General features: G+C 35.7%; 1 protein-coding gene, 2 long non-coding RNA genes and 2 pseudogenes across 6 annotated transcripts; 3 read left to right on the forward strand and 2 right to left on the reverse strand.

Annotated features, from left to right (window-relative positions):
* The first annotated feature begins 389 nt into the window (after positions 1-389).
* Positions 390-1,437, forward strand: LOC147566860 (uncharacterized). The gene is made up of 3 exons (XR_015237492.1): positions 390-542; positions 642-745; positions 1,134-1,437. It is a non-coding gene; the product is annotated as an uncharacterized LOC147566860 (long non-coding RNA).
* A 3,439-nt stretch (positions 1,438-4,876) lies between these two features.
* Positions 4,877-16,890, forward strand: LOC147566861 (protein IQ-DOMAIN 13-like). Of its 3 annotated transcripts, none has more exons than XM_086653418.1 (5): positions 4,877-4,981; positions 5,916-6,364; positions 6,517-6,590; positions 7,325-7,456; positions 16,789-16,890. In XM_086653418.1, exons 2-5 carry the CDS (start codon positions 6,313-6,315, stop codon positions 16,855-16,857), a joined length of 327 nt encoding a protein of 108 aa, XP_086509544.1. In that variant the 5' UTR covers positions 4,877-4,981; positions 5,916-6,312; the 3' UTR covers positions 16,858-16,890. The 3 variants fall into 3 exon arrangements, 2 of the variants coding, with proteins under 2 accessions (XP_086509544.1, XP_086509546.1); XM_086653420.1 differs by having other exon boundaries at positions 4,877-4,953; XR_015230585.1 differs by lacking the exons at positions 4,877-4,981; positions 16,789-16,890 and having other exon boundaries at positions 5,677-6,369; positions 7,325-7,673.
* On the reverse strand, positions 13,214-13,295 carry LOC147566862 (small nucleolar RNA Z103; annotated as a pseudogene).
* On the reverse strand, positions 13,357-13,458 carry LOC147566863 (small nucleolar RNA Z103; annotated as a pseudogene).
* Positions 16,891-19,740: 2,850 nt separating the features above from the next.
* On the forward strand, positions 19,741-30,115 carry LOC147566864 (uncharacterized). 2 transcript variants are annotated; one of them, XR_015237494.1, is made up of 4 exons: positions 19,790-20,014; positions 20,099-20,147; positions 27,590-27,800; positions 29,553-30,115. It is a non-coding gene; the product is annotated as an uncharacterized LOC147566864 (long non-coding RNA). The 2 variants fall into 2 exon arrangements; XR_015237493.1 differs by lacking the exon at positions 29,553-30,115 and having other exon boundaries at positions 19,741-20,014; positions 27,590-28,125.
* The last annotated feature ends 41,974 nt before the right edge of the window (positions 30,116-72,089 follow it).

The raw sequence follows: 72,089 nt of genomic DNA on the forward strand, positions 1-72,089 counted from the left end.
TTTTCATCTAATTTGATGTGGTTTTTCTTTCTTTATTCTCTTTTTATTAGTGCTTTAATACATTGATGCTTACAATATTGATCAGTTTTCTTTTTCATAATGCATATTTTGTTTTCTTTTTCATAATGTATGATTATTTCAGGGCTCTTCACCGGATGTTTCGTTGCACTTTGTTGGATATGTCATCATGGCACATATTGTCGGGATGTTTAAGCAGCAATCTGGTACTATATACATGAAACTTTCTATCCTATTATAGGCATTCTTCTGTTCATAAAAAGACTAATTTTACTTGTCTTGTATTCCTATTAATTCAACGCTTTTATTTGCAGCATGTTCCACCTAATAGTTTTGCATTTTTTTCTGTATGGGTGCGACTTTGAATGTAGAGAAAAATTTGAACAAACTATAACTTCATCTTCGAATTGACTCCCAAAGATCTTAAATATAGAGGTGTATGAATCATGGTTGTTCATTTACCTCTCATTGCGAAAGTTTTGTTCATTGATTCAATTTGGTCTATTCCTAGCATTCTTCTTCTGGTAATTCCTAAGCACAACTTAGATTCACGTCAGTATAGTATATTTTTTTAAGTTTCAGATAAGAATGGTAAAGTTCAAAGCTTTATGTTGCGTATGCAGCTCTTTTGTACTTGTGCTGGTTTGCCCATTAAACATTGTCTACCGATCGAGCATTATCGTTTCCTTCAAGCGATATGGAAATCATATTGACACCCCTTTACAAGGTATATGTTGAAACTTATCTATGTCCCGCCAAAATCTCTTGACTTGGCACGTTGTTTGGGAGGCCAAAACAACAATGACACATTATCAATGAGGGTTGTAATTCTATTCCATTAACTAATGTTGATTCTAGAAAGTATAACTTCGTTTTTCGTAGGTTTTAATGCTTGACTTTTTTTTTTATGGTTGATCAACTTTGTAGTGAGGTATCGACCCTTCTAACCCTAGAGTATATCGCTTGCTTACTACATAACCAGGAGCTAAAACTCATGATTATGGTTTTGTACGAGGATCAAGCATTATGAAGCTCGCACCATTTCATTTCTTCCTTACTGTTGGAAGGAAATGCAGGTTCATAAATTCCTAAGGTATCTTTCTTTGTTTTGTAAGGATAAAAGTGTGCCTAGCATTGCTTTGGGAATTCGGTGTTACAAGAAATGGTTCGATGAGGGAGAGACAGGTCATCTAATCAATTTAGGCAAGCACAATTCGGCGTTGTTAGCAGCTGGTGCCGAAGTTGCTTACGAAAAAGAAATGGGCAGGGTTCGGCTATGATTTGTCGTTATTGTGCCCGAGTGGTGCTACGATTTATCAATTTTATTCGGAGTTTGTAAAAGACTGGGGTTTACTTCAATCTAATTCTAGAAATCCATTGTTAAGAAATGAATTAACGCTTCAATGAAAAATCGTTTACTATTTCTCGATGGTGAGTTAGTAAAATCTCATCTTTTATTAAGTTTTGTTTTTGTTCTTAACTAGATCAGTTTTTATTTATCTCTTCTTTTGTTTCTTGTAGGGTTTGAATATAGATCAGTTATTGAGGTTGAAAAACAAGAAACAATAAAACCAACAATTCCTATAGTGACGCATGAAGAGGAAAATGATCTCAAACCCAAATTGTATTATCAAATACAAAAATTTGACAAAACAAACCAAAATTGAGGGTGAAAGAAGACTAAAAAACAAATCCAAATTTGAGGTGAAAGAAGACTAAAATGGTACAACTCATAAAACATATAGTCAATTTGTTCTTTTAACTTTTAGGTGTTCCGGCGGCGAGTTTTAGTTAATTTGCTTTGTTATCGTTCTTTTAACTTCAGTTCATGGTAATCCTTTTTGGTGTTCGCGTATAAATGAAGTTATCTGATTTAAAAAAAATAAAAAAAGAATAAAACAGATAGTGGCTAAATTGGTGAAGGACCTTCTTGTGTTTTTCTTTTTCTTTTTATTTTTCTTTTTCGCATTATACATTATGGTTGAAATGTCGACGGTAAATTTAGGAGGAAAAGAAATGAATTGTGACTATCATGCCAACATATTTTATTGTCTAGGAGGGATTTGGCTTACTTGTATTTTTAGTGCAAGTAGGTACGAGATTTGTTATGGCTTTTTTACTGTCGTCGGACCGTTACCGAGGCTTGTGCCTCGGTTCAATATATAATGACTGAAGCTAACTTTGGTTGGTTAATCCGATCAGTTCATCGATGGTCGCTAAGGATGATGGTCTTAATGATGATCTTGCACGTATTTCGTGTGTATCTCACCGGTGGATTTAAAAAACCTCGCAAATTGACTTGGGTTACGGGTGTTGTTCTGTCAGTAATGAATTGGATGTATTTTTGGGTTTGTGTAGCATGTATTGACATATGGATTTGTTTCTCAGGCTTTTTAGTGGGTGTTCAGGAATGAAAGAAATATGTTGATGGTCACAGTGAGCATGAAAATGGTCAGAAAAGCCAGCGAGTAGTTGATCCGACACCACCATTTTGTGGGGAAGCAATAGGTTTTGGTTGCATATATGGTGCTTCTTATTCATATATCAGTTAACCTCTGCCATTCCCAGTTATTCGACTTAGAGGTCTTCTTTTTTATTCCATAGAAATTGACATTGTTGAGTTATTTCAAAATCTTAATATTGTAGATATTTCTTTCGTCCCCAATTACGGAAGGTTCAGAAGCACTTTTGGTCCTTCAGTGCGCACTTCAAATTAATTATGCACTTCAGAGGAATATGCAGGTTATGGGAAGTCGGTTATTAAACTATTTCCTAAAAAGCAGAGGAGGTTGTTGCCACTTGCCAGAGCATGATGAGGTAATTTTGTAAATCCAATCTTGACATCTAGCATGGTATGATATGCTAAATTCAAATATGTCATCTGGCAGCCAATAAGGTTTGAGTTTTACAACGATATAAAATTTTGGTACGATAAAAAAACATGCCCGTGCCCTAGGGCACGGGCTATACCTAGTCTATATAACAAAACACAATGTTTTGTGCTGACTGGGACAAGCCGAAATACAAATCCGGTCGTCCGTTAGGATTTTGATACAATCCCCACCTTTTGATCCATTACCCTCCCAAATTTAATCACCCACTAAATGATAGAAGGTAAATAAGACCCTTAATCTGGGATTCATCATCTTCCTACGCGCGTTATCTTCCTTCCTTGGCGCATTATCACCGAAAGACAGATCGAACCGTACCTTCTTCATGCCTGTTGGGACGTTAGAAAATTTATGGCTATAGAAATTATGAATCATGGCAGAAGAAATCATGGCCTCTTGGGACGTTACAAACTATAAATCGATGAATTGTGGTTTAAGATCTCTCCTACTCTGGTTCTCTCTCTCTCTCTGAAATGGGTTTTCTTTCTAAGTCTTACTGCTATATCTCTTTCTCTCTAGGTTTTACAATATGAAATTTTTTTCTTCATAACTTATAATTGTTTCTCACTGATTGTTTTGGTACAGATAGTTTGGCGTGGAGTTCTTCTTCCAATCTTCTGATAACGACAAGTGAACATTTAGGTTTTGTGTATTTTCTACAGTACCATTTAGAATCAGAATACAAAAATGGGTTTTTAGTGTCCTCTTCGAATCATGTTTTTCTTTTTGTATTTTTTGCTATTTGAATCGGATTTTGTTTGTGATTTTACAGGTTTAATTATAATGCTTGTGGACCTACAAAGGAGAAATTTGTTAATTCTGAGGTGAAATTGTTACCTCGGCTTTGAAGTTGAATGGTGCTTTTGATTGTTTGCTTATTTATTTCGAAATGAATTTTGGAATTTGGTTCATCTGTTTAGTTTTTAGCTAATCTAATTATGGGTTCGCATTAACTCGATGTAGAGATAACTTTTTCCTGTTTTCTTTTTGTTCTTTTCAATAGGCATGTTTAAAATCTTGGATTTTTTCTGTCATCTTTCATCATGGGTTTATTTTAGTAAATTGGTTTTAATTGCTATTGAGTTGAATTGCTAAAATTAGATGATACTAGGACGTAATTAACTTATATGAAATCATCTTTTGGGTTGGAATCTAAATTGATTTGTTCATAATTACCCTTTTGATTGGGTTGGGTTGTTTCTTTCATCCTTTTTCTATTTGGTTTGTGGTTTGGTTGATTTTAGTGTTCTTGCTCAAAGTAGAGTTCATATGATGCTAAGTGTTTGATGAAATGTCTATGTCTGAAAATTAGCCAATTAATTTTAGTGTTCAAGGTATACCAATTTGAGGTTTGGTTGATTTTACTGTTCTTGCTCAAAGTAGAGTTCATATGCTGATAAGTGTTCGATGAAAAGTGTGGATTGTAGTTTCCTTCTTCGCCTACAACATAAATAGGTCATGTGTGTACACATTTTGGTTCGTATATCTGTATAGAATAGTGTCCGGTGATTGGAACCTTGAGTCTGTGAAGATCTAAGATCCAAATTCATGAGATGTTACTTTTGTAGGAGCATCAATTTCATTTCATTCGAAACTAAGTTTGAACAAAAAAGAGATGACATTTATGACGAATATTTAGGTGTGTTCGATGGAGTCTGAAAGTCGGTCATTGTATGTTGATGGTGACCAAAATGTCCATAACTTTTTCACTTTTGTAGGAGAGCTTCAATGTCATTTGATCGGAAACTAAGCTTGAACAAAAAAATTAACACTTACGACGATTATTTAGGTGTCTTGGGTGGAGTCTGAGTTATGAAAGTCGGTCATTATATGTTGATGATGAGAAAAATGTCGAGATTCATAAAAGACAAATATTTATTTTGTTATGATGTGTACAAACGAGCTAGTATTTGAAAATCTCTATCTCATTTTGTTCTTATCATTTCTTCATGTATGTATTTAGGTACAACGATTCAAAAAAAAACTATGTTTCAAACAACTTGAGACAAAGAATGCTAGGGAAAGGAACATAGACCTGGAAAAGGTGGTAAACGTGGAGTTCTCTGAACAAGGTTTTTTTCTCCCATATTTTGTTCTTGAAACTGCTATTATAATCGTGTTACATAATATTTAGAATTCATGAATGAAACTGCTATAATAATCGTGTTACATAATTTTCCGGATTTCAATGTTTCAAACAACTTTCCTCATTAGTTTACAACAATTAACTACTTGAATAGGATAGATAATGAGTTGGACTTTCTTCTTTCTCACCTGGCCACATTGCCAAACTACATACTGTGATCCAATGTTAGATGACAATGTATAGTCCTTTAATTACTTTTCTGTCGGACAAACTAGAAAGAAGTAATAGTCAATAGGTAAGACAGAAGAGGGGATTGTCAGTAGCTACAAGCTGGAAAACTATACTGTGGATCATGCTTTTATACTTCTAAAGTAAGATTATAACAGTTTCTTCTCTGAAATATCTCAAGAAGCAACAAGACAAGGAAATTACACCATTGACCAACAAGTTAAAGGATGCTAGAACAGTGGAAAAAAATTCATTGTCTCACTAGGCTCTTTTAATCTCATATATCCTTCTTTTTTGTTGTTATTTCTTCATATTGCAACATGAGATTTGAGACGACTCAATAAAAAGCGAACACTACCTACACTACTGATTCAACATGTAACTATATGATTTTTTTTTTGGAATTGGGACTTGAAAATAGCATCCATACTTCAAATCATTTTGGAGAGTATGCTCTGAGCCTCCCTAATTGCTAACTATCTATAGTTAAGTTTTGAGTTTTTGATGTACGTACAGTTTCTGTCAGATTTCTTCATATCTCTAATTTTATGGCATCGCCCGACGCTGCACCCCAAGTTCCTGGTTTGGAAGATTGATTCTGCTCAGTCTTTGTATGATTTGGGCAGCTTTGTACACAAAAGTTTTATTTCAGTTTGTTTTAGCAATCTTTGTTTTTCTTTTTGTTGTATTAGTTCCAGCAGTATAGGAAGAAAAAGGATACTAAAGGGAGCAGCAGTGATGGAAAGTCCTGATGCATCGGCACCCCCTTCGACAGATATGTACCACCTTTTAATACGGATAATGAGTCCCTGATTTATCGGCATCGAATAGCGGAGAAATTCTGTTCCAAATGAAGTCAATTTGCCTGAAGTAGATAAGTCATCCCCATCCAGGGCTGAAGCATGTGGTGAATCTGAGTTGATAGTACCTGTTGAGATAGGTGTAGCACAAGTTAGTCCGTCGGAACCTTCTTCCCTCATTGAGGTGATTGGAGGGGAAACCATGTCGGAGATTGAGTTGGCGCCTGGCGATTTGAGGTCCTCATAAGCTACATTTTTGGTGGTGGATGGAGATGAAGAGCAAGAGTCGATGTCTGCTCAAGAAGCTATATTTGATATATCTTCCACCAAGGAAAATAAAGGTCAGGTGTGGCTGCTTTTGCTTTTTTTGATTCATTTTTAACTCTCTGGTGTGTTTGATTAAAAAGTGAGAGAAGTGAAGCTTCTTGTGAGGGAAACTTTTGTTGTTAAGAAAAATCTCCTTTTTTTTTTTTTTTTTTTTTTTTTTTTTCAGATTTCATCAGTCAACAAGCAGACCTTAATGATTTGAAGGCAGAAAGTGATCTTATGAATATACTCCTCACCAAAGTAAGCTTCTTTATCTCTTTAACTACTTGGTTATTATCTATCTAAAACGGCGACTTTTTGTATGAATTTAGTTTGTATAAGGTTTGGCCTGGGGTTTCTTTTATTTTCTAAGGATTAGACAAGAATTCTCTATATAATAGGATTAACCTACAACTATACTAGCAAATCTAAAATGCTTGAGTGTGTTTTGGAGAAATCCACTTTGTTCTAAACAGTGAATCTGCTTCGACGCCTTTCCTACCTACATATGCCAATCCCATCTACTAATGCTAGAGCTTGCGGAGACTGCAACCATTTATTTGTTAATTGGTAGACTGCTAGAAATTCTATTTTCACCCCAAGTTATTTTTTTTATTCAACATAGTGGTGTTTGCCCAAACAATACTTAAGAACTGCTTTTTGTAGCCATTTCTTTTCATGGACATCATATGAATGAATATATGTATATATATATATATATATATATATATATATATATATATATATATATATATATAAAACTAAAAATCAAAGAAATTGAAAATCAATTTCTAACCGAAGTTTGTAGCAATATTCCCAATGCTTTTTGGGAAAGGAAAAAATATATTGTATCTTTACCTTATAAACCTGAATTTGATGATATATATATATATATATATATATATATATATATATATATATATTGATCCTTAACCCAAGTCTCTTTTTGTGTACTTTTTTGATTGAAATTTAAATTTAGAAAGTGTTTCATGTAGTCTGAAAGAGGACAACAAGAAGAATGGGACGATAGCAGGCTCACAAAGGAGGGAGTAGATGCAAGGCTACAAAGAAAGGTAGAGGCTATTATTGAAAGAGAAAGAGTCTTGGCTTATGTTCAGGCCCACAAGGTATTGTATCACTTAACTTGTCTATCCTTTATATGACTGTAAGTTGTATTAATGGCTACAAGCCACTTCTCCCTTTCACCCTTCATGCGCACAACAAACATTCTCTTGTTATGGTCTTCGGTCAGTTTTGCCTCATGGGAAACGCACAAACTGCAATTAACAAGCCAATAACCATGCCAGCTGAAACACCAATAATAACCAAATGAGCTTTATCTATTTGTTAATCACTTGGACAATCAGAAGGTGAGAGCATTTATCCATGCTAACATGAGTTGAACTCACTGTCATGAATAAACGCTAATATTATGGGCCACTACATAACCTCCAACATGATAAACACGTGAAAATTAACACTTGTCGTCTACACAACAACCTAATATTTGTTGTTATACTTAACCCTAATTTTATGGTTGAGAGCTCGAAAATTGAGAAGCTTGTACCATGTTGAAGAACCCTAATTTTATGGTTGAGAGTTCGAAATTGAGAAGCTTGTACCATGTTGAAGAACCGATATAGGCTTATGGAAAGTGAACGGTCAAAATGACTATGCATTGAAAAAGTTTTCTATATCCAACACCGTGGTACAGAATAACATGTGTGTGTTCGTGCAATCAAATGTCTACCCAATCTACACTAAATGGGTAGTCTCTCATGAAATTTCTAACTGAGATCTCACCATGCTAGGTCAGAAATCCAATATAAAACATACCCATTAGTGCATACGAATTTGGAAACTTCCACTTTTTTTTTACTGATATTCACTCGTTTGCCCTTTACAGGAACTACAAAACCCTAAGGCCATGTTTGGCGGACGGGAATGGAATGTGATTCCCGGGAATCACATTCCCGTAACACGATTTCTGGGAATCAGATCATTCAGTTTGATGTTTGGTTTGGCCAGGAATAGGAATTCGATTCCTGATAGATTCCTAACTTGGTGTTTGGTTCGTGTAGGAATCGGAATATAATTTTTTGTAAAATTCCTATTATATCCTTATACTACATAAATAAAACGTCAATTTTATTATATACTTTAATCAGTATTATTTATTCAAAATTGCAGATATGAAATAGTAACATGACACACCAATTAAATAGTATTTAAAATGCCAACAACTTTTGGTTGGAGTCGTAAAAGGTATAATCTTCCACTTCGGAGGTCAAAGGTTCGAGGGACGCTGACCATTTAAAAAAAACTATTTAAAATAAATAAAGGTCATGGCTAAATTTTTTTTCTTTTTAAACATTATGAAATCGATTGTAATGAAAAAAGAACAAGAGAATAGGGAAAAAACTAGAGAGGGAGAAAGAGTTACATTTGAACGAGAGAAAGTATTGCTATGGTGGTGGCTAACCATAGGTTTTTAATTTTTTTAGTTGTGATATTGTGTGGAGGACGATTTTAATAATAGTCATTCTAATATTTTATTAAGGGTGATTTGGTCTATAAATATTAAAACAAAGCATTCCCGGGAATGGGAATCACAAACCCACCCCCCTCCCTGGGTTTGCTATTATCCCATTTTGAGGGAATCCTATTCCTCCGGGAATAGGATTCCCACTGCATTCCCGCGAGCCAAACAATATCAGGATTGTGATTCCCAGGAATCACATTCCATTCCCACGCGATTCCCGCGCGCCAAACATGGCCTAAGTGACACATATCAGCTCCAAACTTTTCAATATTAATTGAGATGACCAAACCACAAGAACCAAATTCAATTGTTAGATTCCTACTAAAAAGTTTGTTATGACCCCTTAATTAACATTTCAGGTATCATTTGAAATTTGAATTCCTCATTCACACTTACAATTTATCAAGGACGAAATTATCAATCACTATACAGATAAAGCAATCATATCAATTTGGGTATCTTAAAATCTTAAAATCAGAAGACCCATGAAGCCAAAACTAGCTAATAACTTACCAAAATCACAGATGAGAATAAAACGTCTATTGATGAAGTTCTTCAAAACGTCTATTGATGGCTAAAGAACATAGATGTTGGAGAAGATTGAAAAATAAGAAGAATTGGAAAAGAAACATCGAAGAAGAAGGATTCGAAGAACAGTCGAAGAAGAAGCATGAAGAAGTAGAAGAGAGAGAAACCCTAAAAAAATCGTGATGTGTTTTTGTGGAAAAGAAAGAGAATTTTAATGGGCAGGGTATTTTGGGAAAAAAATGACCTTAATGACAATTACTCATATTATTTTAAATTTTATGTATCTAACTATAAATTTGAGCAACCTTTAGTAAATAGAAAATAATGTAGGCTTTTTTTAGTTATTATAATGTTTTTTTCACCCTACACAGTCATTTTCTCTAGTAATATACACTCATGTGTCAATGTCATGGAAATATAGGTGAGAATGTAGAGATGACTCAAATACTTATTTTCTTCCATATTCAGTTTTCCACGAAAAGATTGATGGTTTCTACACAAGGAAGATAAAAGACCCCTACAAATGTTTTTTTTTGCTTAACGAACAATAACAACGTTGATTTTGAGTAATCATTATCTTGTTTTAATTCTTCTATTATATTTTTAGTTCTTCCTTTGGTTGTTGTAAGTAATTAAAACCTTAAGTTCATTTGCAATAGCAAACCTTCTTGTTTAGGTGTCCAGTATTGTTTCCTCAATTTACCCCAACATCCTAATTGTTGTTTCCCCATTTTCATGCTTAACCTCTTACCTCAAAAGTAACCTTCAAAGCTTGATATATAAACCCTTGCTCCCATTACAACTTTTACATAACAAATTAACCAAGCTATACATTATATAAAACTATGCTTCTTTCAAATCTTTTACATATAGATGACCAATAATTCTACATTATTTAAAACCATGACAGAGGCAACCACAAAATGAAATATTCACGAACAAGTCGTTAATTTGAACATGTCAAACATATTTCTCATACCTAATGAGCCTTTCGCATTTTGATGAAATTAATGTGAAGAAACAACTCTAACTAACTAGAAGTGTCAATTGCATGAGATGGTTCTACTTTGGGATTGAAAATTACTGATACTGTAAAAGATGGAAGTTGTGTGACACACTCTTGATATTGATCTTATTAGAAATTTTTAACAAATTGTCATTAGAATCTGAACAATAAAAAACAACTATTACCCTTCCCCAAAATTAAAAAACTACATGATGATTAAAGAAGCACAAACATTGCCATAACATAGATATTTAGATCTCCTATAGGTTATAGGAAGACTCCAAAGGCGACAACCCTAATCCTAAATGCCTGAATTAGACCCTTAGAGCCTGTATCCATACCAATTTTTTTACAAAAGGGCAAGCAAACAACCCTCAAATGGCTACCAGGTTGATGCAGAAGTATAAGAATTTGATGGAAGATGTATTCTATTAAATTAGTAGTTGAACGGTAGCAGTGCACGGAATGCTTTTTCTGTTGATTTTATTAGAGTCTAGTTCATAAGACCAGTTTCCTTAGAGGTAATGACAGTAAGACCAAAAAAAAAAAAGTAAGACCCTGCTTACTATCGAGGTGGTAGGCTACGGTAATATTATGTTGGTGGAATCCTTGTGTATATCCAACTTGCTATCTATTAGGTTTGATATTTCTGTAAACTAGGAATGAGAGATTTAGCCCTAGTTGTTTGGGGCAGCCATGGTAACTAAGTAGGGACCCAAAATAGATGAAGGCACAGTTTGGGAAGTAGGAAGCGGGCGCTCGATAAGCATCTGGCAATATAGACGGATACTAGCCCACGGTACACCGGGATAGCGATGGTATGCTGGGACAACCACTATTTCTCAACTAATGAGTTTTGTTTTGTTGGGCCGAGCAAGGGACGCCCACACATGAGACCCGGGTTCAACTCCCACCATCTCCACTCTTAGCATTCAATTTCAAACATAATCTTCATTTTTTGTGTAACTTTTTATAGATAAATTCATGTGTGCTCCTTCTATTGCTATTAGTTATATCTTAGGCCTCGTTTTTTTATTAGTTATCTTTTAGGCCTTGTGTCTTTTCCACTCGACTTAAATCCGTTCTTCTTTGAGTCTTTTTCTCTTTATAAGTTCGACGCTGACTCTCGTTAACTTTGTTAGAGTCACTTTTTTCCATATTATTACGTATTTTTTTAATCTCATTTTCTTGTATATATATATATATATATATATATATATATATATATATATATTATATTTTGACTATTTTTTCTAAACTCAACCTACCGTCTTTTTTCTTAACATTTTTACGAACGTAAGATGTGATGATCATTTTTCAAGACATAATGCACTCTGTTTCTTTTGGAATAAAATTTACAAATGATTTATTATAAAATATATAAGATTAGTTATTTATATCGACACTATAGTCAATGCAACCCACAAGTTAGCAGTAGTCGAGTTGGTTAGGGTGTAACTATAAGATATAAAAGCACTCGCTTGAACGTCACACCAAGATTTTTAGATAATTTAAAGTTTCTTATTGTAACTAAAAGTGCCCCACAAACAAAAAATCCTGGGTCCGCCACTGCAATGGAGGATATCAATCGGTGTCAAAATTAATAGACAAGCACAACATGTGGAACATACCGCACGTCTAGTTTCTTTATTCGAGCTACAAAGTATTCTCACTATACCAATCCTTGAAGTTAGTTCTTACCTTAAACATAATATTCATACTAGATCTATGTCTTCTTCTCCAAGTTTCTTGTATACTATTCTCCTTTTTCTTTCTCTCTCTAGATTGTTCTTGAACTTGACTAAGAAAAGAACTCTCTACACCCTTTTAATTAATTTCATGAGGTTTTTACTTTTTTACCCCTTCTAGTTTGGTAAACCATTTACTCAAACCCACACTTTTATATTGGGCCCAAACCCAAATTTGGTTTAAAAGCCCCCTTTTCAACATTTCTTTCTTTTTTTTTTTTTTTTTTTTTGACAAAGAAACTTTAATTTCATTAATGATGGAGTACATCCAAACATCTTACATGGCTTTGATAACATCATGTGTTTACAAATGCAAATTACAACATGATGATTAGGGAGAGCACTATTACTGCCAAAATTACACATACAAAGACCTCTAAAAGGCCATTACAAAACCCTAAAAGGCTATTCTAAGACCCTTAAAGGCCATTACAAGATCAAGATCTTTACATTATTTATACCATATAATCACAAATTTTTTACATATGAGTAATGAAGACCATCCATATGAATCGAACCCATGATCTCTTGGATTTCAGAGTACCATACATCTAACACAGTGATTAGTGGAGAATTTTGAGATTTGAAGAGTATGTGGAATAAGAGTGTTGATCAAATAGAACTTTTCTTCTTGATTCTTCTCTTTATAGTTTATTGCAGATTCATCTCTCCTTGATGTCGATTTTGCTTTTCTTTATGTCGTAAACCAAGAAGAGATACATGAAAACAAATACTAGAAGAGAATAAACCTTGTATTCCTCCCAACATCATCTTTCATATTTTCTTCAACCTTTTGTTACTCCAAAACTATGGTTAGATCTAAAGAAAAAAAAACAATAAAATTAAACATAAAAAGTAAAGAGATCTCATCCAGTGAAGGGATAACCCTTCACCGGGAAAGCTTTGATTTTTGTTGGATTCTATGGGATGCGGTTAGGAGAGAGAAAGCGGTTTCTTCTCTGGGATAAAAGTTCCTTACTCGTGAAAAAAGGGAAGTACTTTTAATCTTCAAACCAATCAATACAATATTATAAAAAATTGAAACATTTTTATGATTTAAATGAATCAGTATACTGAGAAAATACAACGATCGCACAGTATAATCATTGTCGATTATTTCAGAAGAGAATCATCACCTCCATCTCCTTCTAAATAGAAACCAAAAAAAACAAATTTTGAAAAGAGAAATAGAAGTTTAATTTGATGGATCAAAGTTCTGGCTTGATATAATTTTTCTAGAGAAAGAATACAACAAACATACAGTATATTAATGTCGATCATATGGAAACAAATCATCTCTTCCAACAACTTTCTTTCAAAACATCAGCAATTCTCACTCCCAAATCTTCTTCAACTAACCTTTGAGATCTTGATCTGAACCCATAATTTTATTTCAAACCCACTACTACATAATGTATAAAAATTGCATCTTTTGAACTAACAATATATAAGGAATCAAAAGGCCTATATACCAGTTACTGATTCATTCAATTTCTCAATGACTTGAACATTGAATTGAATAATAACATCACTTAGTTACTTCAATAAATCTAGTTCTTCAGCCTCCAAATACAGTTTTTTTAATCAAACCATCAGAAGAAAAACAATGAATTATTTGGGTGGTTAGTATAGGGACATGGATAAATAGTATAGGGACATGGACAAAACATCATATTTTTAGATTTAAAGTCCCTTTACCAATTAGAAAATAGACATTGTTTTTAGAGATTTAAATCGAATTAATTAATTTTTATTTGGATAAAAACTAAGATTAAAACAATACAAGTATCTAAGTTTTCTTTCATTTTCATTTCCTTCCTTAGATCCACAAATCCTAAAACAAAATCCTATTTTTAACCTAAAAACAACCATCATATACAAACAACCTATTCTATAAAACAACCATCACCTATAAACAGTGGCGAAGGCAGAAACTTTTCTTTGTGGGGGCACTGTTAAACGGTAAAAAAAGGAATACCGTCACTGATGACGAATTGCAGAACTTCATTACTAACCTCTACCGAAATTAGTTATAAGTCTAAATTGCAAAAAAATAATCATATGTTTTTCAAACCAATGACATGTCATAGCAATACTATCAACTAATTAGGCTACAACTAACTGTAACATGTTTTGACTAAAATCTAAACATAAATAAATAACACTTGCAGTTAAATTAAATAATGTTTAGATATATACATAAGAATGAAGAATTAATAGGACCCAAGGGTAATATGGCGATGCAAATAACTCTATCTGAAGTTGGATGAATTTACAAAGAAATTGAAACAAAAGAAATTTGATAAAAAAAAGTAGGAGTTAAAAAGAAAATTTGAAGTACCAATTAGATTGGCAAAATAAATTGAAAATTTTAGACAGCCCCCTTATAAGTATTAATGGCGCCTCCTTCAAGACAAACTTGAGAGAGGCGCCTTAAACACTAAAACAGACACCCCTTAAAAGGTCTCACAATGAAACACCTAAAAATAATACTCTAGTGGGTTTCGAACCCATGACGTGTGGTATGGCCGGGAGAGACTCAACCACCGAGCCAACTACGACTTTGTGGCGTACTTTGACAATCACCTATATTATTAAATCCGACCCTGTAATTTTCACACTTAAATACATTTTTATCTCGGAGCCGTGGGGGCCTGCGCCCCCACTGGCCCCTAAGTGGCTCCGCCCCTGCCTATAAACACTACATTATTATTTGCTATTAAGTTGTTCTCATCTCTTTCTTTCCTAGGTGAGACATTTGTTATTTAATCCTATTAGTGTATAATGTTGACTAAATCTCTTAAAAAGTAAATATTTCGGCTACTATGTTTACTTATTTTTATTTTTCGCCAGAATTTCGGTCACTGTGGTCGAAATATTAAACATATGATCATAGTGGTTGAAATATGCCCAAAATTTTGATCAATATTCATATTTCGACAACAATGGTCGAAATTTTGCGCATATTTCGACAATATTGGTCGAAATTGTAGCCATATTTTGATTACGTTGTCCGAAATTTTTCTGTCAAATTTTATTTCATCATTTGTTCCGTGCTTTTAGATAGAGAAAGAGATTTTGACTATTAAAATATTTTATCTTTTTTGTGGTTAATTTTAAATATGAAATTATTATCAATATTGTCATTCGATAGTTAATATATGATGATTTATTTAGTTTTTCTGAGAAAAATGTCTACTTACTAAAAGGACTAAAGTCCCTTTACTAATCGTGTCCCAATACACTAGAGACAGGTCCCTTTACCAAAGACCATTATTTGCAGCAGTAGAGAGAGAAAGTAGAGAGACTGAGGAGGGTAGGGTGTTTATACATGCAGAAATGACTGAACTGTGTTCCAGAAGGTGCGTGCGTGCCTCTTCTACTTTGGTATACCAGAATATCTTACCAGGAAAAGTATACTTTTTAATTTGATCTTCTTTCTTTGGATCTCATCTTCATTTTTCTATGTCTTTCTTGCATTGGAAACCTAATTTCTTCACTTCTAGAATAATTCAAACTCAATGTGTTTATTAATTTCCTTGGCAGTGATTAAGATAATGATAGCTCTTGTTGAAGAACTATTTAGAGAAAGAAATCTACAAATTAAAATTCTAAAGATAGACAAAATGAAATGGTACAGTGGGTTATAGACGGAGAAAGTTATGGAAAAGGAAATTGTGTATTTAGAAGTGCATGCTGACACGCATTGGTATTCTTGGAAGAAATTTAATGACTTTAACGGTGTGCAGACGGAGTTAGAAAAAAAAGGTTATTTTTTAATTTACGAAAAATAGAGGGCCAAAAAAGAAACTGGTCACAAAATAGGGAGTCAAAAAGAAAATAACTCAGAGTTTGTGTAATTATGCAATGTCGAGAGTAAGTTAAAGGGGTGAAATTAGTGGTATGGGAGCTTTGAAATGAACATTGGAATGGTTCAGGGGCCTTAACAAATTAGCGATTCTATAGGCACTCCATTAATGTTAATGTACACAGAGAGCTTTTATTTGGGCAGGTGGGGGTACGCGTGCTGGCCCGTGGTCACCACAACCACCACCTCCCACTATGACTAAGGAACCACAACTACCCTCACCACCACAATTACTAAACCAACACCATTACTACGACCATACCTCCACTTCCACAAGCACCACCGCCATTACTATATCTCCCGTGTAAGAAATGAAGAACAGATAGAGAGAGAAGTTGTTGTTTCTTATTATTTGATCAAGGAATGAGTAGCTCCTTTCTCTTGATTAATTTTGTGGGGTTGCAACTTGACCAATTGGCAATGAATAGAGCCGCTCTATAAATTCTAAGTTATGAGACTTCGTGTTGTCCATGTGGGGCCATTCCTGCACGCCCTTCACTCGTGGCCCTGAGAGTGTACGCGTGGCCGTTAGGCCTGTCAGTGTCAGGACAGTTCTGGGCTCCTAGCTGTGATACCATATCAATTTTTCGGGCATCCAACTCAGTGAATGGGGTGACCCTAGATATAATATTCTTGGTCATGGGAGGGTCTTATGTTAGACTATTCTCGTGTACTTACCAATAATCATATAATCAGATAGAAATGGAGTCTAAAAGAATGGATATCTCGACTAATTTATACAATTGATTTTTCTTCTTTTCCAACAGTTGATTCAAGCAACTTCAAAATCAACTGAGACAGGTTTAATGGAGATTCAAGCTGGTAAATTTCCATAGTGGTGGAACTGGATCGAGCGAGAACTTTCAGAAAATTCTGAATATCAATCTATAAAGAACAGACGATTTTCTGAAATTTAATCTACAGAAACAAAGAACTATCTAACACCACCACGTAACCGACTCAATATCCTGATCATGGACAACCTGAATCAAGCAACTCAAAGCAACTAAGTTTCAGACTCGAGAATCTCGATTCACTTACACCAAGATCGTTAAAATCACCTGTTGCAACAAGAAATTTCAATCTATCAAATGTTTCTACAAGAAAAGTCATGATTTGATTTAGTCGATGGAACTGTTGTAATGGGCATGATGTTTCTCCATCTAGAGGTTAGATTTGAATAAAACTTTTCTTGGTTAGCTTTAGCATGTTATGATAGATTTTAGCTATTGCCTATGAATGGAATTAGATGATGCATGCATTTCTTTTGTTATGTGAATGACTTGAATATAATCTATTGTTAGATTTTGGAATCCCTTTGAATTGGCTCTCACCCGTCATATTCCACTTCTTCACTGGTCACCAAATCTACTTATACTCTATTATTAGTTTTTAGTCTTCATAGCTGGGTCATTTTCAGGCATTTTTTTTATATCTTGGAAGCAATTGCAAGTTTGGCTGAATCAAGAGTTGCGTCAAAGGATATGATATTTGATTCTAAGGTAAAAAACAATTGAACCTGTTCCCGGATTACCATTTTGAAATGTTTCATATTGTTCATTGACTTTGATTATCATTTCGTTTAGTTATTATGATGGTAAGTGTTTGTTTATTTGTTTTAGCTGCTTCATAATCAATTTGATTCTAATTTTTTGTTAAAATTTGTTTTCTGTTTTGTTTTTAATATGAGATTTACGTAATCGATTGACCCTTTCTTAATATTCATTTTATTTACGATCCATTCTCATCTCTCTCTCTCTCTCCCTCTCATATTATATAAGGGGTTTGTGGAAAAATGGATCAAGTATTAGCTTCTTATGAAATACGGAGATGATTAAAGATAGGTTGCTTGAGTAAATCAAAATTCATATACAATTGTAATTTGTTAAATTTGTCACTTATTGCAACTTTGAGCTTTCGTCCAGGTCAGATATCTTCATGGATTTCATATATCAATATACAAAACTTGATCAAGGGTTTGAATCTTATTTCTATATGTTACTTTGAGAAAAGAACATAATCTTGGTTTAGATTCATTTATTATCATCTACTTTTATGTTAAGCACGAGTGATTTTTTGTAATTGATGTGTTTTTGTTGTAGATTTTAGAGGGAGAAAGTTGAAGCTTCAAGGAGTAGGGAGACATACCAGGTTGCAATTAGTGATCATTTTAATTAGTTCTTGGCAATCATGTTATTTTGTTCTTTTGATTCATTATTATCAATTTTCATGTTAAACATAAGTGATTTTTTTTGTATAAATCTTACTATAGTTTTCATCAAACAAGAAAGTTAGGATTAGGGAAAGTATCCACAAGGTTCCGATGAACTCCTTTGAACATATTTTTTATCGTGGTTTTCCTAAGTATATACAAAGGAAGTATTCATATGATAGTGCTTCAACATACAAAACATAAATAGTTTTTTTATATGTTCGTTTAATATGTAATATTTTTATTATTCATTTGCATTTGATTTGGTTTTGGTAAATTTTGATTTTTATGTTTCCCACATTTTTTTTGGTTCTTCTAATGTATTTTTGGATTTCTTAAATTTTCATTTTAAGACCATATGGTATTTTAGTCCTAAAATAAATCCAAACCTAATTTTTTTAGTGTTCACTGTTTTTTTTTTTGATGAAAGTTTTTAGTGTTTACTTAGTACATATGTTCAGATATGTTAATGTTCCATCACAGAGTACTATATATGGATCCCAAATAGTAATAAATCCAAATAGCCCGGTAACACCACTACTATATATGGATCCCAACTACTTATAATCATCTTTGCGTTGTATTTTAGACTCATGTTTCTCTTTGTAGTAACAAGGAAGAGAGACAATTCGATCTCTATTGAGTAGTTTGTTATGTAGTTTCAAAAAAAAAAAGTAGTTTGTTATGTTAATGAATTGTTATTACAATGTTGAGGGGCGAGTGTCGTAAAATACTATCAAATCTTTTCTTCAGTCATTATAAAAGGGAAATATGTCTGAATCTCTGTCCATTCTAACCATACTTCTTCAAAAATAAATGAAAATTTTGTTCTTGATTTATTACACTGGTGTAAGATCATAACACATTTAGAGTTTGTCGTGAATGTTAAGTTTGTTTAGTGAAGAAACAAACATCTCCAATGAATAGCATCAACAAAAAAACATGTGTAAACCAATGAGCAAATAAAATGGGATGGAGAAAGTATATCCTAGGTAGGTGGCTGAGTAAGGACTTCATAACCGGTGAATGTTATTTTTTTTTGTTGAAAGTATATTTTTCATTAAGATTTCGAATTTATATTATGCACGCATACAAACACTTTACGTAAAGTGTTAATAGAATTTTCCGTGTCCTATGGGCACGGGTTATACCTAGTTATATAAAATACAGGAAGAGTGATGACTAGGACAAAGATTTGGAAAAACCAAAGACAAACCCAGAAATAAATCTGGCCGTTCATCTCAAATCTATTCGATAAAATATCTATACGTTAAAAATAACTTCAAATCTCACCATTAAAAAAGTGACCGTTAAATATCACCGTCAAAATATCCCATACAAATAGACAAACTCAAAGATAAATTTGACCGTCCATCTCAAATCTAACCGTTTAAAAATCTAAACATTAAAAATAACCTCAAATCACACCGTTAAAAAAGTACCTGTTAAATCTCACCGTCAACATATCCCGTGCCAATATACTAAGATATCCCGTAACTGAAATCTCACCGTCAACATATCCCGTCCAAAGATACTCAGATATCCCGTAACTGATATTGGGGGAAAATTGTTTCTGAAATCAATTATCTTCAGCACCCAATATTCCGATTCCTATCTCACAATCTTCCAATTCCTAACCTAAAATTTTCATAACTCCAAAAATAAATATTTATAACGCTAGAAATAATGGTTAATCCCATGATTTCATCATTAATCCACTATAAAACTGTGGAAACCTAAGGATTTCTTTAGTAATTTTTTTATTGAAATCTCTTCATAGGGTGAGTTGTACTGAGTTTTCTGGTTGTGTAGTTTTCTCAATTTCTTAGTTTTCTGAATTTTCAATTGTTTTCTTTATGGTACAGAGATAAGGTGGTGATTTCCTAGTTCGGCGTCTCACTGATCATCCAATCGGTAAGTTTCTGTGATTTCTGAGTTCTGTTATTGGTTTTTTCACATTTGATTATTGAATATTGATGAAAATGGTAGATGCACACTACCTTTTTTTTTTTTTGTTAAGGAGTAAAATATATTAAGCAACTAAAGTGTCATTACAATACAAGGAAAACATAAAGAAAGGGATTCTGCTCCAAGTCTTCGATTTTACTTTCTTTCTGGCCCATTTAGTGAGTTTGTCCGCTGGGGAGTTGAATCTGCGACAAGTGTGACTGAATTTCACCTGATGAATAAGACGTTTAATCTCTTGAATTTTCCGCAAATGAATTCTGGACTGCCATTGAACTTCGTGCTTCGGATTCTGAATATTCTGGATGATGTTTATATTATCACTTTCAATAATAATGCAATTATATTCATGTTCTATTGCCCATTCAAGGCCGGCCAGGATAGCCAACGATTCTCCTTCTTCACAATTTCTACTTCTCTTAACGTTCGTATGAGCTTCAATAAATTTAGAATTAGAGTCGTGGATAATAAGACTTATACCTGTAATTTCATTCACATTGGTAAAAGAAGCGTCAACATTAATTTTCAGCCAATTAGGTTCAGGCGGGTTCCATTTACCTTGCAATTGCTTAACAATGTTAGGAGTGGTAGCCGTCGTTTTGGGAAAAGCTAAAATCATCTTGATAATAATAGGAAGAGAATTAACTTCATATCGAAAACAGTGGTCACATCTAATTTTCCAGATAATCCACAGAATAGTAGCAAGCAGAGTTTGATATGACTGCTCTTTGAAAGAGGGGGTGTTCTCCCAAGAGAAAATCCATTCTGCCACATTCGTAATATTCGCCGATATAATATTAAAGTAGAACCATATATTCCTCGCAAGGGTACAGTGGAGGAGGGCATGCTCGATGGTTTCAATCTCAATGCAATTAGGACAGGTCAAATTATTATTAATATATTTCCCTATTCTCTCTCTCACTGGGAGAGATTTAGTACATATTTTCCAGATGAAGTTTTTGATTCTGGGAATAGTAGGGAGAGACCAGATAAATTTCCAGTTAGGGTTAGGTGGATGGGGGGAGTTCATACTAGTGCAAAGGATTTTATACATGGATTTAACTGTAAATTTTCCTGAGTTTGTTGGTGTCCAAATTCGTTGGTCCGTCCCCGTCACATCAATGGGAATGGATTTAGTAAGGTTTTTAGTGTTGGGATCAAAGTAGTTGTCCAGGGCTTCTTCATTCCACTCATTGTTACTAATCAGATGTGCCACCTTAGACACCGGAGGGTCAGTATTAGGAGTAAGAGGAGTATGGATTTCGGGAATCCATCTGTCAGTCCAAATATTGATGTTATCTCCATTGTGAACCTCCCATGCTATGTAATCTTCTATATGTAGCAGTTGCTTCCTGATATTCTTCCACATCCAGGAATGATGTGGCTTTACCGGACCTGGGTTCTCATTATTAGGGAAATATTTGGCTTTAAGGAATCTTACCCAAAAGGCATTGGGCTCCGCTTTCAACCTCCAAGCTAGCTTACTGAGCATAGCTTTATTGTCGAGTTCTGGAATATGAATACCCAAACCTCCCAGAGTTTTCGGCTTACATATGGAGGACCAAGGTATCGTACAAATTCCTTTGGACTTACCCCACCAGAACGACTTCTGCATAGTCGAAATGCTTTTGCATATGCCTTTAGGAATGGCAAAGCATTGCATTTCGTATCGGGGTACGGCCGCTACGATTGTTGAGATAACGATCGTGCGACCAGCTTGAGAGATGAATGAGTGATTCCACTTCTCTAATTTGAACTTGATCTGACTAAGAATATCGTTGAATGCTCTAGTCTTATTTGCTCCTATGAACAACTGCGCCCCTAAATATTTATCCGACGCTGAAGCATTTTTAACCTTAAGCGAGCGCATAATAATGCGCTTAAATTTCGGGTGAGAATTCTTGGAGAAGAAAATGTTAGATTTCTTATAGTTAATCATTTGGCCAGAAGAAGCACTAAAGATATTAAGAATATTTTTGAGGATATGAATATTATCTATAGAGTTACGGCCAAAGATAATACAGTCGTCTGCAAAGAGGAGATGCGAGATGGTAAGACTAGAATTGTTGGCTGGAAAACCCATAAAGGAATCCTCTCCGGCGTCTGCTATGATCAGTCTACTAAGGCCCTCCATGGCAAGAGTGAAGAGAAAAGGGGAGAGGGGATCACCCTGCCTGATGCCCCTGGAAGGGTGGAAAATAGGTCCAGGGCGACCATTAATGAGCACTGACATGGAGGATGTGGAGATGCATTTATGAATCATATTAATCCAATGCTCAGAGTAACCTAGCCTTCTCATGATGTCTGTAAGGAAATTCCATTCTATCCTATCGAAGGCTTTCGACATGTCCAGCTTTAAACCAAAATATCCCGTCCCTCCTTTCATATTCTTCATGGAGTGAATGATCTCTTGACCTATGACTATGTTGTCTGATATCTGCCTACCCGGGACGTAAGCTGCTTGGAGGGGATTAATGATATCCTTGAGGGTGACTTTAAATCTATCCGCTAAGATCTTCGTAATTATTTTATAGGTCGTATTAAGGAGGCTGATAGGTCTGTAATCTGCTGGAGACTGGGGGGTCGAAGATTTCGGGATAAGACAAATGTGAGTATGGTTCGATTCGGGGGGTAAAGTGGTCGAGAGAAAAAAATTATGAACCAGCTGGTTAATATCTGACCTAACGGTGTCCCAGTTAGACTGGAAGAAAAAAGGGGGGTAGCCATCAGGACCAGGGGCCGCCTCTTTTTTCAGGTACTTGATGGCATTATTTATTTCCTCCTCATCAGGAATAGCTGTTAGAAGATCATTTTGATGGGGTGTAATGGAATGGTTAAAAAGATTAAGGATGTTGGGTGAGGTAATAGTATTATCGGAGGTATTAATACTAAGGAGGTGGTCAGTGAAGACCTCCTGAATGCTAATAGGATCTTCATGCCATTCACCATGAATATCTTTAATAGCCCTGATCTTGTTATTCCGGTTTCGTTGAATAGCTAGCGAGTGAAAGTATTTAGTGTTTTTATCACCAACTGAAAGAAAGTCATTTCTAGATTTCTCTTTCCACAGACTCTCTTGATACAAATACAAATTATTAAGTTGATCGTTTAGTCTAGCTATTTCCGCTTTATTACTATAAACCTGGAGCCTATAAGTAATGTCATTAATATTTCTCTCAATATTCTCGAAAACATTTTTATTCCATTTAGTGAGATGCTTACTTAAGTTTTTAAGTTCTTTTTGAATATTGTTATTGGTGTTCCATTTGTCAGCAATGAAATCGTGGCAATCCGGATGGGACATCCAAGTTCTCAGGAATTTGAACGGTTTGGGCTTCTGAATCGTATCGTTACTGTCCTCAAGAAGGATAGGGAGATGATCTGACCCAACCATATCGAGGTGAGAAACGCTAGAGTTCTTAAATTTTGTCAACCAATGGATGTTGACAAGCGCTCTGTCCAATCTCTCTTGAATAAGATGTTCCCCAAATTGTTTATTGCTCCACGTATAGGGGCATCCTTTAAAGCCCAAATCCATGAGTTCAAGGTTATTGATGATAGAGAGAAGATTGGACAAGTGGGAAGATGAAACATCGGATCCCCCTAACTTGTCATTGTTGTCGAGAATCGAATTGAGGTCTCCGATGACAGTCCAGGGGACGTCATTATCTACAGTCAAGTTTTTCAACATTTTCCAAGGTTTCAATTTATTTTTGCTGTAAGGGCTTCCATAGAAGCCAGTGATTAAAGTATGTCCGTTATTATGAAGATCCAAGATCTTAGCATGAATTATATTATTATCCGAGTAAAGTATATTAATGTTTAGGTGATGCTTCCAGTACATTACTAGCCCTCCCGACTTACCTTGCGGATCGATGAAATGACTATTATAATACTTATTAATTTTAATGTTTTTCTTAATGATGTGAGCTTTATTTTTAGTTTCAGCGAGAAAGATAATATCAGGGTTGTGCTTATTAATAAGTTTGATAAGATGCTTCTTGGTAATGAAGTTACCTATGCCCCTGACATTCCAACTCAGGATCGAAGGGCAGGTGTTAGGGGTGCCCATAGCCCGAAAGAAGTAATGCCTCTTAAAACTTAAGGATAAACTAGAGAAAGGCCGCAAGTCTAACCCTCGCCTGAAAGAGGCCACCTCCAAGACCGAATCTAATGGCACACCTCCCCTGCTAACCGTAAATTATCTAAATGACCTAAAGGCCGAGTCAAGGTCTCTCTCAAACGAGCTAAAGGAATTTTCTATCACACTAAACTCAATTAAGTACCCCACTTAACAACAACCAGACACTATTAGAATAATAGCATACTAGATTAACCAGCAGAAACAACTTAAAAACGATGAAATCAAAATTAATTAACAGTTCTTCAAATTAAAAACAGTAATATCACCGACTAAAGGACTAATCAAGCAACCGACTACTTAACGACCCCTGCAAATTGTCTAACAAAACCTAACTATCAAGAAGACATCAAACTAAAATAACAAGTTCTTCAAAAAGCAAAATATAATTAACACTTTAATAACTACTAATTAGGAATAATCAGGTAAACTCATTCATTATCTCCCTCCTCTCTGGCCTCTGAAGAAGGACCAGGAGTCGCCATTAGTGAATCCGCGATTAAGTGCCGACGTCTCTCTTCTTGACTGTCTACAGACTCGAGAGGGGGGGAGAACCAACTTGGTGGGATAGAGGAGGAGTGGATTGACGAAGGAGACGAGGTGCTAGCAAACCAACCAACTGGGTTTTCCACCAAATTAGGCTCAAACATCTTCTCCATAACTAGAGCTCTGCTGAGATGAGACTTTCTCCTAACTTCCTCTTCAACCTTTACTTCCATTAGCTTGTCAAGGTCTTTCCTTTTACCTCGACCTTGAAAGATTTCATGAGGAGGAATGGGGAGAGAAGTCCCCGGGACAGAAGGTACCACCGATAGAGCCCATTTATCAGCAGGATTAGGGACATGAGGTTGACTATCCATGGGATTACCAAAAGCATGCGACTGAGTCTTAATGCAAGGCGTAAGAGGGTGTTCCACTATCCTACATGTATGACAAATTGCCTTAGGGAACTTATAATAGCTGAAATTTACTGGCTTACCTCGATCAGTAAAGATGGAGTTAAGAGTCGCAAGCAGTAGAGTCCTAACATCGTACATAAATTGTATACGGATAGTTGAGTTAGTAACCGAGCTGAAATTCCTGGGCTGGATCTGGATAATGTATCCCATGCATGAGAAGATGATATCAAGATCCTGTCTGTTCTGGATGGATGAAGGGAGGCCCGAGAAAGTGCACCACATAGGTTCAAGAATGAGAGGAGGGATTACTTCTCTAAGAGGAAAGTCGACCTCCTGCATGACCACTAGGTAACCTCTAATGATACAAGGACGACCTTGGTGAATCTCGTTAAGAACAGTGAGGTTGCGAGGCTTAATCAGAAAGTGGTTCAACCCTGTTGGGGAAGGGATAATCCTCGACTCCCTAAAGAACCTAGATTGACCTGAGAGGTGTTTCCGAATAAATCCTATACCGTAATCAAATTGACAGCATAACCTAGTCAGAAAACCCGAAGAAATCTCTTGAAGATCTTTGTTTTCTGAAGGTTTAGGGTAACAGATAGTAAGTTTACCTCCTTCGGATAGACTTAGTTTTAGGGACATCTTCTGAGATAGATCTTCTATGTTTTGATCTGTGGGAATGGTCGACATGAAAAGGTTGGTTAGGTAGAAGAAGGGGATGAGGATAAGGTTAAGGTTGCAGGGATGAGAGATGAGGTAAGAAGGAAGAAGACAGAATAAGACTTTATAGTAAATGCCAATTCCTCCCTTTCTACCTCCCTCGCCGATCCATTCCATATGAAGAGAACCACGTGTATAAAGAAGTAATTACACTCGTCTCGAAAACCTCTAGCTCTTCTAGAAATCAGCCACACTTGTACAAATAACCTAGAGAACTACTCCCACAGAGGAAACGTCCAAGAACTACCCCGGATTCGGCGCATGCAGAGAGAATATGAAGAGTTTACTTGATTCACTCCTTATTTATTATTCATGATGACTAATAAAATATAATTAATAGGCATATAAAGGTAGTGGTTGAAGGGGTACCTTGATTTGATCCCTAGAATCGATTAGCAGTTTTCGGAGGTATAACTTTGATGATCGACCTTTATTCTTCTTCGATTTTCCCCAAAACTATCCTGTTTTGCTTTCTCGAGAATCTCCTTGCCCGTTTCCTAAGGTTGCATGTGGATTTGAAAGATCTTGAGGGTCTGTTCTTGAAGCTTTTTGGTGTCTATTAGGGTTTTGCTGGAGAAAAAGGAGAGGGAAGACTACTTGCTTGCTGATGTCAGCTTGGAGTCTCTCTCTCCTCAAAAACTCCTCTTCAAGAGATAATACCTTTCAGTAGATGCACACTACCTATTTGATATAAATCCTGAAAGGATTATTCCCAAACTGTTCAGAGAATTCAGTAGTGTTAGATGCTAAAATTCAGTTGTGTTTTTTTTTAAATTTCCGGTGTTGTACCTAAGTAGAGAAATAAGACAAAGAAAACAAAGATTAAAGTAGAGAAAGACAAAGATTTCAAGTTGGTATCTTGACTGGGAATAATTTTTAACCCTTTTGACTGCTAGTTGGAAATCTCAAATTACTTTAGTTCATTGTGTTTAAAAATATAATGAATTTTACACTTTCCATCCACAAAATTATTCCATTTGTTTGAAATATATATGGTCTTTGGATAGGATGGGTTGGATTATGTGAATTTTTTTCTCATTGAAAGCAAAGAAAAATGGTCAGTAATATAAGTTAAGTTAAGAAGACCCAAACTAATAATCTAGAAAACCAAACTAATAGATGACTGTGAAAAAAAAATTATATTGTGATTGGATTTTCCGCAACTCAAAGTGATGCTCAAAGTACCTTCTAACTGTAGTATGCTTTAAGAAATTGAAAAAATGTTATCTTTTTCGACCTTGGTGTTTTATTTTAGTGATCTGAACCATAAGACTGAAATATTACAGGATTACTGTGTCAATAGAAAATCTCTTTACAGTCATCTATTAGTTTGGGTCTCATCAGATAACAGAACTCTGCACCTCTCATTATATGATCTATTGGGTCTCATCAGATAAGCTGCCATATGTTTATCAGAGTGGTTTGCCATGGTTTGTGGTGTCAAGTTTTCAGTAGTGGGCATTTGAACTTTCGTTCCCCATTAATGGTCACAGAACTCTGCAAGTAGTGTGATAAAGAAAATTTGTTGCACTTCTTAAGCAAGAGACCATATTATGCAAAATAATATTGCTGTGTTTTTTAAGTTGTTTTGGGTATTATCTCTAACCTATACTATGGCATGCTTCCTGCAGTGCTGCCACTTTAGCTGCTCCTGCCAATGAAACTGCAGCCGAAGTTGTGGAGTTGGTTAAGAGCGATGCAAAGAAGATTGAGAAGGCTGGCCATATATCAAGACAACCAGAAAATTCTGTTTTATCGACATCAACTCCTTCGAGTATTTTTGCTTTTGGAGCTTCTACCAAATCAAGTCTCAGCAATGGTTTATTTACTTCCACTAGCAAGGTAGGCCAATAGACTAAAAAGAACATTAACTTCAGCTATTCTGAAGTTGCCTAACAAAATCGAAAAGAATTGCATCACTCGGTCATTTAGGTTGGTATAAAAATATGTAAATTATGTAAATTCAGTCCTTAACATCTACCATGGTATGACCTGCTAAACTCATATATGTCATCTGACTATTCATAGTTCGTGAAGCGTTAGTTACTTCTATGTTTTATTTGATTGTATGCTAGATTTGGTCTTTAAACAAATATGTTTTTGTTCCTCTTTTAATTTTCGTGTGTTGTGGCCAATAAAATTTGAGTTGTATAGTTGTATAAAATTTGCTATACCTATTATATCTATATAACAAAAAAAACTTGTTTTGCTGACTGGGACAAAATAAATACAAATTAAGTGGGACAAATAATTGCTCACCCATGCTTACTAGGACGAGAAGTTATGCTTAATAGGATGAGTCATGCTTAGTAGGATGAGTTGTTTTGGAATATGAATTGTTTATTTTTTGAATTGTGATTATATGAATTGTTGGTTATTACATAGTTTAAGAACAAATATCACCATTCAAAACGCCAGGTTACATGAAATCCAATGGTCTCTACCTTTCCACCTCAAGTTATTTTCAGAAGAACAATTAATTATATAGGTGTCTTGAAGAATTCACTTCTCCCATTCAAACCCTTCCTTACCCTCTATATCTCTCTACCTAAAAGACTGAATCGGTATCTACCTTCTCCATTCTTTCGATCTCTCTGAAATTACTATTCATCTTCCTATCTAATTTACCTTTCTCAAGTTGCCATCTTTCTTTCTCTAATTTGTTTCTTGCCTTTCCTCTCTTCAATTATCTTCTTGCTCAAACGGATGAAAATCCTCTAGTGTAATTACTTTATATCAAATTTCAATCTTCTTCTCTGATTTTTTTTCTTGATCTTCCTTTCTCTAGTTATTTTCTTTCTCAAACAGATGAAATCACTATCCAAAATCATATTTCAGCAATGACTGGATCATTATTTTTCGTCTACTTTCTTTTCATTTCAGATATGGCTGAAATTATTGCTTCATAAGTTTGCACAAATAAATAATTTTTTTGTCTAATTGATATTTCTTTCTTCCTCTTTCTTTCCGTAATTGAAAGTATTGCGTTTTGGAATTTTAGATTTCGTAATTTTGAGAATTTGATTCCGTAATTTCATCTCAAACTGATTCAGGTATTGACCTAAGTTGATGGTTTTTCTTTCTTTTGCCTATTTGGTGTTTAAAATCATGTACCCGGTTTGTGATTGAATTGTTATAGAAATTTATTTTGTTTATGTTAATTGACTCTGGTTCACTTGCTTTCCTTTTTGTTAATTTACTCAGGTTTTAAGATTATTTGTTTTGATTATGATTTTAAAGACCTAATGACATCCCATAGGACAGAAATTATTGGGGATATACTTTTTTTCTCTCCACATTCTTCTCAATTTAGTTGATCAAGATGCTTATGAGTGTGGAAGGATGAATGCTTTTACAGAGCTTGATGTTAATGGGTTTAGAATTTGAAGATATTTGGTTGTTAGCTTTACTTCTTGATGTCTGAGTTGCTTCTTTGTCTTAGTTTTCTAGGAAAACTATTTGCATCGTCACACTAAAAAAATTAGGATGGATGACGTGGGCCTTGCAAATGAACTTAGTTCGTTACTTTACATTTAAGTATTACTATGCAGGGAATGACTCTAACCCTTTGATTTTGTGTAAATGGTTATGCAGAAAGTGTCTTGGTTAATTAGGCACAAAGTTCCTTAAACTCTGCAACAAAAGTACGAGGTGTTGAGTTGGGTCCTGCAAAGAAATGAGCAAGAATAAATGAGTATTAGTGGCACTCTTTATGGATATCCCAGTGGAGGATTAATATCAACTATAGATGAAGATTCATGGAAGATAGCCAATATACAACCATAAAAACTAGGTTGGCACAAAACTGTTGGGTCACCTGTAAGAGACAACAAGAGGTTAGCTAGGTCACCTGGGCTACCAAGCTATATCGCATCTATAAATGCTAAGGCCCAACTTCTTGGTAGGTAGTTGATAGAAAAAAGTATTCCCCCATCCATGTAGGGAGGGTAAAGATTTGTTTTGTGAGGTTGTTAATTAAGTCCGAATGAGTACACATACTTAATTAATTTTCACGGGAACGAAGAATTGTTACCTCTTAAAAAATTTAGGGTTATTTTACACTACAATCAGATTCATAAATATATGAACTTTCCTTAATTTTATGGAACATCTAAGGTTGTAAAAATTTGAATGAAATAGGTTTTCTCACACCTTCATAAGAGGTCTAGACGACCATCCAATATCATTTTCATATTTTTACAATTCAAACCATAAGCAACTAGACAAGCAATGAGTATATTAAGCACCAAAGTGCGGAGAAAGAAAAAATAATCATTCAGTCTATATAACTAAAATACACCAAGAGAAACTAACCAAGAGCTGATCTAAACCTAATAATTCATAATGTAAACATCCACGATGTGAATATGGTCAAAGCATTACCGCCTAATTTTAAGATCTTTAGTTTTTTTGATCATTTTTTCCCTAATAATTAATTTTAAATACAGTTTAATAACCTATAAGTGCATGACATGTGAATGGAGAACTGAACTTTAGTTCTTGACATATTTTTTAACGTAACAAAGATGTGATAATTTTAGGGAACTCTTAGAATAAAAATACCTGACATAGCCTTTACAAAATTATACGTGATTCTAGTATTTAACGAATTCGCCCACAGCTGTTAGTTGAAGTTAACTGGCAGTTGATACTGAGTCTGTTCCTAATTAATCAAAAGCTCAAATTTCTTTCACAAAATCATCGGAAAAACATCCCCACCTTTTAGGGAAGGAAAAAAAACTTGTTTTATCATCACATCTTATTACCTTCTTTTTCTGGGTTTAAAAAAATTAGAATGATATGAAAAGTTTACATTTTAACAAAATCATCACATAAGATCCTTGAACAATAAGAAATTGCAGAATTATTTTTTAAAATTACGGCCTTGGAATCACGTGAGATGAAATCGGTTTATTTGTAAAAATTGTGACTCTTACAATGTGACATGCAAAGCGGTATATTAGGAAAATAGAAGCATATAGAGTAAGTGAGATATTTCTAGAATCTAGAACCTTAGGATCCACGTCAGACGGGAGAAGTATGTCTTGAAAACCATGGGTTTTCAAAACTAGAGGCTCATCGCCGTTGTTTGGAGAATTAACTATGGGCTTAGGTCTATATAAAAAGAACAACATAGACTCATTCTCTGCCATCCTAAGAAACTTTCTATCTGATATGATGGATGTGGCGTTTGAGATACACAAAGGGCAGGTCAAGGGGTTCAGAATTGATGGTAAGTTTCTCTTATTTTCATTTGGTCCAATTTATTTTACTTTGTCTGAATTTTATCCTCTAATTTATTTTTGGATCTAAGCTCCTTCTTAAATTTCTTTCACATTTTTTTTATATAATTGAAATGCCATGCCAATAGTGATGTTGGTGAAGTGAACAATTTAGGAATGTATGGTATGCCGTATGGGAAAGCAACTACGACGACCTCCCGGTTACTTCGGGCCATCGACTACGCTCTACTGAAATAGATTTTGCGGAAAACCAGCTATATCCGATCTTGGTTGGCCTTTCACCCCTAGCCACAAGTCATCCACCCTTAAATACGGTAACTACATATCTCATTATATTTCAGAATATATGATTATGTATTTTTATCTTTTTAAAGCAAAGTTTTTTTTTTTTTTTTACTTTGCCCAATTTCTTTTCTTGATTGTCAAGATGTACGTAGTGTTTGTTTGTTTTTTCATAATTAGATCAAAAATCTAATTTGATATTTGAATGGACTCGGGTCGATTCAATGTTGTATGATTTTTTATCTGACTCATGCATCAGTTTCATTTGATTAGTTGATTGAGATTGATTTTAATTCTATTCGAGTCAGATAAAAAGTAAGTATGAATTAAGAATTTATTAATCAAAAATAACTATTCTGAGCCTAACCATAATAAGTTTGACCTCGATGACTCAAGTTCAGATAAATCTGACTAAGACGAGATCAAATTCAGACAAAAAATAATGACGACATTGTTTGTATTAAAGGAATTGAAATCTTCAAATATTACAATAATCTATATAATAAAACAGAAGGGAAAACGGTGACTGGGACAAACATCATTTGTTAATAAAAGATATTGTCTAGAAACTCCCAAAATTTAAAATATTGTTTTTCTTAGAAATAAAATAACCTATTTAAAGAAAAAAAAAATAACCATGTCCTTCTTAGAAATAAAATACTCCCTCCGTCCCAAAATGAATGACCTAATTTCTTTTTTGGGGTTGTCTCATTTTTGTGTCCCATTTCTTAAAATAAAGAAATAAAAAGTTTACTCTTTGCAATAATACCAATTACTATAATTTTAATGACAACTTTATTTTAAAAGTAGGTTAAACTTTTTCATTGTATGGTAAAAAAATAAATGAAGGTACAACTGGAAAAATCATCTTAATTTTTAAAGTCAAAACTCTAACTAATGATGTCCCCTTAAAAAGTTGGGTTTTCAAAATAGGTCATTCATGTTGGGACGGCAGGACTAACTAATTTAAGAAAAAATGAATCAAAAGAAATTGCAAGGGTTAAAAGAGAAATTGAAATTTCTCTCTCACTAAAATAACTAAATTAAGAAAAAAAAAAACAAAAGAAAATTTTGTCACATTTGGTTCATACAACTATTCGTACCCGGCACGGGATATACCCTAGTATGTATACATGGCACATCTATTATATTAAAACAGATCAGTCGGTTATCCAGGGAATAAGTCTAGCCCGTCCATTTATTTTAGAGTTTTAGTTGGGAACAAATCCGACGGATAATATAAAATCTTTTTTATGTAAATACATTAAAAAAAGAAGGGTATCTATGTAAATCAGTCAATTGGTTAGAATAACTACCCACATATTTCTCTCCCTATTTTTTTTTTCTCCCACAGATTACATCTTAGAAACTACCAACTTTACAGTAAAAAAATCGTGGGAGAGATCTAAATAACTAACCCACTCTCCCATATCTTCCTAATTTCTCTCCTAACTATTTCGCTTAAAATTGAAATTAAATCTCCCAATTTTTTTTTATTAAATCTTTTCTGTTAGTGATATTTCTTCCATAAATACAGTTTTCCCTCTCTCCTCTTTAAACACACGGTTACTCCTCTATTGATTTTGGAATATGATTTACAAATTAAGAGAAGTTAATGTAATTTATGTTGTAATTTAAATTTATTTTTCTCTTCCTCAAAGGCGTTAGCCAAGAGGGTTCTTCCCCGTTCGTAGGACGGGGAGGAAACCTAGTAGCAAGAAAACTATCTCTCCACCATTTTCTATCTCAAACTCTTTTGCTCTCGAAGAAATTCAGAATTACCATGCCGAAGTCAAAATAGAAACCAGAAGGGATCACCCGTTCGAGGAAGAACACTTCCAAGCAAAAGAAGAAAAGGTGGGTGAAAAAGGTGAAAGAACTGACCATCTTTTGTACCTGCTTGCGCAATTTTTCTCGGTGAAAGTGACGATAGTTCTCTATATACGAAGTAACATGATGCCCTCGAGAAATTGGTTATGTCATCGGAGACAGATTTGTTGAGAGGACAAATAATCTAGTGGCTATCGAGGAACAGAAGGTTGACGAGGAGAAAGGTTGGCTTGAAAAGGTTCAAAGATCAGAATAAAATGAAAGAGTTCAATCTGTTGATGAAACAAATATGTTTCCAAAGGTATGGGGTTTACTAGATACCAATAGTATTGATGATTTGAATATCTAAAATGAATGACTGAGCAAAAAGACAGGAATATCCAAATGCCAATAGACTCCTCACACATAATAAAAATATATTGTTGGTCCATTTGCGACATGTTCATCGAGAGTAGTAAGGAGTACTATTTTTTGTTGAAAATAATGGTACTAAATCTTAAAGAAATGATAAGTTTCCCGAGGGCATGATGGCCTCTCCTCTGTGGCTATCAGGACAAGAGACAGAGTTGTATCTTCCCATGTGAAATTACAATTTTGCCTTGTATCTTATATGTGACGCTCAACTTGGGTGGTTAGTGTATCATCTACGAAATCACTCGTAGATGCTAGATTGTACCAATAAAAATGGAGTAAAATAAAATAAATTTACAGAAGTAAGGAACAAAGAAAAAATGGTACAAGAATAATCACCTTGAGAAAAAAACCCTTCTCGTTTGTAATCTGTTAAAATTTTTTGATCAACGATAGTTTAAGGAAAACGACTGGCAAGAAGTATGGTGAAAATTACCTAACAAAAATAAGTTGTTCTTATCAAACGTATAAAGAGAGAAAGAATGGGGGAAGAAGAAATTAGGTCAGTAAGATATGGGGAAAAAGATCATCTAGCCTAATTCATCAAACACTAACCAAACAAAAATATAAAGTTATGGCAGAAAGATAATCTGTTCCACTGTAATCCAAACGTGTGCGAGTTAGGGTTGGGTCTGCTTCACTTCTTCCAAGCAAAACTCTCTAAATGCCGTCGGAAAAAGTTTTTTTTTGCGGAAATTTTTCTTGCAAATTTGGCAAAAGATTTCGCACCCTAAGACGAAAAAAATCAGTTTATTATCTCGACGGTAAAACTGTTCCAATCAGTTGGTGGTATACTTCTTTCGACGGCTCGGGGTCCCGTTGGAATAACTTATTCCCTTTAAGAAGAAATAGACCCATTCTCGAGGCTGTTACCAACAATAAACTAGAGAAACCGTCTAGAATGTGGACAAATTTCTACCTCTCTTTCTAACCCCGTCGAAAAAATGAAGTATTACAGACAACTTACTATAGTCCGTTGAAAAAAGACTGTCACCAAAAGTCACGGTGTTCGTTATACCCATGTTTCTTTGAACACCTCCAACGTCATCAAAATTATCATAATTAATAACCATCTTATCTCGACTTTGACGATTCCTGATATCGTTAATATAGTTAGTTGTCGTAAAACTTTGATTTGTTGTATTGATAGGAGTATCAGAAGTGACCTTACATAACTACCTCATATAAGACAAGGGGCAAAGTTTGTCGTTCTACAGTTATGAAATTACGATTTTACCCTTGTCTCATATGAAGGAGTAATGAAGGCGGTCGATCATGTAGGGTCGCTCGTACATGTAACTTCTTCCTTCAGATATGCCTCTGTTTCTCCTCAGTCATACATTTTAGATGTTACATATCATTAGTACTATTTATATCTTGTAAACTTATAACATGGAAACATATATATTTGTTCCATCATCAGAATTAACTCTTTCGTATTTTTATCTCTTTGAAGCTTTTTTAGCTAATTATCTGTTTGCAACTTATGTTTATTGATACACTCTAGATTATCCATGTGCATGATCAATTTACCCGTCTTACGTAATGTGATGAACTTTTCGAGGACATCATGTAACTTCGACTGTGAGGAGTCATCATCTTCATCGTAAACAATTGCGCAAACATGTGCGATGCATAGGACACCCAGTTTTTTCACTTTTTTCATCAACCTTTTCTTCCTTTTCTTGAAAGTGTTTTTCCTAGTACTAGTTTTTTTTTGGATCCTTTGTAGTTTCACATTTGATTTCAGCATGATTAGGATGAAGTAATCTTGGAGATGCCTATAGCAATGACACATCCCATCATCATGTCGGTTGAAATATTGGTTCAGGTATTACTTCGCAACTTAATTAGAATAACTTTGTAATTAGGGTTGTCTTTTTTTTTTTTGAGTTATTTCCTTTTTGGTCCTCTATTTTGTGACTAGCTTCCTTTTTTACCCCCTATTTTTCTTAAATTCAAATTTAGCCCCTATTTTGAAGTAAATGCCATAACTACCCTTCTTAATATCAAAGTAAAAAATATAAAAAAAAAAGATATTACCACCTCACATATTTTCAAGTAAATGCTATAACTACCCGAAATTTTTTCTCTTTTTTTTTAATGTTTTTAATATTTTTTTTTGATATTTTAATTTTGAAATTAGGAAGGGTAGTTACCGCATTTACTTGAAAATAGGGAGTCAAATTTGAATTTATGAAAAATAGGGTACCAAGAAGGAAGTTGGTCAAAAACTAGGGGGCCAAAAAGGATAACTCTTTTTTTTTTTATCTTTGTAGTTAAAGTTACCATTTATGTATTTTCAATTATGTTAATTTCTTTCTTGTAAAAATCTATAAATACATGTAGTAATGATCAATAAATTTCACATTTGATTCTATATTCTTTATGCAAGAGCTTTTAGTTTCACATGGTGTCAAAGCATAAGAATTCTTTTTTTGAAATTATTTGAGATACTTGTCATTCAGATATCTCATGCTCACTCGGCCGATGAAGAAGATGATGTTTTCACCAAATCTCTAGGTGCTGACCAATTCCACAAGTTACTTTGTGAGTTAGGTACTTAGGTTGGACTCAGCTTCTTCCTCCACTCCAACTTACAGGGGGTAATGAAGTATTTGGAGGTTCTTATAGCAATGACATCTCCAATCATGAAGTAGGCTGAAGCATTGGCCCAAATGTCAATTTCCAAGTTAACTAGACAGAAAGGTTCTATAGGTTGTCCAATTTTTAGCTATCGGTGCCTCTTTTACCCATAATTCCCTACTTGCGCCAACAACAATCAACTAGAGGGCATTTAACGTCCCCTCACTAGAAATACTACTTTCTTGTTGTAAATTGTCGGTCTATTTGCTTCAATGTGTATCGATATTTGCATGCAACTTAATGGAATTAAGAGAAGGGGAAGAGATATAGGTAATGAGCTATACTAAAACAAAAGAGATAAACTTGAACCAAACTTTATTAGATGAATTCTTTCCAAACCTTTTTCATCTCTTACCTCTTATAAACTTATACCAACAATACACAAAGTACATCTATTTATAGGGTGGGAGAAGTAATAGGAAGTTGACACATACCCTATGTGTTGTCACTTGCATGGTGTGTTGTCACCACCAAGATGACACTTTGTATATGGAGTTGTAGAATGGTGACACATAACCTCATGTGTTGTCACTTGCATGATGTGGTGTCACTTAACCACAAACACTTGTCATATGGAGCTACCATAAAGTGACACCTCTCATATGGAGCTACCATAAGGTGACACCACATCAAGGTAGTATTGTAGAAATGGTGGGTGGCTATAGATATAAGTTGGATAAGAAAAAGGTATATTAAAGGCACCCAAGTCCCCTTGCATAGCCAATGATTATATGGGCAGCCACATACCATATAACACTCCCCCTTGGATGACCATCACGTGGAATAACTGTCTCATTAAAAACCTTGTCAGAAAACCCAGTGGGACTAAATCTGATGAAGGAAAAAAGGTACAAATAACAGATTCCGAGTGATGCTGGATACGCTAAATACTGCCTCGTTAAAACCTTGCCAGAAAAACCCATTGGGACAAAAACTGGACGAAGGAAAAAGAGTACAGAGCGTAGATAGCGATACATGAACCTGCACATGATAATAGACTCCCCCTGATGAATATCATATCTTGGAACGATATAGTCTTACATCATCAGGCTATTCAAGCGTCGCATTCTGATGCCATCTACCAGTTTTCTGAACGTCGTAGTAGGCAGAGACTTGGTGAACAAGTCAGCATAATTCTCACACGATTGTATCTTCTGGATATCAATCTCATTATTCTTCTGGATATGATGTGAGTAAAACAATTTAGGGGATATGTACTTAGTCCTATCGCCTTTGATGTATCCTTCTCTGATCTGAGTGATGCAAGCCGAATTATCTTCGTGAATGACTGTGGGAGATTTTGTGATTGAATCAAGACCACTTGAGCTTCTAATGTGTTCAATAATGGATCTAAGCCATACACATTCTCTTGTTGCTTCATGAAGAGCAATAGTTTCTGCATGGTTTGATGAGGTAGCGGGCATACTTTGTTTACTAGATCGCTATGAGAAAGCTGTACCTCCACTTGTGACTACATAACCTGTCTGAGAAATCCCTTTTTGCGGATCAGAAATATAACCGGCATCTGTGTATCCTTTTACTTGAGAATCACTGGATAAGTTCTTTGAATAAAACAATCCCATGTTAGTTGTTTCTCTCAGATATCTTAGAATTTGCTTTACTCCAACCCAATGCCTCTTAGTAGGTGCAGAGCTATATCTGGCCAATAGATTTACTGCAAAAGCAATGTCCGGTCTAGTGCATTGAGCTAAGTATGATAATGCACCAATAGCACTCATATATGGTACTTCTGGACCTAGGAGTGTTTCGTCCCCTTCTTTAGGTCGAAATGGATCTTTCAGAGCATCGAGAGACCTAACAACAATGGGAGTACTAAGCGGATAAGAATTCTCCATGTTAAAGCGCTCCAGGACTTTTTCTGTGTATAATATTTGATGTACAAGTATGCCACTTGTGCTTCTCTCAATTTGTAAGCCAAGACAGAATTTTGTTTTCCAGAGATCTTTCTTCTCGAATTCTTTCTTCAAATATTCTGTTGCTTTAGAGAGCTCTTCTGGAGTTCCTATAAGGTTGATATCATCAACATATACTGCAAGAATCGCGAATCCAACATCTCCTTTCTTGATAAATAAACATGGGAAAACGAGATCATTAACATAACCTTCTTTGATCAAGTATTCACTAAGACGATTGTACCACATTCGTCCAGCTTGTTTCAATCCGTACAAAGCTCGATTAAGCTTAGTGAATACATGGTACGTGGGTTGCCTCCAGGCAATTTAAATCCTTCAGGGACTTTCATATAAATGTCGGTATCTAACTTTCCATATAGATACGCAGTGACCACGTCCATTAAGTTCATTTCGAGTTCTTCCAGAACTGCTAAACTGATCAAATATCGAAAGGTTATTCCATCCATAACTGGAGAATATGTTTCTTCATAATCGATCCCTGGTTTCTGCAGGAAACCTTGTGTCACAAGTCTTGCTTTATAGCGAATGACTTCATTATTCTCATTCCGTTTTCTAACGAATACCCATTTGAAACCTACAGGGTTTACATCATTGGGTGTCAGGACTACAGGTCAAAAAACGTTACGTTTTGACAGTGAATTCAGCTCTGTCTGGATTGCTTCTTTCCATTTTACCCAATCAGTCCTTTTTCGACATTCCTCAATAGAATGTGGTTCATAATCATCATTGTCAGTGATAATATCAGTGGCTACCGAAAGTGCAAATATATCATCGATGATTAGGTTATCTCGATTTAACATTTTACCATTACAAGCATAATTTATAGATATCTCTTCATTTAGAGATAACTCATGCTCTTCAGGAGCTTCTGCCTCTTCTGGGGTTTTACCCACTTCTAGGGGTGTATTTGTCGTTTCTTCTGGAACATTACTTGCTTGTGGTTGGTTTTTCCTCTTCCGGGGAACTATATCTTTAGAACCGATTGGTCGTCCACGTTTCAGACGTGTTTTGGACGATTCATTTGCTCCAATATTTTTATCGTGTCCTTCAGGGACATCTATCCTTGCTGGAACATTCGCAGCAGGTATATGTGATTTTGTCACTCTCGCTGCGTCATTAAATGCGTCAGGCATTTTATTAGCAATCTCTTGTAGATGTATTATCCTTTGTACTTCAACTTCAGATTGATTAGTACGAGGATCAAAATGAGGCAAATTTGGTGTAACCCAAGAAACTTCCTTTTTGGTAACATTTGCTTCAGGCAAATTTACTCCCCCTAATGGCGGGAAAACTGTCTCATCAAAGTGACAATCGACGAAGCGTGCAGTGAAAGTCTCACCCGTCAGGGGTTCGAGATATCGAATAATAGATGGTGTATTAAAACCAATATATATTCCCAGTCGGCGCTGAGGCCCAAACTTTGTGCGTTGTGGGGCTGTAATAGGAACATATACAGCACACCCAAAAGTACGTAAATGAGATATGTTTGGCTGCTGGCCTTGAACATATTGTAAAGGTGAGAATGATTATTCGAAGTAGGACGTAACCTTATCAAGGTTGCAGCATGAAGAACTGCAGGTCCCCATGCAGTAACTGGTAATTTAGTCCTCATCAACATTGGTCTCGCAATCAGTTGGATATGCTTAATGAATGATTCAGCTAGACCATTCTGAGTATGAACATGAGCTACAGGATATTCAACATTAATTCCAACTGAGAGACAATAGGAATCAAAAGTACTCGATGTAAATTCTCCTGCTCCATCTTGACGAATTGACTTAATCGGATAATCAGAAAAGTGAGCTCGGAAACGAATTATCTGAGCTAATAACTTTGCAAACGCCTGATTCCGCTTCGAGAGCAGATTTACATGAGACCATCTAGTTGATGCATCTATTAATACCATAAAATATTTAAATGGTCCACACTGCGGGTGTATAGGGCCACATATATCACCTTGAATCCTTTCCAAAAATTTGGGAGATTCGATATGTACTTTCGTCAGGGATGTGCGAGTAATAAACTTCCCCAGTGAGCAACCAGTGCAAGTAAAATCCCTATCTATCAGAAACTTCTGGTTCTGAAGAGGGTGTCCCTGAGAGTTTTGTATTATTCTACTCATCATGGTAGATCCTGGGTGTCCTAGTCGATCATGCCAAATTTTATAAGTATTTGGATCGTGCAACTTCGGGTTGACAAAGACATATGATTCAACTGTTTTAATCTCTGTAAGATATAACCCAGACGAAAGAGCTTCAAGTCTTTCCAAAACACGCTTCTGGCATGATATACTCGAGGTGATATATAAATATTCTTTATCATTCTCAGACCCAGTCTCGACGTGATACCCATTCAGACGAATGTCTTTGAAACTCAATAGATTCTTCAGGGATCTAGTCGAGTACAAAGCATCCTCAATAATTATTTTCGTACCACGGGGCAATATTATAGTAGCTCTTCCGGAGCCTTCTATAATGTTTGATGAGCCAGCGATATCGCATTTGCCTCACATAATTTTAAGGTCGAGAAATATTTTGTATTTCGAAGTATCGAATTTGTGGTCCCACTGTCTGCTAGACAACTATCTTCATCACCTTTGGATATGTTTCTTCTGGAATCCATACCTTTCATAATATAATATAAGATTCAAACCACGACTATTTATAACATAAACAAAACTATTACAGATACATATAATATACTATCTAATATCTAACAGACAAAAGTTATTATAATATAGCATTATAATAGATAGAAAAGATAATACACTAAATATTAAACATATCATCAGTTTGATTTTCTCCTTCAGGGAGATAATCTCCAACACACAATGGTGGATCAAGTTCCATGTGGTTCATCTCTGGTGCAGCTTTAGATTTCAGAGATGCTTGGTATTGGTCCACCAAATGTCTCGCCGTACGACAGGTACGGGACCAATGACCTTCCATACCACAACGGTAACAAGCTTCTGCACGAGCTTTGGGAGGGGTATTATATTTACCCTTTACTTTATCAGGCTTTCTCGCTGCATAATTCTTTGAATTTTATCCCTTTTCCAACTTCCGGTGGTAAGGGGTTTGCCTGTTTCTCTCCCATTTGTTCGTGCGGGATCCACGTTGGTGGTTTCTTGCGGAACCACGCTTCCCTTTGTAATTTTGTTTCCCTCCATGATCTTTTGACAATATTGCATGTGCTTCAGGCACAGGTACAGACCCAGTGGGCCGAGCTTCATGGTTATGCAACAACAACTGGTTGTTCTGTTCATTGACCAAAAGACAAGTCAGTAACTAGGAGAATTTAGAGAAACGTCGCTCTCGGTATTGTGACTGCAGGACAATATCCGAGGCATGGAACGTACTCAATGTTTTATCTATCATCTGTTCATCAGTGATAATATCTCCTCCCACTTTTAGTCTGGAAACAATTTTACAAAGGCTGGACTTATAAGCAGAAATGGAAGAAAAATCATGTAGTCGAAGATTTATAAAATCATTTCGAGCTTTTGGAAGGATGACCATCTTCAGGTGATCATATCTATCTTTTAAGATATTCCATAAAGCCAAGGGATCTTCCACATACAAATACTCTGACTTCAGGTCATCATGTATGTGACGTCTCAAAAAGCTTAAAGCATGAGCCCGTAACATTTCATCTGCATTATTCCCTTCTTCAATAGTGTTCAGGAGATTTTTGTATTTTAGATTCAGTCTAGTTTCGACTGCCCACTCCATGTAATTCTTACCTGTTATATCTAGTGCTGCAAATTCAAGTCTAGCAAGGTTAGACATTATGAAATATAAATTAAAATATTATACCTTTCACTAGACGGAGTAGCGGCTTAGTTTGTTCGATATTTCACCGATGTTGATTTCGGCAACGGAGCAGAGTAACGACTTCTTTCAGCTGGCTAGAGACTCGTGCTGATAACGTGTTGTAAATTGTCGGTCTATTTGCTTCAATGTGTATCGATATTTGCATGCAACTTAATGGAATTAAGAGAAGGGGAAGAGATATAGGTAATGAGCTATACTAAAACAAAAGAGATAAACTTGATCCAAACTTTATTAGATGAATTCTTTCCAAACCTTTTTCATCTCTTACCAACTCATCTCTTATAAACTTATACCAACAATACACAAAGTACATCTATTTATAGGGTGGGAGAAGTAATAGGAAGTTGACACATACCCTATGTGTTGTCACTTGCATGGTGTGTTGTCACCACCAAGATGACACTTTGCATATGGAGTTGTAGAATGGTGACACATAACCTCATGTGTTGTCACTTGCATGATGTGGTGTCACTTAACCACAAACACTTGTCATATGGAGCTACCATAAAGTGACACCTCTCATATGGAGCTACCATAAGGTGACACCACATCAAGGTAGTATTGTAGAAATGGTGGGTGGCTATAGATATAAGTTGGATAAGAAAAAGGTATATTAAAGGCACCCAAGTCCCCTTGCATAGCCAATGATTATATGGGCAGCCACATACCATATAACATTTCTAACTTAATTAGAATAACTTTTCAATTAGGAATATTTTTTTTGTTAAAGTTACAGTTTATGTTAACTACTTTCTTGTAAAAGTCTATAAATACATGTATTAATGATCGGGAAATTTGGCCAAAACTCCCTAAAAAATTTGAGTTTTGGTTAAAAAGGATTTATCAACTTTTTGTAGGCTTCAGCTCCCTATGGCATTTTTGTAAATAATCTAATATAGGAAAAAGACGAAACTGACCTTATTGCAAACCAGATTGCAAACCAGTTTGCAAACGATAGTGCAAACCAGCTTGCAAACGAGATTGCAAACCAGTTTGCAAAGCTTTGCAAGACAAATCAAATTGAAAAGTAGTGCAAACTAGTTTGCAAAGCTCTGCAAATCAGATTGCAAAGTGTATGCAAAGTCATTGCAAGACAAACCAGATTGCAAAGTAATGCAAACGGGATTGCAAAGCAATGCAAACGGGATTGCAAAGCTCTGTAAACCAGATTGCAAAGCAGAACAAACCAGTTTGCAAAGCTCTGTAAATCAGATTGCAAAGCAGTGCAAACCAGTTTGCAAAGCTTCGCAAGCTAAGATTTTAAGCGCAATTTCGGCATAAAAAATGGGAGTGTTTTTAGAATTGTCCTTCAAGCCTATTTCCAAATTATATATGGGGCCTAAAAGGACAAAAAGATAACTTGTCTTTTTGATGATCGATCAAGTAAAGTTTCACCTTTAATTCCCAATATTTTGTGCAAAAACTTTTATTTTTACATATTATTCTGAATTTATTAAAGCAAAAGGGCCAGAGATAAACGATAGTGGAGAGCAAGCTTGCTTGTCCCCGATGTACTCACATATATCTACAGAAGGAGAGCAAGATTGCAGCTAATAAACAGGTTTTTGAACTCAACCATATTAACACGGGTTCCAAGATATACCTTCTTTTTTTAAATTAACTACGATCTATGATAGTCAATACAGTGACATTGATACATCAAAGATGTGATAAACGCTATAACCGCCTACATTAAACTCTTACAAAAATGGCCTAAAGCCCAAATAAACTATGGCCTAAAGCCTAAATAAACTATGGCCTAAAGGCCAACTACATTATTTGTACCTTAATAACCTAAGTTCAATAAACCATGGAATCCACCTCCTCCGGGAATCGAAAGCGGGACCTCTAAAGTTTTGGAGTTTATGTCAACATTATCGACTGCTATGGCTACCAAATGTTAACCCAAGATGTAATTGATGACCGTAAACTTACTCTTCATACTCGTGTTGAAGATCAAATGTTTGGGGTTTGCCGATGAGGGGGTTAATCTCTCTAATCAAGAGCAGATGTCATAACAAGGAGCTAAACAATATCCCACTAAGCCTATTTGGTTTAAGCCCAAAATTCAGTTCCCCCCTTAAGTGTAATTTCAATAACTTCTCATGGCAAACATCCACTTCAAACTTCCAAAAATATCATGTTGGGGGGGGGGGGGGGGGGGGTGAAATTTAAATTAGCTTAGTTATTTTACAAGTTATATGTGTTGTTTTCAATATCTGAATCATCTTTGAAATAAAATTTTGACACTTTTACCCTCAATTGATCTTTTGACAAAAAAACTATTTTCTATTTTCTATTTTTTCTTCTTTCTTGACTAAATAAATACAAAAGAAAACCGTAATCAGTATTCTCCTTCTCCTCTTCTCTCCCTCTCACCAAAGATCAGTAAGGCTCTCTCTTTACGGATCTCTGATCACCTTATTCATCATCAATCCTGGCGAGTGACTTACAGAAATCTCATTACTGAAAAGATTGTAAGAAACTTTAGGATGTTCATCTTCATCACGGGCAAAGCTTTTTTCAGGGTTTTTCCATATGCGAATACTACTAATGTTTATGGTGCCGTTAGTTTTTCCTGATCACTCTACAAACTTCACTCTCTCTAAATCTCACTTGATATTGTCGAGGGTTTTACAATGTTGATTGATGAAGACGAAGGGAATGGTGGGTATTGGGGTTTGAGAAGTTTTATAGACAATGCCCGAACATGTTAAAGGCAATGTATTATTTTTTACCCAGGATTTGGTCAAAAAAATTGACCAGGTATGGTTAGAGGCAATGCCCAAATTTGAGGGTGTTTGTCACCCACGTTTTCTTTTCCACTTGCTCTGGCAAAATGTCACCGACGAAGACCTAAAATAAATTATTCATCTTCTTCCATCATCATTTTATTTTAATTCAACAAAATGAGATATTTTCATAGTAAAATTAATCCAAACACCTATTACTTCGAAAAACAAAACTTCAGTTTTCACTACATAGTCATTAACGCATAACATCATTAATGAAAAAAGAATAAACCCTAAAAACAAAACATTCATACTGAAACCCATTCTTCAATAGACTTCAATAAGGGAAGCGACTATAGGCGCCTCCTAAAAATGTTGTAGGGCCTCCAAAGAGAGTTTGACTAAGGTCAAACTCCGACAACTGTAGGCGCCCCCAATTCGAAATGATAAGTCCGAAGCCCAAATCATGTCTTCGCACTGGGCCAGTCCGAGAGAAGACGGACCGTCTAACCCGAAACGTTTCGGATTAGCCCAGTCCAAAAGGTTGAAAATCATCAGAAAATGGTTATTCTCTTCAAGCTATGGTTTTCAAGGATTCCAACTATGATTTTCATCTTTTTCCATGGATTCAACAGCTGAAAAACATCTTAAATGGTTAGGGTTCTTCATTTCAAGCTATGAATTTCATATTCTTCCATAGATTCAAACCTTGAAAAACAAAAAATAGTTAGGTTTCTACATTTCAAACTATTGTTTTAATGGATTCAAGCTTCGGTTTTCTTCTTTTCTCATGAAAATCATCCGAAATGTTTAGGGTTCTTCGTTTCAAGCTATGGTTTTGATGGATTCAAGTTATGGTTTTCATATCTTCCATGGATTCAAAAATTGAAAAACCGGAAATAGCTAGGGTTCTTCATTTCAAGCTATGGTTTTCATAGACTCGAGCTATGGTTCTTCTCTTTTCTCATGGATTCGAAAGATGAAAAAGTCAGAAATGGTTAGGATCACTATAATCGGTCAATGGCTATACAAATCTCTCGTTTTAGAGAAAGTAGAGAAAGAAGAAAAAAAAGAATGAACGAAGAAGATGTAAAGGAAAGGGGGGGGGGGTGCTCGGGAGGCGCCTCCCGGGCTGTACGGGGTCTGCCTACAGATGAGAAACCGCTATAGCAGTTTTGGAAGGGGCCTATAGAGGCACCCTTTCAATATCATCAAATGAAATGTTTTCATAATCTCACTTCTAGATAAAGTACTAAAAATAGATACATGTTTAATTTGGTCTCAGTGTACGTTTTGATTAAAATTAGATAACCTCTTACTTCTAGATAATCCAAAAACAAATTTAAAATCTGAGTTAGTAAAAAACCACCTGTTCTTTTCATTTTGAACCTTTCTTCGATGCGAGATTTGGTTTCTTTTCCTACAATACACTCTAGGGTTACGATGTCCTTAAGATTTGATTTCTTTCCAGTTTTAAAAATAAAAGCATACTAAAACCTTTCTTCTTCCTCAATTCCAGACCAGTAGAAAAGAAGAACAAGAAGAAGATTTGATTTCTTCCCAGTTTTAAAAACAAAAGAATACTAAAACCTTTCTTCCTCCTCAGGTCCAGACCGGTAGGGAAAAAGAACGAAGAACAAGAAGAAGATTTGATTTCTTTCCAGTTTTAAAAACAAAACTAATAGAGAGAGATATGAGAGGAAGGAAGAAAATGAGAAGAAGCAGAATGAAGAACAAGAAGAAGAAGAAGAAGAAGAAGGAAGGGAGAAGATGATGAAAGAAGAAGAGTGAGAAAAAATACAGTTATCGACAACCGACGGCAACCTAACGACAATTGACGTCGTTAGGTCAAACATGTATTTACTCTTAACACACATTGCTTTTAACTGTATGGGCAAATATTCGCCCAACGAAGTGCCTGTAAAATAATAGAAAAACTTTGTAAGGATAAAATCCGCGAGGCCCGATCACAAGACTCGATAATGGCCCAAGTAGCTACTCTGAACGTCGAATCCATACCCGCTTGACATTAAGCATATCTGACACGTGTCACCCGATAGCTACCTGCCAGTATTAAGCTATCTTACGCCTAGAGGATTATTGCGCAATCTGTAACCACACAAGTGTTAAATATCTCGTATTTACCACTAAAAGACGAACGTTACCAACCAGTAGCTTATCGTATACGCGGTAACATCCTGGTCGTCCCTCGAGAAATTCAAAAACTCATCTGATGGTCGGTATATCAGATCCTCTATATGTTAACGTACCTCTCAGAAGTAACGTCACGGAATAACTACGTCGGTTACTAGCTGGTCGCATCAAGACGAACCCCCCCTCTACCACTATAAATAGAAGATGTTACATTCAGACTAAGGCATCCAATACTCGGTATTAAACATCTAGTCTACTTCATCTTCTCTCCACTCACATACTCTCTGATAAGCATCTCAAAGATCTTCCCATTTTCCCAAAGTCTCTGACTTATTATCTTAGAAGTTGGAAGATAAGAGCTTGGTAGTCCCATATTGAACAGTAACTAGCTAGCTGTATCGACACCATACCACCACCACCTTACTGCATAAAAGAGCTTTCTTGTCTAATCTATCTCTCAGCAGTAACTAGCTGGCCGTGTCTGAAGGATATAATGCCTAAGTCTGAAGGAATGGTATCCTTCCGAAGGAGTGTCCTTCGACCAAGGATGCAATGCGTACAATTTGGCGAATAAGATCTTAATGACCTTACTCGGAAGATCATTAGTCCGGTCCAATTAGGGGTCGTAATGCTTAGCTAGAAGCCAACTACGATCGTCGAATCAAGGAGTTGATTCGCGGCTAACATAGACCGGATCCTACAAGGGTTACACATCAGAGTAATGATTTGAACGGAGAGAATTGACTAGAAGGAGAATGGCCAATAAGTGGATTGGATCCGTTATTGGTAAGTCCAGATTGATTCGGAGAAGTACGAAGAGATAAACATGTCCGGGCCCAAAAGGGAGGCCCGGAAAGGCTTTAGGAAAGCCGGCCATGTGATGGCCGACTTAGGCAATAGGGCCGGCCATGTGATGGCCGGCTAGGCCCTAAGTGGGCCGGCCAAGGAAGCCCATAAAGGGCTATGTTGGCCGGCCACTTTAAGTGACCCAAAGGAGGGTATTTTGGGTGTTGCCTTATAATTAGGTTTTAGGAATCCTAGTTTGAGTCTAATACGTCTTCTAGGAATTTCTATATATACCTAATTATACAACCTAAAGAAAGGGACAACTTAGAGATTGAATTCTCAAGAGTCTGAGTGTTAACTGAAAGAGTTTCAGAATATACATCTCAGAGAGAGAGAGAGAGAAAAGGAGTTTTCTCAAGTATCTAGTCAAGAAGAAGGAGTTCTTCATCTCAACCTTCAAGAAGGTCCTAGCTGACTGAAAGGAGGGAGTTCAAGTCATTACTCGGTGTCTCAAGTAGAGGAGCTACACTTGGAGCTCTTATCTTCCGAATACTGGTCGGGATTTAGTTTGTGGGAAAGCGATTAAGAGGTAATAATATTTCCAATCTAGTTCATTGGTATGTTCATGTATAGATCCTGGAACCTAGTGTTAAACATAGAGATGTTTGAGATTCCGCTACCAACACTAGACAATTAGGTGTATGAGATACCCTAAAGCATTCCCCAATAGTGGCATCACGAGCCGTTTGCATGAACTATCTTTGACTAGACGAATTAGATTCATACTTGAACAACTAGATACTAGTGTTTATGATGTTTGAATACAGATTCAAGCATAGTTTGATGAGATCAAATTAGGGTTTTGAATGAGATTCTTGACCTAGAAACACTAAAAACATGGTTTTATGAAAAGAGTTTTCATAAACAAGCTTTAGGGTATAAGAATTTTGATAAAAATCGTCAAAACCATGAAGATTAGTTGATGAATTTGTCAAAAACAGTACCTAACAGCAGCTGGAACAAAGAAAAACAAAAAGAAAATCAGTTGGGATGGTTGGATTTCCAAAAAGTGTTGAAACATAGCTGGCCGGACCGGACAGGAGCGTCTCGGACATCCCTGACGCGGCTTGGACGCGCTCGAGGGAACCTATTAAAGTCTCGGTCTAGGACCGAGACACTGGACGAGTGTCCGGACGCATTCAGAATGCCTCTGGAGCGACCAGACGCATCTTAGAAGCGACTGGAAGCTTCCAGACGCGACTGGGATGCGACCGGAGCATCCAGAAGCGTCTAGGACGCGTCTGGACGCGTCCAGAAGGCATCTCAGGTAGGATGGCCTTGCAATCTGTGCACAGAAGCGTCTGGGACGCGACTGTGAAGCACGAGTGCATCTCGGATCGAACATCCGAGATGGCACATGTGCTGTCCCAGGCCAAGACACGTACGGGACGCGTCTGGAAGTTCCGACACCTCTCGGATTGAGCATCCGAGAGGGATGAAAGGTGACCCGGTGGTCTGGACGCGTCTGGGACGCGACCAGGACGCATCCTTGACATCTCACTCGAGATGTCTATGGTCTGTCCTAGGACAGAAGCGTCCAGCTAGGCTAGGACGCATCTGCCCGAGAGACTGAGCACGACAGGAAGGTGCTGTCTCATGGTCCGGACCTTGACCAGGTTAAGTCAAGGGTTGACCAGAGGCTAGTCAAGGGATTTTGACCAGGGTTGACTTAGGTCTTTTTGAGTGTGACTCAAGGGCTTTTAGGCCTCGACCTGAAAGGGAGTTTTTCAGACGTTTTCTCCCGGTTCCGAGCATATTTTTCCAACATAGACCCGGGTTAGAGAAGAGCCCGAGCGGAGTTTTTCCTTATATTGATTTTGGAAACAATTAAGGAAGAAACATAATGTGCTTCTAGTTTGAGTATTGTGAATACGAAACTTTAGATCCCATTAGACATAGAGATGTCACATATCCACAAATAGCTATACGAGACATAGCAAAACCTAGAAACAGATCTAGGATACATACTTTGTTTATTATGATTGTCATATTATTGTATGTATGGATGTATGTGACTGCGTAGAATAGTATACCTTTAGATAAGATTATCGTTTCTTGTTCTAAGCGCAAGAAGTTGTGCCCGAATAATACTTAGAGTATAAGGGTCTTAGAATCTATTGACGAACTGAATGATGAGATCATGGTTCAAGTGGGAGTAGTCAATAGAGGTTCTTGGATATGAATCCAAACGAACCATAGGCGAACAAGAAATAAACTTAAAAAATGAGATCTTTTAAGGGGTAATACTAAGATTTAATAAATCATTACGCAAACCCACATAAACTTTTACGTAATAAATCATGAATGGTTATGCAAGAGTTCACAGTAACGCAACTTGATAAATTACGTAATAAGTCCCAAAAAGAATTTTGAATAAAGCCTACCCAGATTAAGACACCTGTTGAGCCCTTGTTCATCGATGGTGGGTCATGCCAAAGCAGGGTGCCATCTTTTACCTCGGGACAATACAGGTAGATCTATGAAGAGGTCTACATGTCTAAATGGTTATTCTCAACGAGTCAGCAAAAGGGTTTTGTATTTCGAGGCTAAAGGACGATTTAATGTTTAAATCATTAACCAAGAGTCATAGGAGTATGATCAGTAAGGACTTACTCACCCAGGACGACGAATTAAGGGCAGTGCCAAAGTATGCTTAATTTCGAAGGAATGGGATCTTGGAATTATATTATTCTAAGGGGACGACAAAAGTAGAATAATATAGGCAAATTGAGAAAAATTGCCAGGATAACAAGTTTAACCACTTTCGCATTTCTTACATGTAGTTTAATTATGACAACAAAAGACTCAAGCAGCATACGCTGGCTTCTGGAAAAAGAAAAGTTGAATGGTGACACTGGGAATGCGACTAGAGAAAGGGAAATCCATTCGTTGTCATGTTTTGGAGATGATTGATCACTTCAAAGACATGGAATGGATGGGGTCTCCCATGCCAGTCGACATGGCGGTTGACATCATCCTTAATTCATTGGATGAAAGGTTTCAGGATGTAGTAACGAATTTTGAAGATAAGTTTGGCCGAGTTTCCTTTGAAAGTCTGCTCGCAATTCTGGAAGTTGCTGAAAGTAAGTTAAGCACCCCTGAAACTCTAGAAGAAATTCTGAGTGTTCAGGAGACTGTGAATACGGGAAAGGAAGACGTTAGGAGAAGGAAGCCATCTGGCAGGAGAATGGGCAAGAAAGCACCAAAACCCAGAACTATCCTTCCTAACAAAAGATGTCTTGTGTGCGGTAGTACATCTCATATTCGATTAAGAGATTGCCCGCGGTTTTTGGAAGAATTAAACGACGGAACTGGGAGTTCCGGTCAAGGTAAAAATTATTAAAAGTTATTCAACTAAATACAAATTCCTCAAGGTATGTGATACCTAAAAGACTCTTATCATTATGAATGACAGGAGCAAGAGGGAGCTGAGTATTTATTGAAGAGGAGATGAACCTGTCAAAAGCTAAGAAGGCAAGAGTTGCTGGAAAAGCTCAAGAAGGATCATAGACTCGATAGGCAATACTTTAAAGCAGTTTTAGTATTGTTTTTCTTTTTAGAACATTGACTCTGTAATGAGATTATGGGAGTGAATAAAATATGAGATATTTTATGATGTTCTTAAAAGAGCCTATTTAACTTTTAAGTAATTATACCGAATGATCTGACTTAGTCATTCACTTCTTGTAAGAGTACAAGAGTTCAGTTAATCGTAGAAACTGATGTTACACATTAAAGTCTACGATTAATGTGATTAGAATGGACGTAAGACTTGATTTTGGAAAAGTTTTGGAAACAAATCCTAAATCGAGTAGTGGGTCTGGGTGACTAAAGAATATGATGAGATCATAAGTTCAATAGTCATCGATCTTCCGAAAACACAAAAGTCTAATACGTATCTGCCAACCCACTAAAAAACCTAGAAAAGCTATAGTGAATAATTGAGTCCATATGAATATGGATATTCTTTTAGAAGGAGTTCTAAAACTTGTCAATTATTCTAATGTCTAAAGCGTGTTAGACATGAGTTCTTCGAATAGAAGAACGGGGTTTTCTCACAAATCATCGAAACACAATAAGATTGTTGCTCTCGATGGTGTCTTCATTAGAAGAAGGGTCCTTCAAAGAAGACAAGTGGGAGGAAAAATCGAATAGGATTCGATAAAGAGCAACAAAAGGAAGTAAGGAGTTACTTGCCTTAAAACGAAAGGGAGTAAGAGTTACTCGCCTTACGAGACGAGGGATATCGCCTTGAATGGTTCGAGGGACAATCGCCTAGAAACTTCTTAAGGAGTTAAGAAGGTTGCTCAAAAACTCCAATGAGTCTTGAGAAGATTCATTAAGAACTATAGCAGAAACCACTCTGAAATTGGACCGGAAATCCAAAGAGATAAGAGTAAGAATGGTTAAATCTTGTGAGACAAGAAGGTAAGTGGGAGTGAAACAAGCGAGTTTCATGTCCTGTATGTAGGAGACATACACGAGAGGACAAAAGACGAGGGTGAATTAACCATGGGCATCATAGTCTAAGGAGATAGACCAAAGGATGATAAAGACTCGTTCAAAAGGAGTTTTGAAGAGGTATGAATAAGAATATCTCTTGGAGAGAAATTCTACCCAGCTCCCATGATAAACATGGGAGAGACACTTATGTTTGAAAACATAAGAACGATCATGAGATGATTGTTGTTTGCCCGAACATCTGAGAAGTACTTGGAGTACGAAAAGATGTCGTCACCCATACAAGTCAGAAGATTGAAGAAAGTCATAAAAGTAATCTTCCGAAGATAAAGATAGGAATCTTTTAGGAAGGGCTAACAGGTGGAAAAGAGTTTTTCATGCTGGGAGTCGTTACTAACTCTACTAGATAAGAAAGTAAAATTAGAACTTGGGAAGTAATAATTTCAGTGGGAGAAACTGATATTATCATAGAAGCTTACGAAGGGTTCGAAAGCAAGATAATAACAAAGCGAAGTGAAAAGGAAACTAAACTGTCACCTTAGATCGATCATGAGATGCTCGAATCTAAGGAATTAGGATCAAGGAAGGAGTATCCTAAGATGACTTGTAAAATTGAGAACGTGAAGGAGTTCACGCGGGTGCTCAAATTTTACAAACTCTTGTTATCCGAAATAAACTGGGTTTATTTCGTCATCTAAATTGTGGTTAGAATTTAGACGACAGTCCAAAACGATGGAGTGTTCCAGGTAGGTTTATTAGATACGTGATCTAATAAAAGAAACCCTACTAAGTGAACATGGAAGCACACCATCTTACTATCCCTAGTCCAGGTCATTAATTGGACAATAATGACTTAAGAAGACTATCATTAGTGATTGACAAGATAACGCTGTTTCTTGGGCTATGGGAATAGGAGTATTCAAAGGTCAACTTCATGGGTGTATAGTTGATACACTGGAAACCCGCCCAATGAGAGTACTTCAAGAGTTGAAGTTATAAGATGTCATAACTCTCATTTAAGCAAATTGGAGAGATTCCTCAGAACATGAGTACTCACTCAGTTTATGGAAGGAATGTCGAACTTTGGTACCGTCAAACGCCATCCGTAAAAAGTGGTTATAAAAGCGGAATACTGGGGGAGACAGGATAGACATGAAACTGAGTGGGAGTACAAGAATGGATTATGTTTTCCTGAGTAAAATCAGGATAAAGTATCTCCGGGCCACTTGATGAGAAACAACTGAAAAATGCATGGCCGTGCTCAAACGGATTAAGAGTTAATCGTTTGGATTGGAAGTTGTTCTCGGGATCAAAAGAGTCTGATGAATATGACATATCAGATGAGATACGAAAAAACATGGGAATCGAGCATTGCACTTGTTCTAAGTACAAGTGGGAGACTGAAGGATATAATGCCTAAGTCTGAAGGAATGGTATCCTTCCGAAGGAGTGTCCTTCGACCAAGGATGCAATGCGTACAATTTGGCGAATAGGATCTTAATGACCTTACTCGGAAGATCATTAGTCCGGTCCAATTAGGGGTCGTAATGCTTAGCTAGAAGCCAACTACGATCGTCGAATCAAGGAGTTGATTCGCGGCTAACATAGACCAGATCCTACAAGGGTTACATCAGAGTAATGATTTGAACGGAGATAATTGACTAGAAGGAGAATGGCAAATGAGTGGATTGGATCCGTTATTGGTAAGTCCAGATTGATTCGGTGAAGTCCGAAGAGATAAACATGTCCGGGCCCAAAAGGGAGGCCCGGAATGGCTTTAGGAAGGTCGGCCATGTGATGGCCGACCTAGGCAATAGGGCCGGCCATGTGATGGCCGGCTAGGCCCTAAGTGGGCTGGCCAAGGAAGCCCATAAAGGGCTATGTTGGCCGACCACTTTATGTGACCCAAATGAGGGTATTTTGGGTGTTGTCTTATAATTAGGTTTTAGGAATCCTAGTTTGAGTCTAATACCTCTTTTAGGGATTTCTATATACCTAATTATACAACCTAAAGAAAGGGACAACTTAGAGATTGAATTCTCAAGAGTCTGAGTGTTAACTGAAAGAGTTTCAGAATATACATCTCAGAGAGAGAGAGAGAGAAAAAAGGAGTTTTCTCAAGTATCTAGTCAAGAAGAAGGAGTTCTTCATCTCAACCTTCAAGAAGGTCTTAGCTGACTGAAAGGAGGGAGTTCAAGTCATTACTCGGTGTCTCAAGTAGAGGAGCTACACTTAGAGCTCTTATCTTCCGAATACTGATCGGAATTTAGTTCGTGGGAAAGCGATTAAGAGGTAATCATCTTTCCAATCTAGTTCATTGGTATGTTCATGTATAGATCCTGGAACCTAGTGTTAAACATAGAGATGTTTGAGATTCCGCTACCAACACTAGACAATTAGGTGTATGAGATACCCTAGAGCATTCCCCAACAGTATCACCGTCCTTATACGACCACCCTCTTACTACATCACTCATCTTTTCTCTCTTTTTGTGTGCAATTTCTTTTCGACACGTAGCCGGTCCCCGAGGCATCCGACCTGATCCGACAAGACTTTCGACTGTCACCCGTTGACTGTTGGACTTTCGACTGTCAACCCGTTGACTGTTGGACTTTCCGACTCGTAGATATTTTACCGTCTACATTAACCAAACTAGGAATCGCCTTTATCAAGATTGTCTTTAACAACTTTGGGCATTGCCTATAAAATCACCCTTGGGGTTTTATATGGGTAAGTAAGTAATTTTTCATGGCAGTTTCACCTACTACTCCTACTAGTTACCTTATTTCTATTTTAAAAAAATGTAACTTGATGGTGGTGTTGTGGTAGTCTGCTTCTGGTATTTGGTTGTGGTGGTGGTGGTTTCACTCTAGCATGTGGTGGTGGTGTTATGGTCAAGTGGTGGTGTTCGTGGTGGTTGTGGTCACTAGAGGTATGGTTTGGCGGTGGTGAAATGTTTTGATATAGAGAAGAATTTTTTTGAATCATATGGGCATAATGGTCACTTGAAGCATTTCAGAAATTAGGGTTATATTTCGGACTTGTTTTGAAGTCTGAAATATTATGGGTCTATTTCAGCCTATTCAGGCCAGATCCAAATTCAGCTAGACTTTCAGATTGCTTTAAATTAAATAACAAATATCTAAAATCTAAAGTGCAGATTTTATTTAGATCTGAAAATATAAAAAAACAAACACAACTTTAATAAAGATATCCGCTACTTGGTCCGGAAACTAGCGAAGAACAAAATTCTTGGCTAGTGCAATAGCCAATTCGGTATCAATAACCACTTTGGTTTGACCAACATAAGGGCAACGAAGATGTTTCAACATTTAAAATCTAAATGGCTTGAAAAATTATAGAGCTAGCGGTCACATATTTTGCATCACAAGTACATAGGGTAACGACAAGTTATTTCTTGGAAGACCAAGTAAAATGCCTTATCACCCCTAAAAATTACAAATCACGTTGTGCTCTTTCTTTCATTTAAGCCTCTACCCAATTAAACCATCGGGGTAATCAATAAGTTTAAAATTATTTGAATAAGAGAAAAATGAGTCATGATTGATCATACCTTTGATATATCGAAGACTTTCTTTGCAACATTAAGATGAGATTGGTCCGGTGTTTTCATGTACCTAATAACTAGCCCAACTCCATAGAGAGTATCCAACCTTATACATGTAAGATACCGTTGGCTTCCAATCAAACTCTTGAAATATGTAAAATCCACATTGCTTCTTCTTCTGCATTTACTTAATTCCACTCAACTTTAAGAGGAGTGCTTACCGGATAACATGGCTCCGTTTTAAATTTTTTAAGAACTTCATTAACATATCCACTTTCAGAAATAAATATGTCATCTTCCATTTGCTTCACTTGAATGCCAAGAAAATGCATCATCAACCCAACGTCGGTCATAAATTCCTTAATAATTCGTCATCAACCCGCTTTATTTATTATATTCAAGAGGTTACATAAAATAGAAACATATCAAATAGATAAACACTAAAGAAATGATCACTACAATACTACTGAGTTTCTGTAACGGTTGTAAGCCGTTATAAATAAGGAAAAACTGTCACAAGAGTTTTTTACGACCGTAAGCCTTCACATAGGAAAAACTGTCACAATAAGCCTCGTCGCTGATATGCTTTGTGGCGGCTTCGTTTGTTATAAAAAGTCATTTATGACGACTTTAGGCCGTTTTAAATAAGAGTCGTTAAAATTAAGTTTTTGTGATGACCATTTTGATTGCCAGCTGTCACAAAATATTGTCTTCAACAAAAAACCACTTTTCTCCATATGTCGGTTTAGGGGTGGGATTTTCACCCGACTCCCCGCTACCCATTACGGGCGCCCTTGTCTGAAATGACCCGTGGACGCCCATGACCGAAACAGGCACATCCAACCCGACCCGGCGAAATATAGTGGGCGGGCTCGGGTGAAAAGGCATACACGTGCTCCCGCCCATACCCGAGCCCGTTTAGTATGCCTGAAGAGCGCCCATAAAAATTACATTAAATATTTGAATGATTGAGTTCAAATAAGCCCATTTTCTAGGTCATTGACTTACTAAACTTAACAATCCAATAAGCTTTTTGGACCGAGGAAACCAAGCTTCCGGTAGTTGCTTTATAACACAATGAAATTATCATGAACTTCCAATGTGGGACTATGTACTAACACCCAAAAAACTGCATTTCCTTTAGTTGCATAGTCCCACGCTGGTCACTTACAAGTGAAAAATCTATTCCAATGTCTATAAATTAGGGGGTGGTAGTAGTTCAGGACATTGGGTGACACTCAGAGACAAAATGTTTCGTAGACATTTCAAGACATTTGGGACATTTATCCATAGACAAAATGTCTTCATGGATATTTCAAGACATTTGGTTCATGGATAAAATGTTCTGGGGACATTTCAAGAAATTGGATCCACAGTTCCTGTTGATCCTCTTTCCTCAGCTACAACTCCTCGACCTGCACCTCGGCCTGTCCCCTGCCTGCACCTCGGCTTGTCCCCCTGCCTGCACCTCGACTTCGGATGCGAGCACTACAACGTCCTTTACCATTTGCCCCCTCTCCATTCATGAATCTAACGAAGAGAAGGACAAAAAGAGAAACTAAATAAATGTCACGCACGAAACCCAAGTAAAGACTAAAGTGCGACTACTGCTTCTTATTGTCTAAAACCCTAAACACAACCCCTAGGATTTATGAACCTAGAGCTCTGATACTACTTTGTAACGCTCCAAGTCCAAATTTCCACGTCGGCCGCCATAAAAATCTAATCTTGAAACACCTCTCCGTAGAACAGTAAACATATTCGATATACTCATCAAAAGAGACAAATATCATCACATATGAAGCTCATAAGAAACAATAGATCATCTAAACGAAGCTTTATTGAGTTCACAAAATTAGAATGACGTCTCTAAACCATCGACACGTGGGTCGAAAATAAACGAACAAAAGAAATTACTAGTTAGGAGATGCAACTCCAAATAACTACCTAAGAAAAGAAATGAAATCGCTACGAAAGCTCCTTCAAGGCTAACTACGACTCAAGCAGGTGACACTTCTTGATTTCCTTTGACCTGAAAAATATAGACTGGGTCAGAACCCAACAAGTAGATTTCGAAATCCCTAGAACGTTAATAGACAATCTCAAGATCTATTAAGTCAACTAGATTTCTCCATGTATATAAAAAATGGTGACAACTAGATGCATATGCAAATAACACTTAACAAACAAACACAAGTGTTATGGTAAGTTGGTGTCTATCCAAGGAAATAGGCTCCTTCACCCGAACCTTCCCATAACCCACGTTGCATGAGAGTGGGGTCCATAAGGCTATCCTTGTGTTAGCGTAGAGATGGCCGAACCAACCACCAATCTCATCAACTTCCCACCAACTCATCATAATACAACATCACAAACGCAAATCAATAATCTTAACGTACACAATACTTTCATGTTCAACAATAACATATAATGAGTTTATCAAATATAACAAGAATCGGCAAATAATTCATCCATATTGTAACCACAATATCAATGCATAATCTTCATGTTATTGCTGAATTTTAATCACTAAATTATATTTATTTATACCCTAATCATCTTAACTAGCAAGATGGAGTCTAGTTATGAAAGTCGTACCCATTAAACATAATAATAAGGTGGTTTATGTCACTATTATAAATGTGTATAGTTCCTGAAAAATAGTTATATACCATGTAAATACAAGTCTAGGTGTATATAGTGCATAACAACTACCATTAAAGTTTGGGTGTTTCACATCTTAACTATTAAGGCAAATTTCTACCCTACATAGACATCAAATTGTGGTTCAAATTGATCGCACTTCCTGATTTTATAAGATATCTAATTGAATTTGACCTATCGGATATTTATGTTATAAACCCTAACTCTAATTTTATTCGTGTATAGTTTAGGGTTTCATGAATACTATCTAATCACTTGATTTCCTATGAAAGAGGCTATTAAAATCACGGGAAAGAAGAAACTTACTTGATTTGTAGCACAAACAAAGAGAAACTCAACCACCAAAGATGTCTATTTGATGCTCCTTCTTCTTCTTCTTCTTCTTCACTTTCTCTCTATATTCCCTTCTTCTCCTTCACTTTCCCTCTCTAGGTTTGCCTCTTTGTTGCTGAAAAATAATAAGGGGATGAAGAAAGTGAAGACATTTAGGTTATAAGCACTTATCACTGTTTCCTTTTTCTAAGGTTTTCTATTATGACGAAATTTTAAAGACACCCCCTTATATTTTTTTTTGGTGAGCGGAGGCCAATGCCTTGATTTATTAGCTACTTGAGCAAATATTATCATTGGCTAAATCTGTTACCAATTGACTTACAACAAAACTGGGAATTTCAATTATCTCCACAGCTTGTTCTAAATGCAACATAAAATAATGTTTTGCTACCAAATGTGCTACCTTATTAGCTTCTCGAGGACAAAATGTAACTCCTCCGGCACGTAACTTACTCAATTCTCCCTGTAATATCATCATCAATACTCTAATTCGTCAAGGAGATTCATCTAGTTGCTTGGAGCAAGCACTTATCACATTTAAGGCATCCCCTTCAATGACACAATCATACTCCGGGAGCCTTAAAGCCAACTCTATAGCCAGTAAAGCAACTCTAGTTTCAGCCTCAATCGCTGAGGTTGCTACCCATTCCTGCACCATAGCCATAACAAAACCTCCCTCACTGTTTCGGCAAACTGCTGCCCCGACAGCTCTTCCATTTTCGAAGGCTGCTGATAGACCTAAAATGGGTCTATTCCCGCAAGTGCACGGGATCAAGTTATAGTAAAGTTTGTAAATCGGGAAATCGTTCCAAGAGACAAGTAATTTTATCTAAATCTTAAATTAAAACCCCTTTCATTAATTTTGGTTGGTTTTTGAAAACTATTTTAAAAGAAAACAATAAAAGACTAAAAGAAATGAAATCAAGATGAGAAAGAAATCTAGGGTTCTTGATTCCACCACATAAATGGAATATCTAAAACATGCATTCAATCAACAAATTCCTTTTTCAACTCAAAATCTAACATAATAAACTATTTAGATTTCGGAAGATATTCTTTAATAACACATTTCAAAATCATTCATATTCAAATTAATTATCACATATAAGTTGTATTCCTTAATAATCATTCATCATCTAATAAGCATATTCCATCTAATAACTTGACAAAAGCATGAAATATCTCACTATGAAGCATGAACAAAGACAAGATTATAAGATCTATATGAAATAACAATTAATAGACATTGAAGCTCAATACAAGGATTCATTAATCAATAGCATATTCAAAATAAGTCCAAGTATGGGTTTCCTCTAAAATTCTAGATACAAGATTAGCTACTCATGAAATCTAAAGTAATATTCATTGAAATTCTAAAGTAAATGGAATTACAAAAGATAATGAAAAGAAATCACCAAATGAGATTTAGATCCATAGCTCCTTGTGCCTCCATGTTGATGTCCAATATTAGCTCCAAATATTCCAAGAATATTACCCAAAACTCCAAATAATAGCTTTTTAGAAGATGAAAGAAGAGAAATTTAGAAGAGAGATAGAAGAAGAAGAGATTTATGAAGAAATTAGAAGTTTGGATGAAGAAATTAGAAGGTTAGATGTAGAGATTAGAAGTAGAAAGAAATTAGAAAGAAGAGATGAAGGTGGTAGAGAAAGTAGTAGAAGAAATGGATTTAGGGTTAGAAGAGGGAAGGAGAAGTGGCTTAGAAATTAGAGAAGAAAGCCTTTTGAGAGGGATTTTAAGTCTAAAGAGAAATGAAGGAGGTAGAGATTTATTTATAGATGGGTTGATGGCTAGGGTTTTAGGAGTTAATTGGGAGAAAATGGGAGAAAGAGGGTTAAAACAGGAAGTTAGGGTTGCTTTCTACTCAAGAAATGGATAAGCATTGGCTAAGGAATCAACTAGTACAATTGGGGGCAAATCTGGAATTTTTGGTGAGAGTTGGGGTGAAAAGATGGCCACTTGTCAATTAGTTATAGGTTGAAATATGAGTGGGACAAAAAGGAGGGGCATTTCTGTAAATTCAAGGACTTAAAAGTGGGAAAAGAGGGGACCACGGTATTCTTTCCGTTTTGTGCATTCAGGACGTGCCACGTCACCAAACCTCATCCCGAATGCCCGAATTTTCCCCAACAGTGTCCCATTGGTCCACTTCCTTTGACTCCAACTATGACTTAGCATATTTCACTCATCCGGACTCCGATTTGACCTCCGTTTTCTCCTACGGGCTCGTCTTGGACTCTACTTTTTACCTATGCACTGAAATTGACCAAATTACTAGAATGTCCTTGACTCCAAATGACCAAAATACCCTTCATGCATCTTTTTTCCCATTTTTAACCATTTTCACACCTAACTCTGCAAAACACACCTAATCAAGAAAACCAACCATTTTATTATAATAAAGACTCGAAACGAACTAACTCGACTAATTTAAACGACTCCGATGGGACATTTTCATGACCCATCAAATATCCCCAAACTTAGATTTTGCTAGTCCTCGAGCAAAACAAAATAAAAGAAAGCCCTAGCTCACTTTCGGAGGAATCCCGGTTGCATTTAGCGTATGCAACAAGCCGTTAAACACCTAGGTTGCCTTAGTGGACGAGTGTTGTCTTGTGAGAGTTTCCAGAGAATGTACCCACAAAATTCAAAAACATTTCGACAATACAATAGGGTTCAAAAGAACTCAAAGTCAACTAAGACGGACAAAAAATGTTTATCTCCTATAAAATTTTAGCAAGCTAATAGGAATCAGTCAAAGTTAACAACACTATACAGACGTTTAAAAATCTCTTCACTAGTAATCTAGACTCGAAGTGTACGTGACTAGCCATAATGAGAATCACTTCAGTTACGAACAGACGGAACCTTGATCCCTATTTTAATACATTTCGCCTCGACTTTGGCCTCACAGACATACGCTCTAAAAATGAAATCACTCAAGAATGGTTCGCTCGTATGTGTGAGTGTGATCACTAAACTTGAACTCAACACATAAAAAGGGTGAGGACAATATTTTAGAACGAATGATCTTCGAAAAGGAATATAACCACTAAATGGAATGTGGAAGCTCGCTTACCCTTCTCACCCACTCTACCCTCTAATAATGTTTCCTAAAGGTCAACGGATACAAGTGATAAGATGGATGGTGATGAGATCCCGAGAATGTCGACGCCTTCAACGGTTAGAGAACTTCAAGCAACTTCCATACTTAGCTTTTTTGCTTCGAACACTTATTTTACGTAACAACTAAAGTTCACATGAACTTTCTTTTACACAAACTTTCTTCTTCTTTTTTCAGAGATTTTTCTCTTCACTTTTTCCATAGGTTTTTTTTTTAAGACTAATACAAACAATGCAATACCAACACTAGTATTCTCGACAATCAACTTTTCCATTTTTCGCACTTTGCTTTGACATTCTTCTTTCTTTACTTTTCATGCCTTCATTCTCGGGAGTGGTTTGATGAATGGATGGTGGAGTATCCGTCTTCCTAAAGTTGACACTTTTATCGGGTTTCATGGACTACAAGAGTAAGGTTTATTCGCTATCTTGATGACACTCCTAGTGGTTATGGAAGTTGAGCACACGAGATCAAATGAGCTCTTTTTATTAAAGTTGCAAGGTTGAGTAGCTCTTCACTCTACTCAGAGTCAGCGCAGAAGAGTACGCTCAAAGGTAATAGAAAGGCTCAGAAATCTCACAAGGGTTAAGTCTCCACTAATGATTAATCTAGTTCTCTCAGAACTGTTTGCCCTTCACTTTCATAATACTCATATGGCTAGCACACATACGACCTCAAGACTCGACATTCATGAAGAAACCTTTAACAACCGGATAGTACGATCAACTCGACTCTATAACTATTAACATGCCAAAAACAACTATTAGACTCACATTTTCGGTCCAAAATTGAAAATTTTTGAACCCTCTTGAATTTTCAAAATGAAGGACTTAGCAAAAGTTCTTCCCTATCCCCAAACTTAAACCGAACATTGTCCTCAATGTTCTGAAGACTATGCCAAAAATAAAAAGATGAGAGGGAAGATATTACCATACTCCACTGTCCTATATCAGAAGCATGGGTTGCCTCCCAAGAAGCGCTAAGTTTATCGTCTTCAGCCAGACGATGATGAAAGAAAAAGGAAAGAAAAGTTACTGTAAACCTACTGGATTAAAGATTGATGACTCCCCATACAATAGTAATCGAAAGATTTGAGGGTCAACCCAAAAGATGAAGTATCCAGGAAGGTTCAGTCTCACGTCCCATGGAATGATATGGCAGTTTAAGTGAGACTTCCAATGTGAATGATTTATCCCCAAACTTAGATGAAGCAACAATCATTAAGTTTGGCGATAAACTAAAGTTGAAAGACATTGGATAAAACGGATCCTCATAAACATGACAAATTGATTGAGAGACTGTGGAAGAATACACAAGTGATTGACACGAGGTTACTTGGACTTCCGAGGGACATGGTGCATAACTATTTAAGAGTTTTGACTCACCTAGATCAACACTCAAACTCGGAGGTTCTAAAATAGCCTCATTGGCTTGTTGTATTGAAATTACCTCCAAGTTGAGTCTAATCTCTTTCGGTATAGACTCAGACAAACTATCTAAACTATCTTTCATTGTGATCTCATTAGTGTTTAGAACTTCACCTAAGTCGAGTGAGTCATCACTCTCTTTGGACATTTCAACTAGCCAAAGTTCATCAGCTTCATCTTTAGTAAGACATCTAGTTTGATCCAAAAGATTATCATTAAGATGAGTAAAAGGTTTAGACTCGGAAGACAAAACAGACTCAGCTTTTGGTTTCTCTGAAGGTGGTTCAAGAATTTCCTCGGCAATGGACTCATATGATGATAGTGGCGACTCAATAGTTGGCAAAATACTATGCTCAGAAACTAAAAATGGAGTAGGACCAAACAAAGTATTCGCCTCATTTATACTACCATCCTCATCATCATAAGACTCGGGATATTGTGTATTGTACTCCATATCATCAAAGGACTCATCATCTAGGATGTTGGGTTTTTTATTGAAGGACAATTCTAGATTTTCACCAATTCTTTCACTTAGAGCTAATCTTTCAGCTCGTAGTTCCCGACCTTTCTGCTCAAGCTCTATATTAGTCCTGACAAGAAGACTATAAAGTTCGTCTAATGAAGATGATGAAGAGTCATTAGTTTGAATGTTATCCCATTGATGTGGTTGGGACATGTTTGGATCATAAAACTCTTCATTATATTGATTGTAGGATGAACTATTGACATGTGCATAGTGTGACTCATAACCTCCTTGAGGTTGACAATACTCCCTATAATTATCACCATAGACATTATCCCTCGGATTTTCAAAATAATTTTGATTCTTAAAACGTTGATAATTATTGGTATTTTGTAACTGAGGGACACAACCGTGTTGAGGTTGATGATGATTCCAATAGTTATCGACGTTATGACCATCATTACGGGACTGTTCAAAATTTTCTAGAGTAGCGTTAGTCGCCTCAAGTCTAGACATGCTTCGTAAAAGTATCTCTTGTGTTCTTAACAATGATTCTTCCTTCCGTCTCTCTTCCAATTCGTCCTCATAGAAGAATCCTTCCATTTTTTTGGTTTTTTTTGTTTTAAAAGAGTAACGGAACTACGAAGATCCTAAGGAAAACAACGAAGCAAGCAAGCTGACTCCACCAAGCAACCTAGACACAATCTAGACGACTGGGTAGTCTTTTTCACCTAAAAATTGATCTAGACAGCTTCTATTTCTTTCCAAAGCTTGAACTATGGCTGTGTTTGATCACAAGTAGGGGAAGGGAAAAAAAAGAAGAGAAAGTGTTTCTTTGAGAAACATTTTCATTTAGAAAATGATTCTCTTGAAATATTTTCCAAATTTTTTGCTGTTTGGTTCATGAAAAATAAAGTTGTTCAACTTTATAAGTTAAACTGGAGGCATAAGATGATTCACATTCGAGTTAATCGTGGACGTCAATTTGGATAAAAAAAAAATTCAATCACTACATCTTCATCTTATCAAATCTCAAAACATCCAAGCCACACCAAAGTAACAAAATGCATATTGTATATTTCTATTCATAATCTCAAAGTTGAAAACCCATATTTTATGAACAACAAACATGAAGTTGAAAAAAACAAAATGATAAAACTAATAATGATATTAAGGAAACATAATCGCTAACTAAGAACAACCCATATATAAATTCTCTTTACGAAGTGTTAATTAGATGTAGCCATGAACAAAGACAAAAATTAAGAGATACCGAGAAAGAAAAATGATTTGAAAAACAAAATCCATGAAATAAAATGAGCCAAACTAATGGTGATCAGGATGAACACGATGAGGATACTGAAATTAATTAGAAAATAGAGATGGAAGCTAGGTCACTCTCTTGGACATTTCATCAAACAGTTTGTCTATAATAATTTAAAGTGTTACATCATTTGTATTTAGCAAAATATTTTCAATAGTACGACTCCAGAGAAAACTACCAAATCAATGAAATTCAAAAATTTGAATCAACCAAATCTTTACAAAAATGTGAATCAACCAAATCAATGAAATAAACTTTTATGACTTTGAATATTTCTCTCATAAATAAAATTGGAATCATACCACTGAAATTGATTTTTATTTAACAAAGATAGTTGAAAGGGATGGTGATTGGTGAGAGAGAGAGAGATAGATGTGCTGAACTGAATCATTCCAAGCGGAGATGAGCAATCCCTGTAGATTTTACTCCAAATTTCGGCTAAAGAAGTTGCTCATAGAAATTTCGGTTGAAGCATGTGTTTATTAGTAGATGAAGATTGGTGGGTCAAAGTTGTTGAGAGAAATAAGGCAATGTGGGTCGGAAAGAGATTCTTAGGGGGGAGGTGGGTCAAAACTTTCCCTTATTTTAATGAAAATTCGGAAAATTTGGTCACGTGAGTGAAAATCTATAATTCCCTAAAAATCCTAACAAACACATGAAAATCTAAATTTTCGGAGAAAATGTTTCTATTTTCTTTGAGAAACTCCCAATCAAACACGCCCTATGATTCTTATAAGGAGTTACTCCGTCACAGTACAACAATCAAGAATTGTGCGCTTGGATTGTTCCCTCTTCTTGGGAAAACTCCAAATACTAATCAAGTTCGAGATTTGGCAAGAGGTCCTATAAGCTCGTTACCCTTTGGCCAATGTCTAAATCAATTTTTAATTTTAAGTGAGGCTTTGGATTGCACAATGTTGTTACCTAAATGGGCAAGAGACCGGTGATGAAATCCGACTCCTATCTTGTAATGGGGTTAATGCCCTTACTAATATGATAATTAAACTAACAGTTCGACAATCAATTAGGCAAGCAAAAACATCACAAGTACCCACTTACAGGAGATTCGTGGGCGATCTAAAAGTTACCTCCCGTTCAAGACGGGCGACGACCTTTGTAGACGACCCGGGCCACTCTTCCCGCAAGTGTGCGAACCCGAGGCTTCTTAGTTTCGGTTATCCAATTTAGGGTCAAAACGATAAAGTCCTTAAACCAAAACAACAAAAATAAAGAAATACAAAAAAAGTTTATAACACTCTCTCACCAAATTAAAATAAAGTACTAAAATAACTAAAATTTAAAAAGGTCTTCTTTGATGTCCTCTTCCTTGAAGCTTCCTCCCTTTGGCTCCTTTGAGAATCTACACCATGAAAGGAAAAGCAAGTCAAAGTAATCAAAAGAGACAAAAATAAAAATAAAAAATCAATTCAAGATTGAAAATAAAATTAAACTTATCCCCGGCAGCGACGCCAAAAACTTGATAGGCCTAAAATGGGTCTATTCCCGCAAGTGCACGGGATCAAGTTATAGTAAAGTTTGTAAATCGGGAAATCGTTCCAAGGGACAAGTAATTTTATCTAAATCTTAAATTAAAACCCCTTTCATTAATTTTGGTTGGTTTTTGAAAACTATTTTAAAAAAAAACAATAAAAGACTAAAAGAAATGAAATCAAGATGAGAAAGAAATCTAGGGTTCTTGATTCCACCACATAAATGGAATATCTAAAACATGTATTCAATCAACAAATTCCTTTTTCATATATAACTCAAAATCTAACATAATAAACTATTTAGATTTCGGAAGATATTCTTTAATAACACATTTCAAAATCATTCATATTCAAATTAATTATCACATATAAGTTGTATTCCTTAATAATCATTCATCATCTAATAAGCATATTCCATCTAATAACTTAACAAAAGCATGAAATATCTCACTATGAAGCATGAACAAAGACAAGATTATAAGATCTATATGAAATAACAATTAATAGACATTGAAGCTCAATACAAGGATTCATTGATCAATAGCATATTCAAAATAAGTCCAAGTATGGGTTTCCTCTAAAACTCTAGATACAAGATTAGCTACTCATGAAATCTAAAGTAATATTCATTGAAATTCTAAAGTAAATGGAATTACAAAAGATAATGAAAAGAAATCACCAAATGAGATTTAGATCCATAGCTCCTTGTGCCTCCATGTTGATGTCCAATATTAGCTCCAAATATTCCAAGAATATTACCCAAAACTCCAAATAATAGCTTTTTAGAAGATGAAAGAAGAGAAATTTAGAAGAGAGATAGAAGAAGAAGAGATTTATGAAGAAATTAGAAGTTTGGATGAAGAAATTAGAAGGTTAGATGTAGAGATTTAGAAGTAGAAAGAAGAGATGAAGGTGGTAGAGAAAGTAGTAGAAGAAATGGATTTAGGGTTAGAAGAGGGAAGGAGAAGTGGCTTAGAAATTAGAGAAGAAAGCCTTTTGAGAGGGATTTTAAGTCTAAAGAGAAATGAAGGAGGTAGAGATTTATTTATAGATGGGTTGATGGCTAGGGTTTTAGGAGTTAATTGGGAGAAAATGGGAGAAAGAGGCTTAAAACAGGAAGTTAGGGTTGCTTTCTACTCAAGAAATGGATAAGCATTGGCTAAGGAATCAACTAGTACAATTGGGGGCAAATCTGGAATTTTTGGTAAGAGTTGTGGTGAAAAGATGGCCACTTGTCAATTAGTTATAGGTTGAAATATGAGTGGGACAAAAAGGAGGGGCATTTCTGTAAATTCAGGGACTTAAAAGTGGGAAAAGAGGGGACCACGGTATTCTTTCCGTTTTGTGCATTCAGGACGTGCCACGTCACCAAACCTCATCCCGAATGCCCGAATTTTCTCCAACAGTGTCCCACTGGTCCACTTCCTTTGACTCCAACTTTGACTTAGGATATTTCACTCATCCGGACTCCGATTTGACCTCCGTTTTCTCCTATGGGCTCGTCTTGGACTCTACTTTTTACCTATGTACTGAATTTGACCAAATTACCAGAATGTCCTTGACTCCAAATGACCAAAATACCCTTCATGCATCTTTTTTCCCATTTTTAACCATTTTCACACCTAACTCTGCAAAACACACCTAATCAAGAAAACCAACCATTTTATTATAATAAAGACTCGAAAAGAACTAACTCGACTAATTTAAACGACTCCGATGGGACATTTTCATGACCCATCGGCTGCATCAAAATTTACTTTTAATTTGTCTGTTGGTGGCGGTCGCCATACACGATATTGTTATTGAGTTCTCGGTGGTGACTCAATATCAAGTGACATATTAGAACCCGAAAATTCTTTTATTAAATGTTGAACCTCATGTATTACTCGATATATGTTTGGAGAGATATCTTCAAACGTGCATTTGTTCCGAGCCTTCCATAAGCACCATATAACGTAAATTCTGAGTAATACCTCTTCATCTCATCACTGTTCTTCAACCATTTGCAAAGTAGGGATTGAAATTCCTCTTCACCATCCACCCTCAAGTGTAATGGGTAGCTCAACCATAACTCTCTCGCAACTCGGCATCGCCGAAATATATGATCTTTATCCTCTTCTTCCTCCTTGCACATTGAACATATTTTTGTTACAGTAGGGTTAAATATCAAAGCACTCACCTTCGTTAGTAGTGCATCATGCAAAACCCTCTAGATAAAAGTTTTGACTCTCGGCATTACTTGTAATTTATCCCATATTTTCATCCACGATGTTCCATGCGGTAATTCCATTATAGTCGATGAACTCGGCTGGGATCTTGCAATAGTGGTATATAATGATTTTGAGGTAAAATTTCCTTTCTCCGTGTGTACCCAAACCAACTTATCCACCATTCTTATATTATTTAATGGTATTTAAACTATCGTCTTGGCTGATAATTCATCAAAAATCTCTTCGATTAGTCTCGAATTCCACGTACCATTTTCGTTAAAGAGATCCTTTACCAAGAAAATATTCGGCACCTCCATATTATTTAGTTTTTTGTTTGGAATAAATCCCTTTAGGTGTGGAACCCATGGATCATCCCAAACTCTAACAGTATCCCCATTACCCACCATATAACATACTCTTTCTATTAGATATCTTCGCATCTCTACTATACTCTTCCAAGTAGAAGTAGTTGTTGATTTCACTTCATAATTCCAAAAGTTAGTTGATTTAAGATATTTCGCCTTCAATAATTGTACCCACATAGCATCCAGCTCTATTAAGAATCTCCATGTTAGTTTATCTATATCATTGATTGGTTCACAATACCCATATCACGAATCCCCAACCCTCCATTCTTCTTACTTCCTTGCATTTTCTTCCAATTCACATAATGCATTCTTGATTTCTCCGTAGTATGTCCCCACAAAAAATTTCTTTGATATTTTTCAATCTTCTTTACTACACCTTTTGGCACAATATTTGACGATAAAAAATAAATCGGAATTGATGTTAATTCACTTTTTAATAAGATCGTCCTTCACTTTTTAATAAGAAATCTCTTTGACAAATTTCTTTGATGTTTGTCAATCTTCTTTACTACACCTTATATATGGGTTGTTACAATAATATTGTATATTAACTAGAATATAATTTACAATATTATTTAATCATTAGAATAACAATTATTAAATACTATTTATTGATTAAATATTATTAAGTACTTTAAAACTTAAATTAAAACTTATAAGAATTCTGATAGATACATTATCTATTTTACGTTTTTGAATAAAGTTTTATTTATATTAATTTATAACAATGAAAATTAGTAATTATATAACATTATATATTAATTAAATAATAACTTACAAAATTCCTTAACAATTAGAATACAAGTAATATTATTAACTATTATTTATTAATTAGTATTATTAAATACTTCGGTAAGTGTTAAACATGAATTAAACCATTTAGGTATTTTGTTATATATCTTCATTTTTATACCTAAACTTTATTTTATTATATTTTATATCATTTAACATGATTAATTAAATAATGTTATTCCTTAATTAAAATTCTAATTAATAATATTTATTTTTACTATTTTAATAAATAATATTAATTAATATTTACTATTGTAATTGAAGATATTATTTGTTAATTAGAATACTAATTAATAATATTATGTTTAATTAGAAAATTAACTAACAATTTTTTTTATTAGATCGGAATTTGAGGTAGTTGGAGTGTTATGTATCGACATTGTGTTATTGTTCCTCCTGAATCAAATGATGGATCCATTCATATCGGAGAAAAACTTACAGTCACTCGCCGAAGAATGCTCATACAAAAACATCCATTCAAGTACGAATTTGTACAAAATATGGCTATCAGTGAGATACTTGTATAACAACAAGTTATAGCAGTAGAAGCACTATCAAGTTTGAACAAGATTATAAAGCTATCCATTACATCAATACTTTGAGACACCCTAATGTATTAGAATGTCGATGATTCTGTATTAATGATGTTGATGTCACTCTTCAAATGACTTTTGAAGAATATTTCTACACTTTTGGAGAGTTCAAAAAATATTACAAGTCTTTATTGTATGTTAACTGAGATAAAAGACAACCCTGACCTCTTTTAATCAAGTTATTAACAGAGTTGATAGAAACTCTTAATTTTTTTAATTAAAAAAAATATGAGTCAAAAGCTTACATTGAACAATATAGTAATAATTAAATATGGAGGAAATAAAATTGGGGAAGAGGAATTATACAAGGCTAAACTACGAAATGTAGTTAATCTTAAAGCACCACCAGGTAAATAACTAATATCTATTTATTTATTTTATTATATTAACTATTTATTTATTTTAGTTTTTGTAGCTATTTCTCACTTAAAAGATTTCATAGAAGATTTATTTAGTGGCCCCAAGAATTGTGAGTAGGCTAAGCATTTCTTAGGTACTTTTAAGAAAGTATTTATAAACTTAAAATTTAATATTTGTCACCATTCATAGTATTGAGGACTAGTAACTAATAGTTCTAACACCTAAATATTAATTAATAAATTAGTTAGAATACAATTTTAATTATTTAATCATTAGAATAACAATTATTAAATACTATTTATTAATTAATATTATTAAGCACTTTGAAAACTTATAAGACTTTTGATAGATATATTATCTATTTTACTTTTTAATTAAAATTTTATTTATATTAATTTATAATTATATAACATAATTTATTAATTAAATAATAAATAACAAAATTCCTTAACAATCAGAATAACAAGCCATTTGATTAATTAATATTATTAAGCATTTCGGTAAGTGTTAACATATAAGTATTTTGCCGTATATATTCATTTTTATACCTAAACTTTATTGTATTATAATTTATAGGGTTATTTGCTTTCTGCCTAGCCCCTATTTATAAAAAAATACTCAGATGGCTTCCTTTTCTCAGTTAGGGTTAAATATCTGTCTCTCTCTCTCCTCCATCTCATCACCTTTCTCTCCCACGTCATCTAGCACGCCACATCATCATCTTCTCCGACAGCTCGCGGACCGGTCAAAAATACCGGCGACTTCAAAAAAAATTCTCTCTCTCTCCACCTCACCTCTCTCTTCTCCGGCGAAGGTCGTCGGCCGAAAAAATTTCTGCCCGGCAACCTTCAAATTAAAAAGAATCTCTCATATATCTATTTCTCTCTCTCTTAACACTCCGAAGAAAGAGTGATTAATAATATTTCACAGGAAGTTGTTCGTCCTAGAAACTAGGGTCCTGAAATGCACTATCAGGAACTACAAGGAGTGTGTAAATATGTGCATTTATTAACTAGGGCACCTA

The sequence above is a fragment of the Eschscholzia californica genome, unplaced genomic scaffold (genome assembly GCF_041429995.1).
Source record: "Eschscholzia californica isolate CP2 unplaced genomic scaffold, dmEscCali1.0.p SCAF_1, whole genome shotgun sequence".
NCBI lineage: Eukaryota > Viridiplantae > Streptophyta > Magnoliopsida > Ranunculales > Papaveraceae > Eschscholzia > Eschscholzia californica.

What these genes read in the sequence shown, in the direction of transcription:
- LOC147566861 (XM_086653418.1), top strand. Translation starts at nt 6,313, where the DNA reads ATGTCTGCTCAAGAAGCTATATTTGATATATCTTCCACCAAGGAAAAT. An exon ending in TTCCACCAAGGAAAATAAAG is followed by an intron (nt 6,365 to 6,516) that starts GTCAGGTGTGGC and finishes TTTTTTTTTCAG; the next exon opens with ATTTCATCAGTCAACAAGCA. An exon ending in CTTATGTTCAGGCCCACAAG is followed by an intron (nt 7,457 to 16,788) that starts GTATTGTATCAC and finishes CTTTTCCAACAG; the next exon opens with TTGATTCAAGCAACTTCAAA.